We start from the raw sequence: 72,089 nt of genomic DNA, 5'->3' as shown, positions 1-72,089 counted from the left end.
TCATAGACACCTCTGATTTAAAAAAAAAATTGGAAGAGAAACAAAGAGAAGAGGAAGAAGAGGGAAAATAGAATATCCAAAGACATGGGAAAAAAACTCTGACATTGTATGAAACATTAGCACCCATGGATACCAAATATCATAGAAGAGGAACAGGAAGGTGTCTTTTCATAGCTTTTCTTTGGGTCTCAGCTTGTTCTTCTCAATTCCTCAATATCCAGTTGTGTCTCTTGTGCAGTCTGTTGTTCTCTCCATTTAGATTATTATCATCAGTGTGTATGCTATTTTCCTGTTGCTTTTTCTGTTGTTATTGGTGATGTTGCTGCTGCTACTTTGTTGTTGTGAGGAGGAGGAGGAGGAGGAGGAGGAACAAGAAGAGGAAAAGAGGAGGCTTTGGGGGGAAATGATATATTTAAAACAAAAAATAAAGCCATTTGAACAATTACTGGCTGCAGATATAAAAGTCAATGCTTTATTACTGGTTTGTAGCTATTACCTCACAGTGGATTTCCCTTTACAAGGAAAGAGAATGAAACATTCTGGCATAATTTGGTTTGAATGTATTGGCACTTTCCCAAAGAGAAAATAATAAGCCTCCCTGGGAAATATTGGCTATTAGGGTAAGTAAAGAACAAGTGATGGCATGACCAACATACAATAAGTGAAAACTGCCCCATGGGAAAGCAGTTACTGTCTTGATATCCACCATGTCTGCATCCATTACCCATATGGTATCCATAGAAACCTTTTAACAATAATAGAATGATAGAACATATTCTGAATGAAATTTTGGATAGATAATAACTTTCTTTCTAAAAAATCTAACATCAGCCAATTTTCCTTCTGACTCATTTTGCTTTTCTTATAATTTGTAAATCTCAATATGCTGTACCTGCATATATTACAGAGGTCAAAAGAAGAAATATAAAGACATTCTTAAGGTCACTCTGAAGAACTTTGATATCACATGCTAGCACCAGTGATAAAACATTCATTTATATATCTGCAGTCAGTAATTGTGAGACAAGGGAGCCATTAGCATAGGAACACCTACAATGGCATGCCTGCATTAAAGTAGATGCTGGGCTCTTTAAGCAAATCAGAAACTCAAAAGAAATATGAAATGTAAAACTTTAGAGACATCTCCACTCCAAATGTTCATATTCACTATTTGTGCCCAACCTGTGGTAGAGCCTTCAGAGTTTGTCTGATCAGCCATAATCAGGCACAACACACCTTGACCCCAGCATAGTGATGTCATTTTGTTCCTCTTCAAGCATGAAGGACAACAGCCAATCAAGCAACCACCTGTGTGTAATTTCTGCCATGTAACAATTATCATACCATTGCATGAAGTGTAACTGAATGTTATATCTTTTTTAAAAGAGTTCTGCTTCAATAGCTTAACATCTATGGAATGAAATAGTCATGATGAGGACTGTACCCAATTATTAGCCCATCTGCAATTGTCACTTTCAGAAAAAAAAAATCACTTGACCCTTATATGCAGATTTGGACACTATCCTCAAAAAGTCCAATGCCTTGTAAAAGTTGAACATTGCAATCAAAAGTAGAGATTATACACCAACGTTGTTTCAAATTGAAATGTGACTTTTGTATATTTGATTGAATTCAATTTTGATCATGTTATATAGAGATGACAACAAAATTATGACTTCAAATTTGAGAATAAAGTTGTGTAATTTTTTTTAATTATCACAAATAGCTTTGGGGAATTAATCACTCTTTTCTCTTTAGTTTCTGACTTCAATGAAGTATTTTTAGTTTACTAAATTGTTTCCACAACTTTTCGAAAACAATGTGTTAGTAATCATGAAGTAATGTGAATAATTCGTGTCACTGTTGTAGAAACTCTCCCTACCCTCCCTTAGTGACCTGAGTAACACAGATAGAAAAAAAAAGTAGATATAAAATATCTAACGTTATTGACCTGGATCCACAAAATCCCTCAGCCTTCAGTCAAATAAGTAATTTAATAAAATCATTAAGATTTTAGGATTTAAGAGGGAGGACCTTAGAAATTGTTTCTCTATCTTTTTTTTTTGGCAATTGGGGTTCAGTGACTTGCCCAGTGTCACACAGCTAGAGTCAAGTATTTGGTCTGAGGCCAGATTTGAACTCAGGTCTTCATGACTTCAGAGCTGGTACTGTATCCACTGCACCAATTAGCTGCCCTGTTCCTCTATTTTTCACTTTGTGTTTAGTAAAAATAGAAACAAATTGTCTCAGAAAAAAAGGGAGGATTTCCTGGCCTTAGCTGTCAAGGTGGACCATTCCATGTAAGTTTGTTACATTGATACTCCTATAATCGCAATACACATTTTAGTAGCAATTATCATATTTCACTGTTATAAAACTTTGGTCATCAAAAATTCCTTCCATACCATCCAATTTCACTATGAATATCAATTCTTGCCAATTAATTGCAAAGCATGTTTTTGGCGTGTTCTGTTGTTTCATTCTTTTCCAATTAAAAATAAAGATAACCAGACATTCATTAAATAGCTATTTTGCATTAAAAAAAAGTTTTGAATTAGGGTAACCAAAGTCATAGGAGTAGAAACTGATATTTATGTGAGTAGTAGAATTTGCCTGATACATGAAGTACTTTCAAGGTGAAAGAATCAAGTCAATAGAGCTGGAAGGGACTTTAGAAAATATATTATCCAATTTCTTCATTTTATAAAAAGGAAGTAGCCAGTGGATTGCAATAGATCAGGTTACATCCCAATCCTAAAGAAAGGCAATACCAAATAATGTTCAAATTACTGAACTGTGCTCATTTCACATGACATCAAGGTTATGCTTAAGATTCTGCAAGCTTGACCTTGATAATATGTGGACTAAGATTTACCAGAAGGGTAGGCTCATTTTGAGAAAGACAGAGGAACTAGAGACCTAATTGTTAATATTTGCTTGATTATGCAGAAAACAAGGGAGTTCACTGGAAAAAAATATCTACTTCTGTTTCAATACTACATTTAAGTCTTTGACTGTATAAATCACAGCAAAATGTGACATGTTCTCAAAGAGTAAGGAGCATCAGATGATTTCACTTCTCTCCTAAGGAACTGTATGTGGGTCAAGAAGCCAGTAAATAGTTAGAACTAAATATTGAACAAGTAATTGGTTTAAGATTGGAAAAGGAGTATGACAAGGCGACATATTGTCACCTTATCTATTTAACTTCTATATGCAGAGTATATTGTGTGAAATGCCAGGCTGGATGAATCAAAAGCTGGAATTAAGTTTGCTTGGAGAAATATCGACAATTGCAGATATGCAGACAACACTACTCTGATGGCAGAAAGTGGGGAAGAATGAAAAAGCCTCTTGATGAAGGCGAAAGAGGAGAGTGGAAGAGCTGGCTTGAAACAACATAAAAAAGACCTATAATCATGGCAACCAGTCCCATAACTTCCATGAAAAATAGATGGAATAGAAATGGTAACAATGTCTGATTTTATATTCTTGTGTTCAAAGTTCACTTCAGATGGTGACTACATCCCGTGTAATAAAATGACACTTGTTCCTTCGAACAAAGTAGACAGAATACTATTAAAAAAAAAGGTGGAGATTTCACCTAGCCAACAAAGGTCCATATAGTCAAAGCTATGCTTTTTTGTTTATTTGTTTGTTTCATTTTGTTTTGTTTTTCTCAGTAGCAATGTATGGCTGTGAGAGTTAGACTACATAAAAAGTTGAGTCCTGCAGAATTAATGTTTTTGAGGTGTTATGCTGGAGAAGATTTTTGTGAGTCCCTTGGACAGCAAGGAGATCAAATAAATCAATACTTAAAAATAATAATTCAGAGCATTCTTTGGAGGGTCAAATAATGAAGCTGAAGCTTAAATATTTAGCCACACAATGAGAAGACAGGACTAAATGAAAAACTCCCTGGTGTTGGGAAATATTGAAGACAAAAGGAGAAAGGGAAGGTGAATGTTCAGATTGATAGATATTATAATGGAAGCAAGAAAAATGAACTTGGACAGACTTTGAGTAACAGTGGAGGATAGAATGGCTTTCTGTGCATGAGATCATGAAGAGTCACTCACTACTAAACTACTAAAACCAACACAAAAAGGGAATTGAGGACTAGACCATTAAAATTACATGTCCAAACCCACATGACTAGTGATAGAGCACTAGTATTCTGAGATAAAGCTAGAACGTTAAAGTAGCACATCAATGTAAAAAACCTTGAATTCTAAGGAATTTAAGACTTACTTAGTAGGTAAGAGTGAACCATCAACGGATTTCTAGAAAAAGACTGACATGATCAAATTGTTAATGAAGGAAGTTTACATTTATATGAACGATTGACAAAGAACAGGAAGGACACTTTATAGAAAGCAATTTTAGGAGGCCGTTGTTATAATCTAAATTATGAGAAAAAAAAGCCTATATTCTTTTGGTCGTGGAATGCATAGGGGATCATGAATTTGAGAGCTTTTTTCATAAATTAATATATAAGACTGGGTGACTGACTAGAAATGAGAGAGATAGAAAGAGAGGTAGGAATTCAATTTAACAATAAAATTTAGCCATGGTTTACTAACACACATAATGAAATCAGAAAGATTCATTTAGTGGAGAAAGTTGATGTAGATACATGATGAATTTGTGATGCTGCATGGACATTCAAGTGGCTGTGTCAATTAGTCTATTAGATATTAATAACAATGTTAAAAATGACAACATTTGTATAGCACCTATGTTCCTGGTACTATAGTAAGTACTTTCCATGAAGGGCAGGGTTGACGTGTCAAGAGATGGAAAACTTCACTTAGTTTTTCCTTGAGCACTCATTCAGTTGTTCCTGGCTTCCAGCTGTGAAAGAGAAGGTGGAAGAGACCAACAGCACTTCAGGTTGCTGAAGGAAAAGCCTCTGGAAAGATATGAAAGGATTGTCTCCTTCACGTCCCTATTCCCAACTTGTTCATCTAAAGATTTTGGGAAATACTCCTCTTGGGGGAGATCCAGGACCCTCTCTCTTGGTTGAACTGAGTTATCTCTCAATGGGAGAGTTCCTTTACTCTGCCTTGTCTGGTACGTATACTACTATGAATACATTCTCTGATCTCTGTTTTGCCATGTTTGGAGTAAATGGGCTTCTTTAGTATTCTCTGTGTTTATTCATAGTAGAATTAATCTGTGGGAAAGGGGTCAAGCTTTGGATGTAAAACTTGGAGTGAAAAGTTAGAGGGAAACCAATCATATCTTTTAAAGGAACAATATTTAAATTGAACAGATCCATATGATTCTAGCCTGGTACCTCCTCTCTCTGAGAAGAACAGCATAGTGGCCTCTCATAACTACTTCCTTGCTTCTCCTCCTAATAAGAATAAAAAGTTTTTCTTGAAAAAAGTGGAGGGAGAAGAGGCTAGGGATGACTATTCTTCCTTCCTTTGAGCTACACAAGGGGTATGGGGCTATCACTACATTTGGGGCTCAGATCACTACTCCGGATTCAGTTCTTCCTGACCCCAAGTTCACCACTCTATTGGCTATGCCACATAGATGTTTGTTACCATGAATACGACATTGTGTCTTCATTGGCATTCATAGGTACATAAGTGGTAGAGCGGATAGAATGATGGGCCTGGACTTGGGAAGATCTCAACCACTCATTAGTGTGTGACTTTGGGCAACTCATTTAACCTCTGCTTGCCTTAGTTTTCTCAACTCTAAAATGGAAATAATAATAGTATATGCCATTAAGGTTGTTGTGAGATTTAAAAGACATAGTATTTGGAAAAAGCATTTAGCATTGGTCCAGGCACATAGTAGGCACTATATAAATATTATTCCTTTCCTTTTATGACTCTTCATGGAATTGAATCATTATGTTTCTTACCTGTTCCCTGGGGAGTGATTATAATTTTGTCAATTAATCAAAGATCAAAAGTTTTACGATTACCTCTTTTTGTTCTCATTTTTATTGTCTTCACTGCTTATATTGTTCTTCTGGACCTCTTTATTTTACTCAACATCAGTTCATGCAAAACTTTCTAGGCTTTTCTGAATTTGGGAGGAGAGTTTTGCACAGAAAATTAATTCCAAAAGTAATTGGAAGATTAAAGATCATGAGGGGTAAGGAAAGTAATTTGGCATTTAGGAGGCCATAGAAAATCTTGGAAAGCAGATTTCAAAAACCAGTAACCCTATATAAGATATAATGGCCTTGTTCCAAAGGTACACTCAGATATTGAGGAAAAATCCTGATCTATACTTTTTTTTTAAGCTGTCATATCTATCAACCAACAGAATCCATCTATGGACATATGGAAGACCCAGGTACCTTCTATGTTTTGGGTTATATGAATAGGTTCAATTGGATGATAAAGGTGAAGGGGTCTGACATGTTGATGAAATATACTTAAATGTGTACATGTTGTTTTATCCAATAGATTATAAACTGCTCAAGAGCAGAGATTATTTAATTTTTGGCTTTAATTTTCAGCATCTTCAATGGTGTCTGGCACATTTTAAATTTTATTTTCTAATTTTAAAGTGGGACTAATATTATATTGATATATAGAACTCCTGATGAAAGCCTTTTTTTTTGGTATGGGGCGATTGGCGTTAAGTAACTTGTCCATAGTCACACAACTAATATGTGTCTGAGGTCAAATTTGAACTCAGGTCCTCCTGATTCATGCTCTATCCACTGCACCACCTGGTTGCCACTTGTTAAAGGCCTTTTACCTCCTAATGTAGAAGAGCACCAGCTTTGTAATTGGGTGGTGTTCCATGGGGCACTAAAAGGTTAATCAACTTTCCCACAGTGACATGGGAAATCTTTGCTGGAGACTGAACTTGAACTAAGATCTTCCTGACCCTGAGGTAGTCACTGCATGATACCATTTTTCCTCCTTTGTTCAATCTTGTCTGATAGATAGTAGATGTTTAATAAATGCTTGATTGACCAACTGACTGATTGATACCAAAATTTGTCTTTGTTTCTATTTTAATGCCTTACATTTCTTAATTGCTTGGAAATGCTTCTGGGAGAGCAAGTCCCAGGAGTCCCTCAAAGCCTTTAAATTCACTTTTCTCTATGGCTCCACAGGAAGCAGTTAATGGACTAAATGTTTTAGGTGGAGTCAATAACTTTAAAACCTGTTTGTCTTCTGAGCTCCAAGCCGGGAAAATAAGGGAACTCTTGCAGATTCCCACCTCTGATCCTTACAGTGAATTGGAGTCACCTGGCAAAAATTACCTTCTCCCAGCCCTGCCTGTTGATAAAAATGGACCATTCTCTTGGGAGATAACAAGACCTCATATTTGCCTGGAATGCTTGACCAGACATCAGTTTTCACTTCTTTGGACCAGGTATGTATTTGGTGGGAATGCATCTCCTTTGAATGGATTTTTCTTCTTGTTTTATGGCAAAATGTCAGTTTTCTTGGATGCATTTGCACTCATTGTTTGCAGGACTTGATTGTCCTTAATAACAACCCTTCCCCTCATTTTTAACAATGTTTATTCAATATCATTTATGAACACATGACAGAGAAGCAAAAAAAAAAAAAAGGTAATCTTTGAAAGATTTTTTTCCCTACAGAACCCATATAGACTTATGAACTTAGATCACCTAGATTCCTACTTCCCTGTCTCAGGTATTCCTAGTCATATGCTCACCCTCCCCCAAAATTCTTATTTTCATTAAATGTCTGCCCACAGTCTTCCTGAGCCTAAAGATCTGCAATGGTAAAGACATGGAACATTACTCCTTAATGCTAGGGTTGAAGAAAGTTGTTCTTGTTATGAAGAGCTCTACTTAAGACATTTCCAGACTCATAATGATGTTGCAGAAACCTTTTTTTCTCCCCTTTGGAGTCATTTCATCATCAGCAGCATTTTTGGACTGAAAAGAGCACAGCCAATGGATATGATAGAAAACAAATGAATAAAGCTGTTAAAAACTGAGAGGTTTAGCTCTTAACTCTAACCATTGACCTTTCATAACAATATGGCAATGAATAAATTATTTAAATTCAGTGTTTCAGATCTAGATTTAATCCCCAGTAAACTACAGATTGACTGAGTGCCTTTGAAAATATCACTTTATCCTTCTGATTATTAAGCTTTAAAAGGAGATTTTTGATATAAAAAGATCATAATTTTAGAGTTGAAAAAGTATTTAAATGTCTTGTAGCTAAATACTTTCCTTTAGTCTGGTGTGGCCTCAAGACTGCAGGTTCCCCACCCCTGAACAAGGTTAAGTGACTTGGCCAGAGTCACACAGTTAGTAAGTGTCTGAGGCTGAATTAAAACTCAGGTAGATGGGTCTTCCTGACTCCAGGACTGGAATTATACTCACTGTGATACTTCACCACACCAAGGCATCTTCCAGCTCTACATCTTAAAACTCTACATCTTAAAAATCCATTCAGATTTCCTTTTCCTCACACATGTGAATCTCTACTCTTGAGTAGGCAATTCAAGTTAATATCCTTTACCTTTGGAGTTTAGAATGACATGTTTTTATTGCTCTGTGCTATTGGGTAGTTATAGGAATAATTTTCTATACACAAAGCTGTGGGATAATTAATGTGTGAATTGACTAAAAATATTGTCTTTTTCTCTTGGATCATTTCTCCACCCCTTATTGTGGTTGAATTACAATTCGCTCACTTGAGTTAAAATCAAGAGCAGAGGAACATTCCTTTCAAGGACTACTGGAGGGAAAAAAAAAAACAGATAGATGAATGAACAAATAAGTAAAACAAACAAACAAACAGAAAAAAAAAACAAATAAAGGGCCAGGCCAGGAGCAATATTAGCTCTAAAGAACAGATGGTAAGACAGATACCTCTTTTCTCTCTTCAGAAAAGTATCACACTACAAATAGTGAATATGGTTGGTTCACCTTGATTTTTTTTTCTACAAGTAGTGCTTCTGTGATTTCTCTCATTCCCACCTTGAAGTTATAAACCAAGTGAATAATCTGAGATACCTTCAGCCTTTTAGGAAGAGAGCACCGGTCTGAAATATGTCATTAATCTAATTAATCACTTCATTGCATCAATCAAGGTCAGCTCATCTTGCTGGTTTTTTTTGGAATAATATTTAAACATTAACATTTTTATACTAGACTCTATATTAGGATGTCTATTAAATATCTTATTCATGTACCTGAAAATGCTTTCTTAATTTACAAAGGAGATATGGCCAAGAGTGGGATGGGGAACTTTGTTTCCACAATGGAGGGATGCAAAGCAGTGAATTGAGAAATGTCTGTGATTAAACATCAAAATGTATCAATAAATTTAAAAAGAAAGAAAGAAAATAAGGAAATTACAGAAGTGAAAAGTGAGCTATATAGAAAAAGATAGACATAACATTCAACGCATTTGATCTGAAAGTTTCAAATTATAAAATATAAAATCTTTAGTCATGAAAAAGAAAAAAAATGGAGAAATTCATATGATTTAAATTTTCCAAGGCTCTGTCTGGAGAATCCAAATTTCAACAGGTTTCATGAATATAGAACACTCTGGCCAACAAGATTAAATCTACACAGGGACCAGCCTTACTATGTCTAAAAAGAAGTTTTGATGCTGAGGTGATAGATCATTGTCAGTCACAATAACAATTTTTTTTTGTTTGTTTTCTTAAGTGAAGAAAGATTGCTGCCCCAAAAACTTGCAAGGGTACATGAGGAGCTAAGGGACCTCATCATTATTCCTTTGTAAAAGCCTTTACTTTGCCTTTCATGCTTCCCTCCTCCTCATCATGTTCTTCCTTTTCCTCTTCTTTTTCCTCCCTCCCTTCCTTGCCAAATGCCCAATGTCATGACATTTCTGTTTTTTTAATTGACTTTGTTTCTCATTTGCATCATCTGCCAACAGATTTTTTTTAAATAGGAGAGGTTACTTTTCCCTTATAATAAACATATTAGATTATGACAATTAATTATGGTATTCCTTATTAAAACTTTTAAACTAAATCCAGATACTTTAAAATATGTTAATGATAGTTATCCCTAGAGGTGGGGATATATGCATGTGTACACACATACACACACTCAAATATAAATATATCTATAATAATATATTTATATACATACAGCAGTTGTTTAAGATATGTTCATATTATTTAAAGTAATGTTGTGATATTGAAACTGTAGATACAAATGGATCTATTTACCTGGAAAAAGTGTTAGCAGAGAGATAATTACTTATTTTTTGTTTTTGTTTTTGCTTTTTTGTAATTCTATGACTTAAAGTTAGACACTTTGGTTTCATGTTTTATGATCAGTGTGCCAATTAAAATGATCTTTTATGTTTTAAAAATTCTTTCAAATGGGTTTATGCACTATAAATATAACAAATAACAATGATGATTTGTCCTGTTCCACCTAATTTCAGATAAATTAATATTCTAATTTACATTCATCATCTACCCTAAATACATGGAAAATCAGAACAATGTCACAGAATTTGTTCTCTTGGGACTTTTCCTGAACAAAGAGATGAAGACAATATGTTTTGCATTTTTCTTGCTCTGTTATTTTGCAATCTTCCTGGGTAACTTCATCATCTTCATCACTATCACATGTAGTCAACTGATTCAGCAACCCATGTACTATTTTTTGTGTCACCTGGCCCTCACGGATCTGGCCTATACTTCCACCATCATCCCCACACTGACCAGTGGCTTAGCTGCCAAGAGCAAAAAGATCTCCTTTAATTGCTGTATGACTCAGGTTTCAGCTGCTCACTTGCTGGGAGGTGTTGAAATGTTCATCCTGGTATCTATGTCCTTTGATCGCTACATTGCCATCTGTAAACCTTTGCACTACACAGTCATTATGAACCGACACAGATGTGACATGCTGATAGTGACTGCGTGGGCGGTGGCCTTTTGGCATTCCATTGCCCAACTGCTCATGGTCCTTTGGTTACCTTTCTGTGGCCCTAATCAGATTGACCACTACATATGTGATGTGAAACCCCTCTTGAAACTGGTCTGCACCAACACTCATGTTGTTAGTATCTTGGTCATTGCTAACAATGGGATGGTTTGCTTGGTTACTTTTCTTGTCCTTCTTGTATCTTACATAGTCATATTATATAATCTTCGAACACACTCAGCAGAGGGTAGGCGCAAGGCCCTCTCCACCTGTGGCTCCCACATCATGGTCGTAGTCCTTTTCTTTCTGCCCTGTGTCTATACCTATGTGCCACCTCCCAGTGACAACAACAATGAGAAGGAGTTTTCTGTGTTGTACACTGTGATTGCACCCATGCTGAACCCTCTTATCTATACACTGAGGAATACAGAAATGAAGAATGCCGTGCGGAAGCTGTGGTGCCACAAAATATAATAGGATCAAAATAAAATGTATAGCATTCAACTTGATCTATCCCTTGAGCCCATAGTGTCAAAGTCAGTTTTCATATTCCTCAATTTTCTGCCATGAGTAATATCTTAGAATAGTCCCAAGAAATACCTTTAAAAAGATATGGATTCATCTTCTCTAAATCATAGATCTCTGCATAACCCATTACCAAGAACAGGTATGTGCATGCATGTGTATATATATATATATATATATATATATATATATATATATATATATATATATATATATACACACACACACACACACACACACACACACACACATACACACACACATACACACATATATACATGTATATATATGTATATATACATATATGTATATATGTATATATATGTATATATACAGACTTATATACATATGCATAGATATATACACATACATACACACAATTTATATTAATTAAATGTTTATTGAATAAATTAAATAATATCTCAGGATTGCAAGGATCAAAGAAAATGGCATCTGTTTTCTTGTTATCCTATCAAACTGTTTAATCCTTAATATGAATTGATAATTTGTGAAATACTTGAATTATAAAATGGAGTCAAGCACAGCTGATTCTTTGAGTACTGTCTGGAACAATCCTGATGGCAGTGGTAAATGGGGCTGTAATCATCCTTTAATAACCATAGAGGAAGTGGAGGTGAATAGCACAGAAATATGGAGACAAATAATGAAAGGGGTAGAGAGGCAGATGGGATGGGGCAGGAGATGGGATGGTGAAGGAAAGCAGGGAGTAATGGGGGAGATGATGGGGAGAGAGAGAGGGAGGGTTTCATAAAGTCATCAATCTCACTCTCTCTTCCAGAATCATTAAAGTCCAGTAGTAAGAAAGAAGTCAAGAGATCTGGGGATGGCCCAGGATGCACTGGATGACTGCATCATTGATGTCTGACCAATCTCTAAAATGGTTCTAATCAGCCCATTCTGAGGGGAATTCATCTCATGCTGGGAGTAGACACCCATCATTCCCAACTCATCTATGGGTTTGAGGCCCTTCAGGTACCCTCAACCTGGTGTAGCCTGTCTGCCAAGATAGTTTAACTGGGGTGTGGCCACTGCACATTCTACAGCTTCTTGAAACCACAGGTGAGAGTTGAGTTCCAGGTAGACATTAAACGTGAATGAGAAGCCCTGAAAAAGGGTTGGCAAGCCCTCATACCAAAGGTGCCAGTTTTCCTTGAATACCACATATACTCAAGTGACTACTTGTAAACTTACTGTAATGAAAAGAAGAGGGAGGAATTCAAGGAGACCAGTACAGGATACAATTTTAACATGCAAAGGAATCAAATTAAAATGATACAATGACAAGTATGAGGTTTAATCTGTATCCTATGGCCAGTCCTGAAGCAGCTTTAAAAAAAAAGTCGGAGTTTCAAGTTGTGATAGATAATTAGAGATGATTTTTCCACACCAAGATGACTATCTTGCTATGAGGCAATGTAAATGTCTTATAGATTTGAATTGACATTGTACCTGGAGCTCTATGAAAGGGACTGAGTGAGGAATTAGCATGGAAGAACTAGATTTGGAAAAAACTTTGCTTAAGGCAAGAAGTTAGTTAGACTTCAATCTGGATATTCATTGGATTATGAACAAGGATTAGGAGAATGTTAAATAATTGTGTTATATCAATGAGTCCTAGTAAATGGAATCGTACAATTATAGATAAAGAATACACAACAAGATTGCTTTAATTTCCACAATATCCATGATAAAAGATTCTTCAGCCTTGGTTTAAAGACCTTTTGAGAGTAGAAGGAAGTCACTACATCCAGAAGTAATCCATTCAACCTCTAGTTAACCATATTCAATAAGGATTTGTTCCTTTCATGAAAACCAAAATTTATATCTTTGAACTTCTGCTCATTTTCCTAGTTCTACATGCTTTGACTAAAATCTAAATTCTTTTGATTAAGAAATGCCTTCTCAAAGCTGGAAAACAATTTTTACCGCCAGTGTCTCTAATAAAGATCTCATTTCCCAAATACATAGAGAATTGAGTCACATTTATAAGAATACAATTCATTCCCCAATTGACAAATGGTCAAAGGATATGAACAGGCACATTTCAGAAGAAGAAATTAAAGCAATCTATGGTCAAATCAAAATGTTCTAAATCTTTATTGATTAGAGAAATGTGAATTAAAACACCTCTGAGTTACCACCTTACATCTATCAGATTGGATAACATGACAAAAAAAGAAAATGATAAATGGTTGAGAAGTGGGAAAATTGAGACAATAATGCATTGTTGGTGGAGTTGTGAATTAATCCAACCATCATTCTGGAGAGCAATTTGGAACTATGCCCAAAAAGCTTATAAAATTGTTCATTTTCTTTGATCCAGCAATAGCACTACTAGTTCTACATCCCAAAGAAATCATAAAAAAGGAAAAAGGACTCACATGTACAAAAATATTTATAGGAGATTTGTGTGTGTGTGTGTGTGTGTGTGTGTGTGTGTGTGTGTGTGCTGGCAAATAATTAGAAATTGAGGGGATGCTCATTAATTGGGGAATATCTGAGCAAATTGTGCTATATGATTGTAATGGAATACTATTGTGCTTTAAGAAATGATGAGCAGGCAGATTTCATAAAAACCTGGAAAGACTTACATGAACTCATGCTGAGTGAAGTGAGAAGAACCAGGAGAATATTGTGTGATGATCAACTATGACAGGCTTAGCTCTTCACAGCAATATAATGATCCAAGACAATTCCAAAAGAGTCATGATGGAAAATGCTATCCACATCCGGAGAAAGAACTATGGAGTTTGAATGTAGACTGAGATGTGTTATTATCATTTTTGTTTGTTTGTTTCTCATGATTTTTCTCTTTTGTTCTGATTCTTCTTTCACAACATGACTAATGTGGAAATGTAATTAAAATGATTGTACATGTATAACCTATGTCAGATTGCTTAATGTCTTGGGGAGTGGGGAGGGCAAGGAAGGAGAGAGGAGAAATTAGAACTCAAAATCTTATAAAAAAGAATGTTGATAACTGTTTTTACATGAAATTGGAAAAAAATGAAATACTATTTACAAAAAAGAGAAAACTTTCAAATTCTTGAAAACAGCAATTATGCTCATCCCTCAACTTTCCATTTTGACAGGAAAAAATAAGAATATACCATTTTTTCAACCAGTCATTGTATGGCATGATCTTGAAGTTCTTCACCATTGTAGTTACCATTATCAGATTGTTATATAGCTTCTCAATATTACTGGTAGAAAGTGAAACCCAGAAGTGAGCACAATAGTCCAGGTGTAATCTGATCAAGGATGAGTTCAGTTGAAATACCACCTCACTAATTGTAGATATACCTCTTATAGCACTTTATAATTGTATTAGATTTTTTTTCCTTTCCATATTGCACTTTTATCTCATAATATGCTTACGGTATGCTAAAACTCCTGAATCTTTTTCAGGTGAAATATTGAATATTCATGACTCCTCAATTTGAACTTTTTTATCATCTTTGAATGACTTAATAACTCTGATAAATTAAATAATAAACCATGTTTCCTGAGGAATGATGAAACATGCTACATACCTCATAACACAGAGATGTTGGCCTAAACGCATAGAATAAGATGTATTTTTGGACTTGACCATTGGGTATGTGTTTTTTTCTTTATCATAAATGTTTCTTACCAGTTATTTGCTTTTCCTTTTCTTTACTTTCTTTTGCTCAATGGAAAAGGGAGATAACTGAGGTGACAAATAAATTCTTGTTAATTAAAAATATATAAGAAAAAAGAAGCAAAAGAAAATCAACATGGGTCTATACAAGACAGTCTCAAAGCAATTTCCAAAAGTTGTTCCTCAAAGATGTGACACTAAATGTTGAGTTGGATATTTAAAAGATTTGTGCTCAATAATTCTGAAATCTACAAATCCATTTTTTTCTATAGAAATCAGGAACATTTGAAGCTGAAGTCAATGTCATTAATATGTATGTATGTGTGTCTGTGTGTATATGTATATGTAAATGTATATATATGTGTGTTTGTACACATATATGTATAATGTATATGTATATCATTGTGGCATAAAGAAAGCTCTTAAGGTATTATAGGGTAATTGAATTTCTCATCAATGTTATGCCATATTTCAGGGTGAGCTTTGAGATTTGTTTCCCAAACTTCTTACCTATTATGTCCTTTCTTTCAATATGGTCTCAAGTACGCTCCTAGAACAGAATCACTTTTATTCTCCCTCTATTTGCTTTGATGCAAATATTCTCTGTCTTGGCAAGTAGAGAAGGAGAAGGAAAACCACCAGCCCCAACATCATCATCTCTTCTTTCTGTACTCTGGAAGAGCAGAAGGGAAAAGAAGTTTAAAAAAAAAAAGATTCCTTCTCAAGAGCAGAATTCTTTTTTTTTTTCCTCCCCCCAGTTGACTCTCTTCTTAACTACCAGGAGTGATTCCTTAGATCTTGGCTACAGAGTGGGATAGTTTATTTTGAAAGGACACTATGTTTTTGATATTTCAACCGTTCAAAGGCTAAACACTAAAATTTCAGAAATTTAAACAAGGAGCTCTTTCACACTGTACAAATGAGTAAAGAAGTTTTAGCACTGTTTTCATTTACTTTCTAAACTTAGTTTTGCATCCACTATAATATTAACATAAGCCACAGTGTGTGAATTCTTCACTTATTCCATCCTTTACAGCTTGTAAAATGATAAACTCAAAATCTGAAATGATGAAAATGTGACTATCCTAAATCTGAAAAGGGTAAAGCCTTGTTATCTCATAATCTCTTTTGCCTGCCCCTTAAAATTTGTAATGTTATAAATTGATATGGAGTGTTCAGGTTTTCTGTAAGTACCTTGATAAACCCTTGAATACAATGATATGATAAGATTAATGAATAAAAAAGGTTGATGGGCTATAATTTTTAAAGATGCTTTATAGTGGATAAGACAAGTATTTGATAAACCTATTAAAAAAGCTAATGCACTAATTCAAGTTCATGAGAATGAGAACCTATAAGAGGGTGATATCAGTAGGAATAGATTTAGATGAATGTAGTAGATAATTCAGAAGCAGAATATTCAATACAGGAGATGATGGGAAGGGAAATAATGATAATCATGATACTGAAAATGATACAGATAATAACTCACATTTATATATTGTTTTTTAAACTTTTCAAATCTTTTTATAAACATTATCTCATTTGATCATGATAAAAATACCATGAGGCAGGTCAGTCACTGTGCTAATGTCTGAGAGTACAAATATAAAATAAAAGTCTCTCCCCTCAATTAACTTACATTCTATTTGGGAAAAACATTATGAATATGTATATTCTAATACATGCACATATACTGGGTATACCAAAAGTCAATGTCTGCACTAAGACTTTTTGAACACCCTGTAAAAGTATACATGCACACACACACACACACACACACACACACACACACATACACACACACAGGTACACAGTAAATAATACTGGTATATAAAGAAACAATACTAAGAAGTAAGGATTTTTTAAGGTACTCACCCACAGTCAGTTCAGTTCCATGAAGGTATCACCCCAAACCTAAATACATTCTCTTGAGCAGGGTGGGGCAATGGGATCAGCAGAATCTTTACAGTTGAACTGGAGATAAGTATGAATACATAGGGTAGCTAGGTGGATGTCTAGTCATGAGGTTTGCCTGGTGGTCCCATCAAGGTTAGATGGAATCCTTGGCCCAAAGTGGTAATGGAGGGTTAGACACATTTGATATATTTATCCTTCTATCACCAGATTGACCACACAGCTAGCAAATATTTGAGTAAGGATGAGAACTTAGATTTTGCTGAGTTCAAGTGTAGTGCTCTAAGAAAATCTCAATAATTAACACCAAAATTTCTAGAATAGGATAATGGGAGAACAACTGACTGTAATAAGTAAATCAGAAGAAAAAAAAAAGAAGTATAAATTCATTTTTGGAAAGGTTTACTTTAAGGCATCCATAAGACATACAGAGGGAGATGCCTAGGGAACAAGTGGAAATGAGTATCTGAAGTTTAGGAGACAGGTTAGGCCTGGAGATAAAATTATGGTAAGCATCTGGAGAAATGGGATTTTTGAATTTTAGACAGAAGAGAATATAAAAGATTCCAAGGGAGAGAGAGCTACTAGAGGGTAAAGGAAAGAAACATCTATGGTAAGGCATCAGGAGGTGGAAGATTGGCTGAGATAATAAATGTTAGAGACAGTGGTAAGAGAGGAATGAAAACCAAGATAATGTGGTGTATCACAGAATTTAAAAACAAAAAAAAGAAACCCAGAGATATAATGGAGGAGAAGAACATTCCGTTTTGTCAAATGCTACAGAAGTCATGTAAAAATGATTTGGTGACAAATATGCTATGGACATTCAGGACAGCAATTATTTTAGAATATTGGGAATAAAACCACATGACAGTGAGTTTTGTAATGAATTGTCCTTTAAAAGTGAGTGTCTTTCCCTAGGTATTGTTATAATTGACAAATTGGAGAGAAAATAAGAAGAAAATCACCTGAAGTTTTCTGTATCTCTTTGCATTATGTCATAAAAAGCTTTGTCTGGTGAGAAGGAATCTCCCAATGTTCTTTTGAAATGTTATTAAGTAGGTGCTATTTATTATAATACAGTAATACATATATACCAGGATATTACATATTGTATAAGTACATAAAGTAAGATATTAAGTACATTTTTGAGTAAAGGAGTTTGAATGCCAAAAGTTTAGTGTCTGATATTCATATTCATGAAGAAACCTGACAGGAACCAAGAAGCAAAAGAAAAAAAAAAAAACATTTCCCCCTACACTAAAGTTTGCTGCTGTACTCTAAATAGTCTAAAAATCTGGCTGCTTCAAAATGCCTCCGGGAATGCATTCCCTGATTCCACATGTACCTTTAAAAGCAGAGAGTGCTAGACAAAGATCTCTTAGAAGATTTTTTTTTCAGCTTAAAAAATTAATGTGTAGTTAGGGACTTAGGGTGCCTGTTTGAGCTCTCTGGGATCCTATCCAGGAGAGAAAGAAGATTTCAAGAAGATAAGACCAATGGCAATTCAAATTAATTTCTATCACCCTGAATAAGGCCATTGTCTTCCAAGAGATGCAAAAATCAGGTTTGGGATTGCTTGGGGCAATAGACAATCATGAGATCCTCTTTTGAACCACAACAGGACTTCACATCTTTGTGTAGTGACTGCCCAGGAGGAAGTCAAGATTTCATGCTCCAGGTTTGGTTTTCATGAGTAAACATCAATCAGGGATGAATCTACCTTGTTATATATGATAATATATGATTTTTTATTTAATTTATATCTCCCTTCACCCCATCATATTTTATATTTCTGTTCACTTCTTTCTTCCCTATTCTATCCCTACATAAGATATCTGACTATTAATACAAGAAAATATGTCAAACATATTTCTTCTATTTATACACACTTCCCTCACATCAACAACTATGGAGCAAACTTGAGAACTGACTGACTGACTCTTCTGTTTGACAAGATTTCAGTTAGAGTGACTATTTTGGTATGACACTTGGGATTTTCCAAAGCCCTTCCTCATATATTGTCTGACCTGATTATTATATCTCTGTCACATAGGTGATTTTTATCCCCCATTTTTTACATGTGGAAAATGAGGCTCAAAAGATATTGAGAGTTATATTAGATCATGAAAGAAATTTTACAATAATCAGGATTGTATCCATGTCTCCTGATTCCAGGATATTTCCATCAAGGCAGTACCTTATATCTACCCTGAAGAGATATTGTACTAGAGCAGGGCTTCTTGACTTGGAATCTACATGCACAGAAAAAGACAATGAATAGATATCATGGAATCCATGAACTGGGATGAGAAAAGTGATCTTTATATCAACTAATTCCTGATTTTAAAAAATTGCTTCAATTATTTCAAAACAGCATCCTGAAAAAGGTTCTAAAATTTACACCAAATGGCCAAGGAAATATGTGGCATATAAAAAGACTAAGTAATCCTCAACTAAAGGGAGAAATGTATGTAGCTTAATGAGTTTTTAGTCACCTCCATAATTTTTATACAGATACCGCTTTGATCTTTTTTATTTTTATATCATTAAACAGTTCACATAAAAAGGGCATGCTATTAACCACACACTAACGTGTCAGACTCAAATCTATGAAAAAAAAATAACAGCATGTCATAATTAAAAAAGAAATACTGTTGTTTTCCTTTGGAACATTTGATAAACTCTAATTTTTTCTTTGGGGTAAAAAACATTGTATATAGACCCTAAAACCTGAGTTTGAATCCAATTCTGACATTTGATAGGCGTGTGACGCTGAAAAGTCACTCCTCACTGTGAACTTTTATTCCCTGATTTGTAAAATCCAGAGATTAACTCCAGATAAGAGAGAATTCTCTGGTAACCTTCAAGTCCTTTGTAATTTAAATGAAAGAAAATTCAGGTTTCTAGAAAGGAAAGGAGAAAAAATTAGCTTCTCAGTTGTGATATTATTCCCTTATAAAATGTTTAAACTATCAGAAATGATACATAGTTAAAAATTCTGTATGTGCACTCCATTTTGGAAGATACAGGAATTTAATGGTCCCTTCTTGCTATAACTGCTGGAGCCATAAACCCAGGACATACTTTACTCATCAAAATTTATTTCTAAACTAGTATCCATCTGAGATTTTTCTGGAGATTTGGAAAAGCTTTCAAACTCTAGAAATAGGATGAGCAAGAGTTATGCAACCCATTTATTCTGAGTGGTAACTCAAGCACTTATGGACATGTCCTTTTCAAATGTCCTCTAGACCCTTTTTCTCCAATGAGGACAGACTGAGATTCCTGCCTGTCTTGCCCAAAGCACAAAACAGGACATTGAGTCGTGAAAGACAGGGGAGAGTTTTATCAAAAGTGTATAATAATTGTATTTTAACTAGAACTGCCAAAAAACTCTCTACCCCATTAAACACTTCTTTTAATATATTACTACTATTATAATTTGTATTAATCTCTCCTTTTCATTCTATACTGATTATAAAATGAACACAATCACTGCTCCTGAAAGGGGATGTCTCTCTACTGCCCTGTGACTTCCTCATTATTCCTGTAGCTATCCAAGCCAAAGTATGCTTTCCTGGGTAACACTACTCTCTAAATATTTCTTGATTATTAGAAAATAAGGTCTTTGAGAGCATGGATTATCTTTTTTTTTAATCCAAGTCTTTAGTATAGACTTAGCCAGATATTATGTACTTGCTGCATACAAATACATGTTACATTGAGTACCTACTGCATACAAGATGAAAGACAATGTTGGGAAGTGAGGAGAGATAGGGCCTCAGAGCAAGGAAGACATGGGGTCAAGCCCGAATGCTGACACATAGTGTAGACCTGGGCAATTCATTGAAGCTTTCAAGGACTCAGGAATTCTAAAACAATGTCTAGTGCAATTATCCATGTGTATTGAAAATGAGTGAGACTCACTGAGAATTCCTTACAGTAATGAAATCATAGATTCAACCTAACAACAACAAAAGTAAGTATGACTTTTAGCCCTGGAGCATAGTGTTTTTCTTTAAATCAGTTCCTCATCTTTTGTTGTTGTTGATATTATTTATTTTCAAATGAATGTACTTCACAAACACAAAGTGGTTATATAGATTTTTACTTTGCAGAAAACAGGGAAAGGATAAGTAAGCAAACTGAAAATTAAATATAAATCAGTAATATGATAGGACAAAAAAGTTAAGTATTCTCACACTTACTTAAGGGAAATACAGTTTCTACAGGGGAGGGGAACCTGTGGCCCGGAGGACCTGTGTGACCCTCTAGGTCCACAAGTGCAGCCTTTCGAATGAGTCCAAGTTTTACAGAATAAATCCATTTATTAAAGTTCTGTGAAGTTTGGATTCAGCCAAAGGGCTGCACTTGAAGACCTAGATGCCCACACATGGCCTCAAGGTGACACAGGTTCCCCACCCTGTATCTAGGACTATGAAAGGAATAATCTCATTATACTCTCTCTTGTTTATACCCTATTCAGAGTATTATGCTCTGTCCTAGGCTTCACATGGGCCCTGATTGGTCACAGAATGTCCCAAATAGGGCAACCAAGAGAGATGATGGCTTCTCTATTGTGTTACCTAAAAAGTAATTTAAATAACTTATGATACTTCTCCTGGGGATGCGATGAACTGAGAGCTGCCTTCAAGTAATTGTGAGTTTCTTGTGGAAGAAGTAGTGTACTTCTTTTATTTAGCTCTAAATCATAGCATAGATGGAAGACTTTGGGGTGGATGTTGCAAACAAATTTATTCCCAGTATAAGGACAAGTTACCAAAAGTTAAAGAGGCATTGATTTTTTTTAGGCAATTATGTTTAAGTGACTTGCCCAGGGTCACACAGCTAGTAAGTGTCATGTGCTTGATCTGAGGTCAGATTTGAACTCAGGTCCTCCTGACTTTAAGGCCTGTACTTTATCCATTGGGCCATCTAGCTGCCCCTGTTAAAAAAGCTATTGAAAAGGAAAATGAGTTGCCTTGGGAAGGAGGAGGAATTTTAAAGAAATGCTGAATGAATTCCCAGTATATTTTAGGAGGGATCCTTTTTTCAAACACAAGTTAGAATAGATTTCTTCCAATGTTTCCTTTAGCTCTGATACTTAAGGAATCACTAAGCTTACATTCTACTAGAGGCATAGGGGTATGTAAAGAAATACAACATGTGTCCAAGAAAGTAGAACATAAGGTATTATGTGATGGCTCCAAGGAGAAGGTGGCAACTAAGTTGAGCATTGAAGGATTAATAATTCCTGATATTTGGAAAATCATTTTTAAGGTTTTCAAAACCATTTACATAGATTACATTCTTTGCTTCTTCTACCCATCCAGTGAGATAAGGAATGCAGGTTTATTATTTCAATTTTATGGATGAGGAAATGAAGTCAGACAGAGTCAAAGTGATTTTTAATACTACAAATTACAATAATAGTACAGAAATAGTACAAAACTACAAATAGCAATTATGACAGGTGGTATTCAAGTCTATGTGAGTCATAACATCTCCACACTTTCCATTATACTATATTTCCTTTCAAGAGGGTAGAAGAATTAAATTGGTTTGAATTTAATTGAATTGTTTAATAAGCTGCTTTTGCTTTTAGGTGAGTTTTATTTGTTCACTCATATGTCTTCAATTTCCTTCATTGGATTTCTCTTTCTCTTGCCATCTCTGTTTTGGTCTGTCTCTGTCTGACTCTCTTTCTTTCTTTCTCTGTCTTTCTATCTCTGTTTCTTCCTGTCTTTGTCATTCTATCATTGTCACTTTTTCTTTGTCTCTGTCTTTGTTACTGTCACTTTCCTTCTGTCGATGTCTATGTCTATCTTTCTGTTCTATACAGAGTCAATCCTAGGAATTTAAACATCCTCATTTTACCCACTCACCCATTCCTTAACCTGTGGCCTTAGGCATATTGAATTGTTTCCTCTTACTATTAAATCCAAATGTCTAGTGAAGGGACACTTAATGACTAAACCTAGGTTTTGATTCTGATTCTGTTTATTTTTAGCTATCTGATATTAAATACGTCATTTTTTTTTACCATCACTATTTATCAGAAAATGGGGGTGGTGGAGTTACACTACATACCAACTACCATTCCTTCTGGCTCTAGATAATGTTTTCAATGATTGTCCTTAATTGAATGCAATATTCTATACAACAATATTTTAACTTTTTTTTTTCTTTTACCTTTTGGATTACAAAAATGGAGCTTCTGTCTAAAGGGGCAATAAAGCCAATGGCGAACTGTATTTTGAAAATTATATTAATAAGATAGACCTTTGCTTGCAGAAGTTTGAGGAAATTAAAAGACATTAAATTTCCAAAATGTAACCCCACCTTTGCCAGTGTATATGTGTTTTTGTGTTTAAAATAAAGACTGACCTAAGTACAGTGAAAGATATAAGTAGATGGGAAGATGTTCACATTACCCAGGAAATCCTTCTCCATTCATGTCATTATTTAAATGAAAGACACCTTTCATCTAACTGCTTTTTGGTTTTTTTTTTGTTTGTTTGCTTCTTTATTTATTCCTCATTCTGTCTGTATGGTTAGATCAATTTTTAAAGTTTGTGATGTACTTTACCCAGAAAGTTCTACAGTGTTCTGGGGTTTGATGCAAGGAATATAATGTCATTCAGCAAAAAAAGAAAAAGAACATAGGTAGGACCTCAGCATCTAAAGGGAATAGCCCCCTTCAAATTGGCTTCTCTTCTGATTGTCCTTCAAGACAATGGTGACCAGAACTGGTGAGCATATGTCTCCTTAATTTATGACTTACTTGATATTAACTATCAGGGGGTATCTTGGATGCTTTCTATATCAAGAGACCTTGCATAGTTAGGATAGATCCATGAGAGACACTACTGAGAGAGCATTAAGTCAGAAGCTTATACCACACCAAAAGCTATAGCAGTTGAATGGTGGTATGTATACTAGGCACTTAACAAATGCATGGGGATTTGGTTTGTTTTATTTTTTGAAGAACTTTAACATTTTCTACTTTGCAGTTACCTCTATGATTGCAAAAGAGAATCACTGTGGTATAACACATGCAACCTGTCTATTCACTATGAATGAAAGTATGAAGCATGTTCTTATTAGATGTGTAAATTATTATCAATCACATTTTTATAGATGGGAAATTAAGCATATAGATCAAGAGTTGTTGGTATTCTCATATGTACCAAGGTCTTACGTATGAAACATATTGCTTCTCTAAATCTTGGCAAGTCACTCAACTTCTCTGTATTCTAGGCAGCTAAGATCTCTAAGATCGTTACTTAAAAAAAAGTGCTAACATCAACTGACAGGAATTTCCTCACTTAGAAGTTCCATATAGCAATAAAATTATAGTTCCTGTCACTATCCTTTGCATATACATATATATATATATATATATATATATAGTCCCAGATATCTCCCTTTTGCAAAAGGAAATGGCAAATCACTCTAGTATCTTTCCCAAGAAACTTCAAATGGGGTCACAAAGAGAAAGACACAACTGAAATGACTGAGCAACCGTCTTCCTTAGTCTGAGATATCTTAAAAATTGATGCCTCATTTCCCTTGTAATTGTGTTAATTCTAGCATGTACATATTTCAGATGTCTTTTTTCCAACTTTGTTCACTATTCTCTTTTGTCTTCATCTTTTTTAGAACATCTAGGAAATAAATATTGTAATCCAAGTATGATTGCCCCAGATTCATTGATGGTGGAAAGTTTGATGTAAATACTATTGCAGGTATCTTGCCTCCAACCCTGGAAAAAAAAGGAAACAAGTGTACCAATTTATTAAAAAAAAAACATGCAACAAGGACAGTGGACCTGGAATCTACAAGTTTATGGCAGAGGAGTATGGTAGGAAACATTCTGATATGTTATTCAATGCTCGAAGGAATTGATTTGAGGGAATTGGTGGCTGTCTATGACTTATCCAAGGAGTATTGTAAGTTGTGATGGAAGATGGAAGATCAAAAGGAGAAAGAGGAAAATAAGAAGGAAGGTAAGAAAGGGAACAATAAAGAAGGGGAGAAGGAGGAGTGAGGCTACTGAGATATTTTCATTCAAGAAAATCAGAAACATGACGATGTATCCCCGAAACAAAAGAAAAGAGAGATAGAGAGTTCAATCTTGTCCCCATATCTCATATTAACATTATGCCTTTACCATATCCTCAATTGCTGCAAAGGTTGCAAAAAGAAACCAACACTCATATCTCTTACAACTGTCACAGTAAAGATCATTGCTTCTCTTAATCTCATTTTTCCTCCCTCATATTGTAGTATTTCTTGATTTTATCATGATCAGAGGGACCTACTCACTGATTCATTAGTCCAAACTTCCCTTTCAGGAATGGAAATAACTTCCTATCAGTGGTTTCTTAGTCTATTGTAAAATACTTCTTGGTATATTTTTAATGTGTCCAGTTCGGAAGCTGAAGCTGGTTTGTCATGATTTATATTTTTCCTTGTTCTTCTTTAGGCATTATTTCCACTTTTGAAAGCCTACAATTTTTCACTGAATGGTAATTGGCTTTGTAAAATGGATCAGGTGAGTGGAAGAAAAATTTTGTTTAATGTTTTTTTTTTCTCTTAGCATTAAAAAAATAAGTTTTTTTACAACCAGCATCATATTCAAATTTAATGTTTGTTGCATTATCCCTAAAATGATAGCTTTTAGTTATATTTTTTTTAAAACACATCAGGAATTTCTTTTTTTTAAACAACTCAATTTAATTATTTTAAGAATTAGCTGATATGGGGTGAATCCTCACAAAAAAAGATCTTCATGATTTAGAAATCCATTATAAAGGGACTTTTAGGATAGTATCATATCTTTTAAAGTTGTACTGCATGTTTAACTTATAGGTTTAAATAGATTTTTATACCATGAGAAGGGCTGCTGGATAGATATTTAATCTTAGAAAAATATCTATCATCTGGATGAAATTAAAATAAACTTTTGTATATTCATTTAAATGCATAGAAAAAAGCCAAAATGTAGAATTAAATTATATCCACAATCTGCTAATGAGACTTTCATTTAAAAAGCATCTACAAACTTAGTGCTTTTACTAATTTGTCATATATGGCTTAATTTCAGATGAATTAGAATTCTTCAGGAAAGCTGTTCTCTACTTTAAATACATGGAAATTCAGAACAATGTCACAGAATTTCTTCTCTTGGGACTATTCAAGAAGCCAGAGATTAAGATGATATGTTTTGTAATCTTTTTGCTCTGTTATTTTGCCATCTTCTTTGGGAACATTATTATCTTCATCACTATTATATGTAGTCATTTAATCCAGCAACCTATGTACTACTTTCTCTGTCATTTATCCTACATGGATCTTGCCTATACTTCCACTGTGGTTCCCAGGCTACTCAGGGACTTAATTGCCAAGCAAAAATCCATCTCCTATAATAGCTGTATGACTCAGCTCTTTACGGCTCATTTTCTTTCAGGTGTTGAAATGTTCATTCTGGTGTCTATGGCCTTTGATCGTTATGTCGCCATCTGTAAACCTCTGCATTACATGATCATTGTGAATAGACAGAGATGTAATATGATGCTCCTGATGGCCTGGCTAGTCGCCTTTTGGCATGCTATTGCCCAGATGATCATGGTCATTCAATTACCTTTCTGTGGTCCTAATCAAGTGGATCACTATATATGTGATGTGAAAGCCCTCTTAAAACTTGTCTGTACTGACACACGTATCCCTAATATCTTAGTCATTGCAAACACTGGGATGGTTGTCTTGGCCACCTTTCTGGTCTTGGTGGTGTCTTACATCATCATATTATATAATCTTAGGAACCATTCATCAGACGCTCGATGGAAAGCCCTCTCCACCTGTGCTTCCCATGTCATGGTTGTTGTTCTGTTCTTTGTACCCTGTATTGCCACCTATATCCCACCACCTAGTGCCAGCCAAAATGACAAGGAGTTCTCAATGTTTTATACAGTCATTGCACCCATGATGAACCCTCTCATCTACACACTGAGAAATACAGAGATGAAGAATGCTATGCAGAAGGTATGGGCAATGAAAATATTTTTAATATTCAAATAAAAGAGAATTTTAATTTGATTTTTCATTGACAGTCTTTTGAAGAAATTACAACATACTACTATTTTCACCATTTTTTTCAGGGATGAACTTTATTTTTTCTTCTTTTTATTTTATTTGTAACATTAATTAAAACTTTTTAATTTTCAAATTCTCTTCCCCCCTCTCACCCCTCCTTTGCCCATTGAGAAGACAAGAAATATATCAATTATACCTGTGAAATCATGCAAAACATTATTCCATATTAGCCATTTCACAAAAAAAGCAAGAATTATAAAGAAAATGTATAAAAAAAATCCTCAATCTTTACTAAGAATAGGGGTTATTTTTTTTAAAGGCCAACAATTCATGGATTAAAAGCAGGAATCTTATTTTATGTACCTTTATATTAGAATTGGTGCCTAGTATGGTATTTTTACACAAATCTAAATTAATAATTCCCCTAATGATATGGAATGGAAAAGATTAAAGAAAAGGATAATCTATTACAATGTTCCTTTGTTATACAAATTATTATTCCATGTCTAGATGTTTAGTAATACAGCCTGAGGAATCAGTAAAAGGGCAGCCTATAGATGGACTGTGAAGTAATCACTTTTCTTTATTTTTTAATTCCCTCCCATTTCTACTGTTCTCAGTTACAATCTTCTTATACTTTACTGCCCTCCACACATTACCATGGCCTACTTGCTTATCTAAATTAATTACACTACTTATCTTAAGTCCTTGTATTTGTATTGTCTGTCCCCAGTTCCTCCACAGTTCCCTTTTCTCATCTCTACCTCCTAGCTCCCCTGGCTTCCTTCTAGAATAAGCTCAAATTCTATCTTTTGGAGAAGGTCTTTCCTGGTTCTCAATTAACTACATCTAGTATCTGCTCATTCAGATTTATTTCTTTTGACACTCTATTTTAATAGAATGTACATAATATAGATCCATTAAAAATTATATTATTTTGTGTCCTTACTTAGAATGTATTCTCCCTTGACAGTAGGAAGAATGTTTTGGGTTTTTCAATTTCTTTTTATGCCCTGTATTTATCACAGTGCTTGGTTACTATCAAGTGCTTAATACTTGCTTAGTGATTGACTGCCTGTCTTCACTTTAAGGGAAAGCTGCATGGTATGGTGGGAAGTGTACTGGATTTGTGAATTAAGAGAGAGACAAGGAGAGAGAAAGAAGAGAAAAAGAAACATAGGCAGAGAAACAAAGAGAGGGTCAGAGAGTGAGAGGAACAAAGAGAAAGACAAACAAAAACCAAGAAACAGAGAGACAGGAACGCAGAGACAGAGACTCACAGAGAAATACGAGTCTATTAAGTACTTACTACATACCAAAAACTGTGTAACATACTGGAGATACAAATATAAGAAAACAAGGTGATCTGTTCTCTCAGTGAGTTGAAATTCTAATCAATTAATATAATTCTTAGAGCAAGTAGAGGAACAATTGTTGCTCATGGGCAAAGTTGTTAAGAAGGTGCTGTAGCCAACAAGAGAGTTTCAAATTGTTCTATAACATTTCATACCTTAACAATGTCTGCCAAATCAGTTAATCCTCCTAGGTCTTAGTTTCTTTATAGAGAAAGTCTAACTATGATTCAAACTTTAAATATTTTGAAATTGATTATGTCACCTTCCTGTCAACCTGCAGTTCTATCACCGCAATCACAAGTGTTTTAACTTTTCCAAATCAAAATAAGCCTTATTAACTACTGCTTTCTTAAAAATGTGTTATTATCTCCTTTGAGAATATCTGCTCTATAAAGACATTATATTTTTATTTGCATTAGCCAACATTATCATGATGTACAGTGTAAAAGCTTAGTACTTTTTTCATTAATAAATTCATTAATTTTAAATATCACCTTGCATTTCCCCTTCTGAATATTCTGATTATATATGCACGTTTGTGTGTATGCATACCCACACATATGCACACACATGTAAACATACATGTGTATATTTACATATATGTAACCATACATGCATGTGTGTGTGTCCATATCTGACAAGATCGTTTAGAAATAGTACTATGTTCATAATCTTCTAGGGGGTAGTAAAACCAAGATAAAAATTTTAAAATGCCATTTATTAAGGACCTACTACATGCAAGTACAATATGAGCTTCTAGTGAGAGGCATAAAAATCTATTTAAGATTGTTCCTATGGGATGAATGAAGTTAATATAGCATATGTATGTATGTATGTATATGCATACGTATACATACATCCATACACACACACATATATACAAACATATATATATATATGTATATGTATATATAATCCTATGTGCATAATAGATTAACTTTTTCTTTTCTGTTTGATCTCAGCAGGCAGAACCAGGAACAATGAGTGAATGTCATAGGGAGGTAAATTTAGGTTTTATGTGGAGAGGAAAATAACTTCCAAAACAGGATGGACTTTGCCAAGCATTGGTGAATCTCTAATCTCTTCCATTCCCCCCTTTTTTTCGTTTTGGAAAACACAGATTTTTCATAAAATATGTTAACAAAATGAGTTCATTCTTACTTCAAGTAAATTAATAAGTATCTTAAATATTATTAGTTTAAATTTCTAAACAGCAAATATTGGGGGAACTAACCTACATAAATGAAATAACTTTGAGGTCCAAAATATTTTTCTTTTAAGTTGAAAGGAGTCTGAAGACTTTTGAAAAGGTTGAGAACTGTGGCATTAACCAAAAAATAACTACTTTGCAGAATGTGATAATCAGTCAAAATGGAGCTATAACATACTTGGATAGAAGTAGAGAAATTAAGATAATTTCATATATGAGAATCAAGGATGCCTTGAAGGAGAAGGATGTTATGTGAAGGGGAAGGATAATTTTCAAAGATGTAAATCATTAGTGAGGACATTTCAGGAGTTGAGAACTGCATCAATAAATGATGGAAGAGAAGAAAGAAATGATGATTATGTGAGCACCTCACTTTGGCTAGAACATTAACTATGTGGAAGAGTCCTGGGATTTAAAGTTGGAAAGCTAAGAGTGGTGGCAGATTGTGGGAGGTCTTAAGTAAGGAATTACTTGCACCTTCTCAATAAGCAATTTAGAGCAACAGAAGGGTTTTGAGATGAGGAGTGATGTAGGGATTCTTTAGTAGCTTCCCTTCTCTCACCTTCACTTAAGGATTAGGTCTCTTAAGCAAAGTTGACCCTGGGGTCAAGGTGTTCTCAGAGTCAACACTACTTAAATGATAATGTAAACACACCTACTATTGCATTCACATTAATTTGCCAGTTGCTACAACTAACTAAAAGAAAATATATTTGCTGGTATGAAAGTGAGAAAAATATTTTTAAAGTTGTGGAACACTCTCCAATAAATATATATCACATCAGTGGTATTATGCATTTAGAATACACCAGTTGAGTAGCACCCTCATGAAAAGGCACCTCATACCTCTAGCATTATCGGGACTCATTGTAACAAAATCACTGAATTTGACATTTGGGAGAGACCTCAACAACCCTTGATATATTTTTGAAAAATGTATGGAAAATATAGGAAAGGAAGACATATTTGAGTTTAACATATTATATTATAACATTTTTGAGTTCACACATAACCTCAGATACTTACTAGCTATGTGATACTGGGCAAGTCACTGAATCTCTATCAGTCTCAATTCCCCCATCTAGAACAGTACCTATCTCTAAGTTTTGTTTTGTTTTGTATTGTTTCTATGAGCATAAAATGAGACAATATTTTTAAAGAAGTATGTAAACATTAAAGAGTTGTACATTTGATAGCTATAATAGTTGAGAAATGTTGAGAAATAGTTGAGAAAAGTTTCCTTGAAAATGTTCATTCATTTGAAGGCCTCTCTCTCTGTCTCTCCCTCTCTTCTCCCCCATCTTGCCCTCCCTCTCCCCCTTTTGGGATTGTTCTAGTTTTTAAGGAATATGTTTTTTTTCTTCTGATTCCAAGTGAACAAGTGAACATTTGCTTCTTTAGATCTTTTTCCCATAGTTCTTTGTTCTGTACTCAGAAAAATAGAAATCTCTTATAAATAACATTTCTTCATATACTTGAAGCTATCATGTCACCTTCAGTCTTTTCTTTTTCAAATCTTTTATGTTCTGTTGCTTTATGTGGTTCTCATGTGAGTTAGGATAAGGCTTTCTAACCATACTGGTAGCCCTGCTCTCACCATTCTTCAGATTATCAATATCTTTTATTTTTTTAAGGCAATTGGGGTTAAGTGAGTTGTCCAGGGGCACACAGCTAATAAGTGTCAAGTGTTTGGTCTGAGGTCATATTTGAATTCAGGTCCTCCTGACGTCAGGCCTGGTGCTCTATCTACTGTCAATCTCCTTTTTAAACCTTGGAACTAAGATTTGGACAGTGTAGATGAGTCCTGTCGAAGACAATATACACTGAAATTAATCTTTCCCTGTTCCTGGAAGCTCTACCTCTGTTGACACAGCCTACAATTACAACAGGGTTATGAATGGAATATCAAAATAATTCATATTAAGCTTATGGACTAGTAAAATCCAAAAACTATTTTATTCAAACAATCTGAACTAACCGTGTATTTTTATTTTGCATTTATTAAATTGATGTTTTGAACCTAAGTGCTAGAATTTACATTTATCCTTAATGAATTTCAACTTAGTCAATGTAGCCCAATGTCCAAATCTAGTTGAACAATATCAAAATGCAATTAGGAGCTATTTAATAAAACAAGTTTTAAAATGCAATATATAGCAAGACTCTATGTTGTGGGGACTGTTCCCCACCTCTAACCCCACAAGTCACGTGGGGATGTCATTGTCTGGTTCAAAGGGAAACAGAATAGGCATTTCTAGCCTTTTCTTCCCACCACCCCTCTTCAAGGGAGACTTTCATTTCTGCCAGGAGGGGATAGAAATGACAAATGCTACAGAACTGCAGGATTAAGGGAAATAATTGGTGACACATTCACCTCCAGGGGTTGGGAACCTGCAGCCTCAAGGCAACATGTGCCCCTCTAGGTCCTCAAGTGTGACCCTTTGACTGAATCCACAGAACAAATTCTATTGAAGTTTAGATTCAGTCAAAAGGCCACACTTGAGGACCTAGACGGCCACATGTAACCTCAAGGCCACATGTTCCCCACCCCGGGACCATACTAAAAGAACAATATGGAAACTAATGGGAATAAAATCAGATGTCAGTGGATTAAGTAACATTTTTTTTTACTGTGACCATGCCTCCCTTGGAATTGGTTTGAATGGCTCAGCTACAAGGAAAAAATAAAGAAAAAATCTGTATGTTTTCTATCTCCATCTGCACTATCTAACAGATAGACTCCTATGGTTATATGAAACTCCCAGACATAGTTCTAAAATTCTAAATAAGAGTATGACCTGGTAGTGCATACAGTTGGAAGGGATTGGGACTGGTCAGCAAAATGTACCTGATACCTGATAAATATACCTGATAGGAACCCAAAAGGAAAAGGAAAAAATGATATCCTCTTGCACCAATTTTTTTTCCCTGTATTGTAAATCTATCGTTGGATAGACTGCTTTGAAATGCCTCTGGGAGTTTATCCCCTGATCCCCACCCATACCCTTAAAATTAAAGCAGGCTAGATAAAGATTCCTAGAAGTTTCTTTCCTTGCAAGTTTTGATGTGAAGTCCAAAGGTTTGGGCACCTATTTATACTTCTCTGGACTCCTATCTCAAAGAAAAAGGAATATTTCTTGGCCCTAAATCCACCTTAATACCTTCCAGTGAATGAACACCGCCCAGAAGACCTCTTCTTCTTCCAGGTGATGAAAGAACCATTCAATGCAGTACATAGACATCATGCAACTTCTTTTTCAAGACACCATCTAAATAGATATGTCTCAGGAAAGGTAGGCAAGGCAATAGTATAGGGTTCCTGACAGATTTCTTTTTTAATGAGAGGACATCCTGAATGAATCAGCCTTGTCATCTGGAGTAATGTAAGTTCCTCCCTATACACATATACTTTTCACTGTTTCTGGTCCTATACTATTTGCTACACTATATATGAGGCTGCTTACTTTGGAACATATTGTGCAGATTTTTTATATATTCATTTAAAATTCCTTCAGTATGGACATAATTATGACAAGAAAAGGATTGAAACTTTTGTAAAGACTTGACTATGTGACCTCCACACTTGTGGAGCCTTAGATCAGTCAGGGATTGGGAAAGGCTTCTTAATGGGGGGGTGGGATTTTTAGCTTGGATGTGAACAAAAATCATGCACTAACCATGGCTCTCTCAAAATTTGAGGCATTGAATCATTTAAGATTCAAGAGTAGAGGGTCAGTTGAGTGGTGCAGTGGATAGAGTTCCAGCCTTGGAGTCATGAGGACCTGAGTTCAAATTCAGCCTCAGAAACTTGACACTTATGAGCTATGTGACCCTGGGAAAGTCACTTATCTATGATTGCCTCACCAAAAATCCAAAAAAAAAAAGATTTAAGAGTAGAAAGAGGGAGTTTTGTCTGCACTTTATAAATGCTTTATCACATTCAGCATCACCATGATGCTCTGCCCAAGGAAGCATTTCATGCAAATAATATTGTGGCCTGTACTTATTAAGTGAATGAAATATACAAAGTATCAGGCAGTGTGGTTCAACAATTGCATATTCAAAAAATAAATTTAATTGTGACCACTGACAGATATTGTTTGGGAAACTCTAGTTAAATCACTTAAACTCTAGGTACTTTAGGCAACTTTAAGATGATAAACTTCAGAATAGTTGCCAATCTGCCTTAGAAGGAGGACTTTTCTCTATGGAATTTCTCTATATAAAATCACAAAGAGAAAACAACAGCAAAGCACCAATAATAAAAATAACTATATCCCATAGTATTGAGAAAAATAATATTATATCATACTAATAAATAATTATTAATTTATGATCTATTCTTTTCTCCTGATTTCTGTTAAAATTCTATTCCTGAAAGGTCAGTCAGTCTCTTAAGGACACGATTGACTGCTAAGGTCACTCCTAGCCCCCAAAGCACATGTTCATTAATTAGGTTGGGTGGGAATCCAAGAAGAAGTAAATTCTGTCCAGAAGTAATAATGTTTCTCAAAAATACAGAATTAATTCAATTGAATTAAATTATCTTTGCCAAGTAGCCTTTGCCCAACTCTTTACCACCTTTTCCAAACAGTTATTGGACCCTAGCATGCTTTCTTCTTGTGTGAGAAAATACAATATTTATCTATATGCCTTAGCCACTTTCCACTACCCAGAAAAGAAGAAAAAAGTTTAATCATTCACTGAATTCCAGAGTTGGAAGGTTCTTTGAGGAGATCTAACATGCATAAATATATATGTGTTAGATTTCTCTCTTTATTTTGCTTGATCTCTTTTGCTGTCTGTTTCTGTCTCTGTTCTCTCTCTCTCTCTCTCTCTCTCTCTCTCTCTCTCTCTCTCTCTCACTCACTCACTTTCACTCTCCTCCTCTCAGTCTTTCTATTAATCTCTACTCTCTGTCTATGTCTTTAATTCTCTCTCTGTCTCTATTTGTCAGCCTTTCCCTTTCCCTCACTCTTTTTCTCTTTTCTCTTTGCCTCTTCCCCCCTTCTTTCTTTCTCTATCTCACTTTCTCTGTCTCTGTTTCTTTAATATAACATGGAAAGCATGGTATACTTTGATTCAAAAGAACACAATTAAACCTGTGCTTTTCTGCTTCATAGGTGTGGGAACTTAGACAATACTTCACCATTTAGAGACTCAACTTTCTCATCTGCAAAATGAGGGAAGCCATACAAGATTTCCTCTAAGGTCCCTTCCAACCTTGACTTCTCCCTTACTTTCCCATTAATTAGTTACAATTCTTCATTTACTGACCATCTAGTTCATAGGTGCTTTGGATAAACCCACTGAGGTAAGTGATAGGACATAATATGAAAAATGCACAACAGTAATCTAGACTCAGTATCTCAAGTTATCTGAATATAGTTAACTATAGCAACAGTAAACTCAGCCATCAGAATCAGTCCCAGGTGTCTATAATCTACTGTGGTCTACAGTACCTAGGAATAGAAACAAGGCTCTCATAGACCACCAAGACTGAAAATGTTGGTGTCTGTGTTGTGGCTCCAAATTTTTGATTATGAAATTGCTCATTAGAAAGATCTTTGCATTTCTTTTTTCTCCCCTCAAAAAAAATTACAATATGGAATCTAAAATTTTATTAACTAAGGTAGTATAATAGAAGATTATGCAAGTGAAGATCAAATTCTTGCAGATCCTGGAAATCTTGAAGTACCAGAGTCTGGAATCAATAATTCAATGTGTCATATACCTAAGGCACAACCAAAGTAAGAATAGAAGGGAGGGAAATAAATAGAAGAGAACAAAAAGGAAGAGAGGGAGGAGGAGAGACCCTTACATGTGGAAGAATCAGAATAACAAAGGTACAACTAGTACACATAAAAAGGGATTGATAAAATGTGTGAAAGTATGGACTGATGGAGAGGAAAGAGACAACACATTATTTCATTCTGCTCCACAAATCCAGTCTGACCAGGCTTCCTTACCAATCCTTCAGCTTCACTTGTCCCAAAGCTTAAATACATCCATACCTCACTTTAAGCCTATGTTTTTTAGAAAAAAGCCCCCACGTTGTTTTCTGAGATCTTTATAAAATTCTTTTAAATATATTGTCAAGCCATTCAATTTCTGAGCTCAACTTCACATGACACTTGCATTTGTTTTTCAGTTCTTTGTTTTATGTTTTGTCCTCCTAACTCCTTGTGTTAATTATTTAATGTCTTAGGTATAATAAGTCATGGACTGTTAATTGATTGTGGGAATGAGGTAGGCATAGGAAAAAGATAAAATTATTTATTTTTATACTTTAAAAATATTTCCCATTTATTTATATTTGATATTCCAAAGGCATTCTTAAATCATTTTAAGATATCTTTTATCATATTGACTTTTAATAGTTTAATATTCAATTTTCTCCTAAACAATACTGTATTTTGTCTTTTGTCTACTTAACAATTTAGAATAAATATATAATATTTATTTGTCTTCCTTATTTTTCTTCACTAAATCAGTGTATAAACTTTAGTTAACAAGTTTTGCTATTAAATTAGCATCCTAATGGAGAAATATAAAAATCTTAGGGATTTTTTAAATTGTCACATATTTTAAAGATTATGATTTTTTTGAAACCACATGCATAAAGGGATTTTAGTAGCATAGGCAAGGATACTGGTTGAGCTACCTAATTTTGAAAGTACTTCTAGTATCTAAATGAAAAAGAAAATACTCTTTGATTTTCCCAAATGTAAAGGTATAGAGTGATTCACTCTAATAATGCATTGTATATTTGAATAATCTGGGGATAAACTTTACATCTACCATGATGCTGGTGATAATTTATCCTATTCTATGTGATTTCAGATGAAGTAGAATTCTCCTGGATATTTGTAAAATATATGAAGTACATGGAAAGTCAGAATAATGTCACAGAATTTGTTCTCTTGGGACTCTTCATGAACCAGAACCTCAAAATGATGTGTTTTATAATCTTCTTGTTCTGCTATTTTGCAATTTTCCTGGGGAACTTCATCATCTTTATCACCATTACATTCAGCTGTCTGATCCAACAACCCATGTACTATTTTCTATGTCATTTGTCCTTAATGGATCTGGCATATACATCCACCATAGTCCCTCGGCTCATCAGGGACTTAATTGCTAAAGAAAAAATCATATCCTTTATTAGTTGTATGACTCAACTTTTTACTGCTCACTTCCTGGCTACTGTTGAGATGTTTATCTTGGTGTCCATGGCCTTTGATCGCTATGTTGCCATTTGTAAACCTTTACACTACATGATCATAGTGAATCGACAGAGATGTAACACAATGATCCTGATGGCCTGGGGGGTGGCTTTTTGGCATGCCATTGCTCAGATGCTCATGGTAGCTAGGTTACCATTTTGCGGCCCTAATGAAATAGATCACTATATATGTGATGTCAAACCTCTCTTAAAACTTGTCTGTGCAGACACACATATTGCTGATATTTTAGTTATAGCTAATTCTGGGATGGTTGTGTTAACTACTTTTCTTGTCTTGGTGGCATCTTACATTGTCATATTATACAATCTTAGAAAGCACTCATCAGAAGGTCGGCACAAAGCCCTTTCCACTTGTGGCTCCCATGTCATGGTTGTTGTTCTATTCTTTGTGCCCTGTATTTCCACCTATATTCGACCTCCCAATGCCAGCAAAAATGATAAGGAGTTTTCCATGTTTTACACTGTCATTGGACCCATGCTGAACCCTCTCATCTACACACTGAGAAATGCAGAGATGAAGAATGCCATGCACAAGGTGTGGTCAAACCAAATGTCATTGATATTTAAATTAAAAGATGGGTTTTAATTTTATTGTTTTCCCCCTTTATGCCTTTGATGAAGAACTGGTTATTGTGTCACCAAATGGACATTAATGCATATTCTTTTTAAAAAACATCCATCAAATCCAAGGTGAAAACCAGGGAAACAACCTCATCAAAACTTTGTATAACTGTTGGTATTTGGCACCAGTTTTTGTACAATTTAGTTATTTCAAAAATAATATATTATGGAAAGAATGAGCAGAAAGGATAATCTATCTTTTTTTTCTTCTCTTACATGACTTATCATCCCAAATCCAGAATATGTTCCCCTTTGAAGAATGACAAAGAAATGAGCTGTGACATAGGGACAGGCTCTGTCTCAACTTTGAAATAATTAAAGTGTTTCTTTGATAGTTAAGTACTTCAGTCAAATCCACAAGTATCATGTCAGACACTGTGCAAAGCTCTTAAGAGACAAATACAAGTAAAATGAAAGACAGTCCTTGCTCTCAAGGAACTTATACTCTAATGATGAAACACAACATGTAAAGAGTGCTGACCATTTGAGAAGACAGGACATAGGAGAACTATGTCTATCTAGAAGGGTATGGTAGGAAAGGAATTCCAAACAGTAAAGAGCAGAGCCTAATGAGGAGTGATGGAATGAAAATGGCTAGCCTGGATATTTCTTTAAAAGGGATGTTGAAATAAGAACTGACCAATAGGCAGAAGGGATTCTATAAGGTAGTAGTCCTCTTCAAGGATGAGAAAACAAAGAATGGTGGAAAAATAAATAAATACAGAGAAACAGGAGAAGACTTAGGAGAGAAATGACACTTTCCAATATACTCTCCCTTGCTTTCTGCTAATGTCTTTGAACAAAAGAAATTCAAGAGATAGGTTCCTGTGTCCCTTTTTGGCTCTCAGTTTTATGCAAATTTATTCTTTCAAAAGAAACTTCCTATATTGCAATAATGTCGTTAGAACTTAGGGAGCCCTAATTTCCCCTTTAAAAATGAATGGTCTGGGGCAGCAAGGTGGCACAGTGGATAGAGCACTGGCCCTGGATTCAGGAGGACCAGAGTTCAAATTCAGCCTCAAACATATAACACTTACCAGATGTGTGACCCTGGGCAAGTCACTTAACCCCATTGCATAGACAATAAAAAAGATGAATGGACAAAGTCAACAGGACTGTATAATGGATGCTAGATTTGGAATCAGAAACAACTGAGTTCAAAGCCTAGCATAGACATTTATTAGCTATATGAGTCTGTGCAGGTAGCTTAACTTCATCATCATCGTCATCATCTTCATTGTCATCATCATCATCTCCTAAGAAATATCAATTCAGGCACTCACAAGATGATTCTAAAAAAATTAACTCACCTGATTAGGTACAAGGTGGAGTTACAAATTCTTGAACTACCAAAAATGTTACACACACACACACACACACTCACACACACACAAACACTTGGAGAAAAACCAAAGATGGAATGAGAGGTAATAAGTGGTCCTGACCCCACTCATATTTTTTTTAAAAGATGTATCTTTTTCCATCCAACATCACAGACATCTTGAAATCTATCCACGGTTCCCAGGTTAATATCCCCTTCCTATATACATAACACCATTCTGCTAATTTCAGAAATCTCTCTCTAATGTGTGTGTTTATGTATATTTATATGCATTCCCTCTCAAATCATCATTTTCATAGATTAAGTAATCAAAACTCTTTAACGGTTTAAAGGTCTGCACAGTTCATAAAAATGGAAGACACATTAACCAGGAAACCTCAGTTCAACCTCAGGCCCTATTCATTACATTATCACACTCCTCAAAATTATTTTCCTCTATTTCCCACACATATTGCTTATCACTGAGTCCTTCTTCACTTCCCTGCCTTCACCCATGGGACAAAGGTGAGTGAAAAAAATATGGCAAAAAGGGTTGTAATGAGGAAAATGCTGTCTAAAACTGTTATGTGTTATGGAAATGTGATTATTATTTCTTTTAGGCATCAGTTTGTTCTTCTCTAATACATTTTTGAGGAAGGAGAGGAAGAATTTAGGTGGAAATAGTTTCATTTAGCACGAGAGATCCTCACAGTGGCACAAGCGCTTAATGCATTTCAAAGTTCATTGTCAAATATTATCTGGTCTATCCCCAGGAGGCTGTGATTTGTCACATATCTATTATGATTCCTATTTGTGAGTAAAGTGAAACTCAGTGATTAACTCAAGTGCCCGAAAGTCAAACTACAAGTTATAACATATACTAGATGTCATTCCCTTAAAGACTTTTTCCAGTAGGACAGTTCTCTGTCACACTCCTAGCAGTCAGTAGCTCAATCTTACCATTTCTTGCTTTGGAACTTGGAAAAATCTATTGGCAAGAAGAAATTGAATTTGAATCCAGACCATCTATTTTTGAAGACCAGCTTCATTGCTTACTACCTATGGCAATTATCAAATCATTTCACTATGTTATCCTCAGTTTTCTCATCTGTAAATGGAGGGATTTAGATATCATGACATCCATGTTCTCTTCCAACTGTAAAGTCTAACATACGATTTATTATATTGGGATAGATCATAGTCAGATCTATTACAGATATATGAGATATACAGCTGGGAAATGTGTAAAGGAAATCCCTCAGGGTTTTTTTTTTCTGTATTCCACTTTGGGATATTCAGGAATGCACTGTTTCTACCTCCAATCTACTAGACTGCAAAGGCCAGGACACACACTACTCATTGAAAGGTAGCCTAAGCAACATTACACTAGATTCCAATTGAATTTTGTCAGGATACTTGGAAGAGGATTGAAATTCTGAATAGAAATTGGACAGAAGCTATGTTAGGCATTCATTCCAAATGGCAGCAGATGTTCATAGATTTATTTTCTCTTATCTATAATCTGACCATGTCCTCCAAATGGGAAGGGGATCCTCAATTAGCCTTGACTCAATTACAGATTATGATATAAATCAGTTCTGTTAGCTCCATAAATGAGCCTTATAACTACTGTACCTCATCTAGTACAATCACAGAACTCAGCCCATGGCAAATGCTTCCTCCAACAATATCTCCACATACAGTTATTAAACTCCTACCATATACAAAGTATAACATGTTAAGCACTGTTTGGAAGATGGCAAAATGCCTAAGAGTTAATAAAAATTGTATCTAGGTCACCCCTCTGAAGGACGCAGAAATCTTAGGAACAATTCCCTGGTCTTGCCTTATTCTGACTGAGGTAGGGAGTCAGCTCTTTACTTTTCATTTACTGGGAGGTGTTAAGCTAGTGTTCCTGGTGTCCATGGTCTTTGATGGGCATGTCAACATCTCTAAATCCTTACACTCCATGATGATTGTCAATAGACAGTGATATAGCACACTGATCATGCTTGCCTGGGTGGTGACATTATAGTACTCTGTCCATCTGCTCATGATATTGAGGTTACCTTTCTGTGGCCGTGATCAAATCGTCCATTATATGTATGACTCAAAACTCCTCTTAAAACTTGCCTGCATAGACCTATGTGTATTTTAGCATCTGGAATATTATGCTAAGTTCTGGTTTTACATTTGAAAAATGACGCTGATAAGATATATAATGTCCAGAAGAGGACAATCAGTGTGGTGGGAAACATCAATGTCATGCCATAAGAACATCCATTGAAATTAATGGATATGCTTAACCACGAAGAAAGAAGATATCACAACTATTTTCAGCTATATGAAGGAATTACTTGAGGGACAAGAATTACTCTCAGTCCTACAGGGTGGAGTGAGCAGTCATTGATATAAGTTGCAAGGAGGCAGATTTGTTCTCAAAAAAAGGACAGCAATCTACTAAATATTGTTGAAAGGTGGAATAAAGTCTCTTGGGTGGTATTTGGTTTCCTAGTATTTGATGACTCCAGGAAATGTATGGAGAAACTTCAATGTCCTGGACCTACCAGACATTTAATGCTTGGGGTGGGTGTAGAAAGGAATCAGCTTTGAGATACATGCAAGACAGCATGTGGTCCATCTCCTGGACCATAGTTAGGTTTATCTTCTGCCTAGGGTGCCCTTTATGGAATGAAAAGACATTCTTGTGACAGGTTTCTGAGAACTTTGTAAAATATTTCTAGAAAATCGATTTTTATACACTTGATTTCTAGTCAGCATGTAATTTGGTATACTTTGTGTTTGTTTGCATGTCTGTGTGTCTGTGTGTGTGTCTGTGTCTGTGTGTCTTTCCTCTAGTCTCCTCACTTGACTATTGTTTGATACTTTAAAAGTCAGGAATGATTTAATTTAATTTAATTTAATCTAATGATTGACTTAGGTATGTAGTGTGGGAAAGGGCCTGCAAATCTATTGCTTTTTATGTTTGCTTGTGATGATACCTTATATATTTATCCTTGATTCCTTGAGTAATTATAAAATATTCACATTGGTACTTAATGTATAGATTTTTAATTTTTTCTATATAAAAAGAAAAGATTTATATAGATATTCTTTGGCTTAAAAAGAATATAGGTCTTCTTTATTGTTCACTTTTTTAATCAAATATATTAAATTTAATTATGTTGTTATCAACTTTGTATAGCAAGGACCCAATTAATGTCAAAATAGAGCCAATATATTCTTAGAATATTGACATCTTTTTTAAATTGATTTTATATTTATGAAACTAAAAATATTGGTGTATTTTATTGGCAAAGAAGGAATTGTTGGATGGACAATGAATTTTATTTTATTTTATTTTATTTTATTTTTGTTTTTGTCTTCTTACCTTTTTCAAATGTAGTTTCTTTATTTTTTACTTTCAATTTATTTTTTATTTTATGTTTAATTATTTACTTTGTGTTTTTTTCAACAATCACTTCCAAAAGCTTTTGTATTTAAAATTTTCTCTCCCTCCCTTCCCTCCTCCCTCCCCATGATGGTGCACAATCTTATATAGCCTCTACATATACATTTCTAGTAATCATATTTTCATATTAGTTATGTGAGTGGACGATGAATTTTAGAAAATATTCCATGGGGTGGATAATATTGACTATCTTTAATCCTCTCATTTTAAAATGTTTAAAAAACAGGATTCAATTTAAGAATACAGTTTGAGTTGTAGTAATGATGTGGAATTGGACTTTACCTTTATAAAGAATTGTTCATTTGATGTTAAATAAGCTTCATCATGCCCTCTATATTTTCAGATTAATTAAACTTCTAGACAGCTATTTCCTACTCTGATTACCTGGAAAATCAAAATAATGTCACTAAATTTATACTCTTAGGACTTCTTAGGAAGAAAGAAATGAAGACAATGTGTTTTGTCATTTTCTTGCCTGCTATTTAGCAATCTTCATCACCATCACATCCAGCCATCTGATGCAGCAGCCCATGTACTACTTTCTTTGGCATTTGTCCTTCACGTATCCATGCTTCACTTCCACCATAGTGCCCAGGCTGATTAGTGACTTAACTGATGTGGGGAAGACTGTCTCCTACAAAAGCTGCATGACTCAACTCTTTACTTCTCATTTTCTGGGAGGTGTTGAGATGTTCATCCTGGTGTCCATGGCCTTTGATCGCTACGTTGCCATCTGTAAACCCTTACACTACATGATAATTGTCGACAGGCAGAGATGTAACATGCTGATCCTGCTCTCCTGGGTGGTGGCATTTTGGCCTCCATTGCCCAGCTACTCATGATCCTGAGGTTGCCTTTCTGTGGCCCTAATCAAATAGATCACTATATGTGTGACTCAAAACCCCTCTTAAAGCTTGCCTGCACAGACACCAATGTTGCTAGTATTTTAATCATTGCTAACACTGGAATGTCTGCCTTGGCCACCTTTCTGGTCTTGGTGGTATCTTACATCATCATATTATATAATCTTAGGAACCATTCATCAGACGCTCGATGGAAAGCCTTCTCCACCTGTGCTTCCCATGTCATGGTCGTTGTTCTGTTCTTTGTACCTTGTATCTCCACCTGTATCCCACCTCTCAATTTCCTAAATAATGACAAAGAGTTCTGAGTGTTTTACCCTGTGATTGCACCTATGTTGAAACCTCTCATCTACACACTGAAAAATGCAGAAATGAAGAATGTCATGAGAATGGTGAGGTCCAGAAAACTGACTTTGTTATTTAAATTAAACAGATGAATTTTAATCTGTGTTTTTTTTCTTTTACATCCTTTCTGTTAAGAACTAATTATTTGTATCACAAAACTTTCAGGAATAAACAGTACTTTAATAACACTGACTACCCAGGCTCCAGAGTGCCAAGAAGTGTTACATTTCATCACTCTCCCAGGGTTTTCCTGAATCCTTCATGGGATTTTAGCTATCTAGGTATTCTGTAGTCATTGACTTCAGCCCCTTTTGTTTGTTTTCACTAAAGAATATGCGATGGGCAAATAAAGCAGAATAAAAGGAGTACCCTATACCCATTTCTCAGGACCACAGGGAAAAAGTGAGAGCAGGAGAAGGAAAAACCCCCCTTCTCAAATCAATAGTTCATTCAGCTCATGGTGCCCATGCTGGGGTGAAGCTTCACCTCCTCTGAAATGCTGAAACAGGAAAAAGAGCATGACTGTCTCGGCCTCCTCAGTTTTAAAGATGCAGCTTGCTCTGGTTTTACAGCCAATCAATGGGAGAAACTGCCACCAATGTGAAATAGGATCCAGAGAATCAGGGTTTTTCCGAGGTAGGCTATCTCAACAGGTTATAAGATTTCATTACACTTAAAAAACCCAACTAATCCTCAATGAAAAACAGGTATCCAGGTTAGTGAAATAGATTGCCTACTGGAATGCCTACACAGTACTTGCACATAATAGACACTTAGTAAAGTCACAAAAATGAGAGGTACAGAGGAAGAAAGAGGAGAAAAATAAATGAAATAGAATAGGGAGATGAAGAGTGGGAAACTACAAAGGAGGAAAAGGTGTAAAAGAAGGAGAATAAGAGAAAGATAATGTGACATGACTTACCAGTAAAATGATCTTGCACAAGTCATTTTTCATTTATGAGCTTTAGTTTCCTCACTTATAAAATGAGAGGGAGGGCTTGAACTATCGGATATCTCAACTCGCATTTGAAATCTTATAATCTTAGGTAAGGTAGAGGGAGCAGGAAATGGAATAGGAAAAAAGTCCCTAATTGAAAATTTACATGTCCCATAATTATACCATGTATATTTCAGGTATGATTTCTGGTGTCCTTCCTCAGCTCCAATTTCTATTTCTGCTACAGTCCTTCAACTGCATCAGAACAGAGAACTAAAAGGGATGGAGATTGGTTTAGAGCTATCCAGCTGTACCCATAGCCCAGAAGGAATTCTGTTGGAAATCAGAGTGCTTTCCTTGGAGATAATTAAATAATGCCAAGTTGAAGTTTAGTGAAAACCACCTTGGTCTAATCACTGTGATTTATATTATTCAGCTGAAAATGGCAAACCAGATCTTGACCATGTTCTACCTTGCTTCTCAGTAGGAATCATTTTTGGAGGGAGGGAGTCTCTGTAGGGTATTTATGTTTGAAATGACTGAAGCACAGCATGTAAAGCATTTGCAGATGTAGAGACTTCCTTGCTTGACTGCGTGAAGGTACATTTTGATACAATTATTTGAAACTTGCTTTGAAGTTTCCTGATAGAATGTAGGTTTTGAGAATTAAATAAATAGTTTTGAAAGAGTATTTAAAAAAAAAGCCCTTGCCTAATTCATTCATTTAACATATAAAGAAATTGGGCACAAGAATAGCACAGGGATATGAAAGGACTTTACCAAGGCCACACACATTATTGTTGTGACCTAATTGACTTGTAACCTAATCATTCAACTGGAATTGTTATCTTCAAAATTGTCAATGACTTCTTGGTTGTCAAATGTAATGTTCCCTTTTTTACTTCCCATCATTCTTGACCTCTTAAGTTTTTGCTCCTATTGATCACCCTCTTTCCTTGAATATTCATTTTTTTCTTGGATTTCATGACACTTATAATTCTTTTTTTAGCCTATCTGACCACTCCCTTCCAAGCCTTCTTTTCTGAATCTTTTTCCAGCTTATACTCAATAAATATGTATGGCTCCAAGCAGTCTGCCATGCACTCTCTTCTCCCTTTACATGATTTCCTTTGGATTTCATCAGCTTTTATCAATTCGATTACCATGTAAATGCTAATCATTATCAGATCTGCTTAACTTAAACTCTAACTTAACCTCTAACCTAACCTTTCTCTTGAGCTCTATTCTCAAATCATCTATTAGACAAATCAAACTGAATATATTGGAGTCATCTAAAATGTGATATGTCTGAAACATAACCTATCATCTTTCACCACAGAAGTCCCCCTCTTCCAAACTCTGTAGTTACCTCTCAATGACCAAGACTCACAAACTTAATTCTTCATTAATATTCATCCCACATACACAGTCTTTTACTAAGTATCATCATTTCCATTTTTTCAAATAAAACAATATTTATAAAGTACTTAGCATGGTACCTAACCATAGTAGGCAACACATGAATTGGTTTCCTTCCCCTATCCCATAACATCCCCTACATGGATGACCTCTCTGCATGAATATTGCTGCCTCCTTGATCCCTCATCACCTCATTTTGGAATTATCACAATATCCTTTTAGTTGATTTCCCTGCCTCAAGTCTCTCCCCATTCCCATTAACTAAGATGCCAAAATAGTTTTCCTAAAGCATAAATCTTCTCATGTCATACACATCCACTCAGAAAGAAAACCCTGTTAGCTGTCAAATCAAGTTAAAACCTTTCAAAATCTGGTCCCTTCCTACCCTTACAAACTTTTTACAATTTACTTTTCTTCTCATATACTCTGATCCAATTCCATTAGCTTTTTTGTTGCTTTTTCTTTAATCACAGCACAGAGTCTTTTGATTTCACACTTTTTCTTTCATTTTCTTGTATGACTGGAATGTTCTACCTCTTCTTGCTTTCTTGGAGATTAAGCTCAAAACCAACCTTCTACAGAAGGCCTTTTCTGTCCCTCACACTGTGCCACTGCCTTCACTCTGAAATAACCTTCCATTTACATTATTTTATGCATGTATTATGTGTATGTTGCTTAAGCTATAAGAATGTGATCTTTTTGAAGATGTACATCAGGTTTTATTTTTTATTTTTTGCCTCCCCCAGTGCTTAACAGAGTATCTTACATATAGTGAGCTTTAATATAGATTTTTTCACTAATGAATGAGCTATTCAAATCATTATAAAATGTATCTTTAATCATAAAATTCACACAATTTAAAGTTACAAAAATTTTAGTTATATACAAAAGTATACTGAAAAAATATTGTAATTACTTGACATAGAATCATTAATTATAGCAATATCCATAAGATGTTGAACATATTAGGAATATTACCTTTGAGAATTAGGAGTTAAAAACATCCTGAGTTGAAGATGACATGATAGCAAAGATAAGAAATCAAAGTTTTTCAATTAGAAAAAATAGCAGACAATGAAAGTATTCCACAATGGTAAAAGTTACAAGAATACATGCACACACACACACACATACCCATATACACACATATGTACACATATACTTAATAGTGTGTATTTATGTTCTTATTCTAATTGTGGTTTCTTTTAAAAATGTCTTTTATCCTTAATATTTCTTATTAAATAGGCATATATATTCATATGCAGGCAATATATGTATGTGGTTATGAACATGCACACATATACATATATCCATGTGAAAAACATATGTATATAGATGCATTTTCATATAATAATAAGAAAGATCAAGAATATAAAACATTTTAAAAAGAAATCCATTTTACAATAAGAACAATAAACTATTAAATATTTGGGAATTGATCCATGTACACTTTACCCTAAGGAAAAAGATTAATGGCTGAGAGAAAGAAAGATTAGTAGCTAAGGTTCATGGAAGGGTCATACTAATGTAGACACAATAATACTACTCCCCCAAACATACAACATATTACATTAAATTCTATTAAACTCCTCTTGACTCTAGACCTCAATAATAGATAGATAGATATTAAGTGATATAGTTAGATACGATTAGATGATAGATTATATATACATTATATATATTTACTTATTTAACATATTTTGCAGATTATACAAAGATCAGAGTACTCTACAATGCCAGTAACACTGTCTAATTACCTAGTACTACTTCCTTTTGATATTGCTGGGGAGACAAGCACAAGACAGAAGTAGTAATATTAGGGTAGATTGCCTAGTCAATAGAATGCTGAACCTGAAGCCAATAAGACCTGAGTTAAAATATGACCTCAGATACTTACTGGCTATGTGACCCTTGACAATTCACTTAAACACTTTCTGTCTCAGGTTTGTTATCTGTAAAATGAGGATTATACTGACACCTATCTCACCTATCTCACAGGGCTATTGTGAGAATAAAATGAGATTATATATGTAAGGTGCTTTGAAGTTCTTAAGTTACTATATAAATGCAAGCTATTATTAGACAGTGACATAAAGACCCAATTATCTTGAGATACATCTACCCCTTAATTTTAGTACTTAAAAAGGGAAATTTCCAGTAACTGGATTTTTTCACTTGCTTTATATGATTAAATATATTGATAAAATGACAATACATGAACAGAATCTCACTAGCAAATGAAATAATTTGTAATCAAGATTTATCAACATTTAGAAAAGCTTGGCAATGTCAGAGTAAAACCATTGTATTCTAAGTTACGAAACTGGAATTTAAATGCTAGTCTAGCAAAAAACCAGTTGTGTGACCTTAGGGACGTCATTTGGCTAATCCTGACTCATTTTCTCATTGGTAAGACCTATGTAGTGGACTTGATTAAATCTGAGGTCTCTTTAAGCATTACATCTCATGCCACACTTTTTCTGTGAGCCTCAGAGTAGCCTCTCATACATTTGTACTGAATGGGTTGTTATTCAGTCATTACATCAAGGCTCATAGTGAAATCCAGCAATGCTTTTTAGAACATTTGTTTTCTTCTCTTGAATATGCTTTTGTTCCACACTTTCTTCATGGCATTTTTCATTTCTGAATTCTTCAAAGTGTATATCAAGGGGTTAAACATGGGAGCAATGATTGTGTAAAACAGAGCCCAAGCTTTATCCTCCTGGAATGTGGTGGCTGGTCTAATATAAATGAAGAGTGAAATGAAGGACCCAAAAAATAAGACTACAACAGTGATATGGGAACTACATGTGTATAGAACTTTTTTGCAGCTCTCAGAAGACTGTGCCTGCAGGTTATATAAGATTACACCATATGAAGCCATAAGGACCATGAAAACTACCAGTGCAATCATCCCTGAATTGGCTATTACTAAAAGACCAAACCTGTGGGTATCAGTGCAGGGAAGTTTCAGCAATGGATACATGTCACAGAAATAGTTATTTATCTCACTGGGGCCACAGAAAGGTAAGAGAACAGCAAGGAGCAACTGTGCAAATGAATTCAGAAACCCCTCACCACAAGCAGCCAAGAACAATGCATTGCACCTGTCCCTGCTCATGATAGCAATGTAGTGGAGAGGTTTGCAAATGGCCACATATCGGTCATAGGCCATCCCTGTGAGTATGAAGACCTCCACCCCTCCAAAGAAGTGCACAGTGAAAAGCTGTATCAGACAATTAGGATAGGAAATACTCTTCCTTTCAGCCAGCATATCACTGATGAGTTTAGGGGTCACCATGGAGGTGTAGCAAATATCCATGAAGGACAAGTAAGTCAGTAAAAAGTACATGGGTTGTTCACTGAGCTGGCTGCATGTTGTGGAGATGATGATGATCAAATTTCCCATCAAAATAGCCATGTAACAAAATAAGAAAATGACAAAGCACAGAATCTGAACCTGGTTATTCTGAGAAAGCCCCAAGAGAATAAATTCAGTGACATTATTCTTATTGTTCATCTTTAAAAATAAACAAAAAAAAAACATTAGAAGATGGCCAGTAGTTATCTGAAAAATAAAGTAAACATAAAACAACATCAGAAATGCTATATCAGTATTGTGTGAATTACATTATGGAAAAAAAAGGTTCTCAAATACAACATTGACATCTACAGAGTGGGTAATTTGATGTATCACTTCAATATCCCATGTGCAGGGCATATGGGAGCTTTTTGAAATAGCAATGATTTCTGATCATTTAACTCACAGGATTACAGAATGTCTGAATTGGAAGGAATGGCTGATATCATCAAATCTAAACCACAACTGGGCAAGAATTTCTATATTCTCAAGTGGCCTTTTAGTTGCTTCTTGGATACTTCCTGTAGCAGGAAACATAGAATCTTTTGAGATAGATCAAGTAAACTCTAAGGAGTATGGATAATATTAAAATGTCATAAAAATTAATCAACAAAATGCATTTATGCATGAAAGCAACCTCCTGTTAAAGAAGTAATGGTCTAAGAGTAAAGAATGAGGTTTTTTGCTGGCTTGTTTGTTTTTTTAGACATGGCCAAAGCACGAATTTGTTTTACTTCATTCTGTGAGTTTGTAATTCATTTTGTGTTTTTGCTTTCTCAATGGGGATTGAGGAGGGAAGATCAAAGGATGATAATGAAGATCCAAAAACACAGTAAAAGTGAGTTGAAAAAGTAAAATAAAATCAAGCAAACTATTCACTAAGCTCTTAGCTTAGCTCAAGGTAGCAAGGGGGATTTTCTCTCTCTCTCTCTCTATCTCTATCTCTTTCTGTCTGTCTCTAAACACACACAAACACACACACATGTATATATGAGTATATGTATATGTATATATGTGATTTACTACCTCTAACCCTTATTAGCTTGTTTTGTTTTATTTTGTTCATAAGGTCAATGAGAAAGTCATCTAAAATGACAGCACCTCTGTTTTCACATCTGCAAAGGGAAGAAAATAATACCTACTGTACTTACCTCACCTGGTCATTGTGAGTTTCAAATAAAATAAGGTGTGAATCACGGATATCGACTCATTTTTTTTTCAGTCACAGTATCTCGGGGTTGGCAGACACTTTATCAAGATTATGCACTTTATGAGTAAAAGTGACTCCTATAATATTTCTGATAAGTGCTTCTCCAGCTCACTCTTAAAGATGCTCAGTTACAAGGTACTCACTACCTTCAGAAGCAGATCAAATTCAGCATTATGCAGATTAATTTTTATAACAGTTTTATGCAATAAAATAGTAAAACCAACCAACTAAATATTACAATTGATATTTTGTATGTTTCTTTGGTTTTTATATGTTTTCAACTTTATCTGTTATTTTGCTCAAATCTGTTGGAGATAGTAAAATAGTACAAACAAGGCTACTCCCTGTGAATTAGAAATCTGGAATATTGCATTAAGTAGGAGTGTGGTACAACTAACAGAACATAAAACAGGGAAAAAGATAAGACAAAAAAAGTAATAGTTAAGGACTAGGTCTGAAGTCTTTGATATCATTTACACAAGACAAAAATTCTGCCTTCACTCTGTACTCTTCTCTGGGAAAATAGGTTGTACAGTGGACAGAGTGCTAGTCCTGAAGTCAGGACTCATCTTCCTGAGTTGAAATCTGGCCTCAGACACTTACTATTTGTGCGTCCCTGGGCAAGTCTTTAACATTGTTTTCCCCAGTTTCCTCATCTGTAAAATGATCTGCAGGAGGCAATGACAAACCACTGCAGTATTTTTGCCAATAAAACTCCAAATTAAGTGATGAAGAGTTGGACATGACTAAAATGACTGAACAGCAATATACTCTACTCTATTCTACTTTAAGCAATGTTTGCATATGTTTGTGTTCTTTTTAAAAGTAAGTTTTTTTGTAATTTATTTATTTATTCATTTTTTTCCTTATTTTGTGTTTAATTTTCATCAGGATAGCAAGTCCCTCCTCCATCACATTCTGTCCTTGTGACTCTGGGCAACTTAAAATTAGAGGCGGTAGACAAATTATCATAGGTTGAGAGAATATTCTTATTTGAGAGTTTGCTATATTAATTAAATCACAGTTCTAGTCTCTTTATATATACCAGCAGGTAAGGAAGCATAAATCCTCATCTGAAAATTTTATTGTCATTTTTAAAGTCATTATATATGCTTAACATCTAATGTACTTTGGATTGGAGAATCACCAAATTTCAAAGTTAGATGGAACCATTACTGTTTATCTGATCCAGCTTGTACATGAAATATATATATATATATATATATATTCTCTACAACATCCTCAACAAGTTGTCATCTAACTTTTACTTAATGATTTTACTTAAGGAAGAATTCATTTTTTCCCCAAAGTAATCCATTCCATTTTGATATAGTTCTGTTTATTAGGATGTAATTACTTTCCTCCTGACATAAAATCTAGCTTTGCTTCTTTGCAACTGCCCCTCATTACTTTTACTTCTGTCATTTGAGTTCAAACAAAGTAAGTTTAATCTCTTCCAGGAAACGGCATTTCAAGTACTTATAATGATTGTGATTGACACTTTAAGTTTCCTCTTCTCCTATCTAGAAATGCCCGGAGGAAACTTTGCAGTTTTTTTAAAAATTCTTGCTATGTCATGTAGCTCACCTTCCTTAATTTATAGATTTAGATTAACCAAAAGGTACTAGTGGTCTGTAAAATTAGATAGGAAAAATTGCAACTTTATTTTCACTAACCTAAATGACATTAATAATTTTCTTTGATTGTGAATGTAAGTAACATACATGATTGTGATAAGGGATTTATATGTTTCCTGACTGCCAAATTGGTCCAGGACATAAAACATCAAGAATTTCTATATTTGTCAAAAGTCTTCACTTTACAGAAGAGAGAGTAGAACATGAGGGAAATGAGTTTTCTAAAGTGATATGGTGAGTGGATGATATTCTGTGTCCTAACTTCTTGGTCAGTGGTCTCTTTTTCTGTCCATTAAGCTTAGTTCTTGAACTTTAAATTACCACCTTTTGAAAAATCCTTAGAATGTACCTCGCTAAGGCATTATGATGCAATGAAAGGGGCACTATATGTAGAGCTTGAAGAGTGCTATTAAGATTCTAGTTCTATTATTTACTACCTGCATGGCTTTAGGGAAATTATTTAATCTCTTTGAGTCTCAATTTCCTTATCTAAAAAGAAGGGATTGAATCAAACATTTTCTAGGGTACATTCTAGTTCTAAATCCTATTATTTTAAGACTGAGTACCCTTGCTCCCCAAAAAAGAAATCATATCTCATTCCATTAATGAAAATCATGTTACCATTTTACAATCAAATAACAAGGTTCACTGTTGTGTGGAAGAAAAAGAAAAAAAAAGCAAGAAATAAAATAGAAAAAGGTTAAAAAACTTACATATCTCATTAGCATCCAACATATCTTTCAGGTGTGATTTCCTATGAAATTGCTCAGCACAATCTGAACTACCAATCTAGTCATCAGTTCTTTACAAGGAACTCTGCAATTAGGCAAAATCTCTATTTATTTCTGTCTATCCACCAATCTAAGAAGGAAGACTATGTTGTATCAAAGGACTTGAATAGCCCAAGTTCAGAACTAATTGTGTGTTTTTGCCAGTTAGTGTCCTCAAATGCCATTGCTTCCTGCCCATAAGTAAATCAACTGGGCCAGCAACAGAGGTATTTCCAATTTGCCTTCTATCCTACACTCTTGCCAATATTTATATAGAGGGTGGCTCTAGGGAGCAATCATTCCTGAAATGAGCAAATCTCTAATTTCAGAGCATTTGTGGAATTGGGAAATTGTTCTCCCAACAGTCCTAGTTAGGTTGTGGTGGTAGTGGGGACATTTACTTCAAATTTAAATACTGTAAAAATAATTTTATGATGAGCATTCAGAAAGAACACAAACTAGTAATGGAAAAGACTTTAGAGCTCATTAAATCAAATGTCTCCTGTTCTACAGCTGAGGAAACAGAGCCTCAGAGAAATAAAGAAACATGTCCAAAACCACCTGGCTGGAGATTGATGAACCGTGGCTATATGTGTATTCTAAGTCATTAGATCTATTGTTGCTCTTGTTGGTTTTATATTTAGAATCTGTGGATCATCTCAAAAGGATTTTGAGACTATATCTTTGAATTTGAAATTTTGTGCTGTATCAGATAATAAGTGCAAAGAATCAAGTTAATTTGGGGAAAATCATTTTAGAATGAAGAGGAAAAAATGAATTCCATGCCCTGTACTATAGATTATTGGTGATATGTATAGAAGAAAATCTCCTCAGGTATTAACTACTATTTATAGAAGAAGATACATAAACAGGAAAAAAAAAGGAAAGCAGAATGACTTGAAACATTTCATCAGAACTGCTAAAGAGTACTAGAAAATGTGTATATGTGTGTAGCCTACAAAATCATTTACTCAATATAACAATGAATAATAGAACACAAAGAACAAATAGTTTATGTTGAGATTAATTTTCTATGGGCCTTATATACTCTTATGACCTTCCAATCAGCCAGATAACTTACTGCCTCAGATGACACCCTTTATAACCTATATACACCACTCTTCTCAAGACTTGCTGATCCTATCTACTCTTCCATCTTTCTATTTGAGATTTCGTTCCTTTTTTCCTAAATTTCTCCCTTTTCTCCTGATGAAGTTCTCCCACAGAGAGATCTGTGAAATTTTACTTCTTTATTATTATAATTATTAGGAGGAAACTATTCAACAAACATTTATTATGGCTGTGGAAATGAGCTACATTTACTTCCCATTATTTTACCAGGTTATTTCTCTGTAAAGAATTTAGGGTGGCAGTGAGGGAAGGATTCTTTCAGTTAGCGGTACAAATCTGCACAGTGTAAGATACTTTCTGATTCCTTTTTTATACTGTTTCTCTTAATTATCACAGAGACTTAGAAGTATTTATGTTGCAATTTTAGGAGAAAAAAACTATATTTTAGAGAGATTAAGTAATTTTACCCAAATCACATTAGACATTGTACATTAGTTAATACTAGATTCTTATTATTGCTTATCTCTTTTAAAAAAAAACATTTTCAATATACCTTAATCTATTTTCCCACATCCTACTCCATCCCAAACTACAATAAAAAAGGAAAAAATACAAAATGCATAATGAAGGCAAATTTTCTGAATTTGATATACATATACATATGTACATAATTCTATATATGCATATATAAGTATGTATATATCTGAAAGTAGATAGTTTTATCTATATATTTATCTGTATATGACTATTAGTAGGTGAGTAAGATATTTCCTCAGCAATCCTCTGGAATTGTGGTTGGTCATTACACTGATCAGATTTCCTAAGTCTTTCAAAGGTGATTATCTTTACAGTATTTTTCTCATGGTATAGATTGCTCTATGGTTCTATTTGCTGCATCACATGTCACTTCTAACAAATCATTCTCAGCTTCTTTGTAGTCCTCCCTTTTATCATTTCTTTTAGCACAATAGTAATCCATCACCTTTATGTATAATTACTTGTTCATCCATTCCACAATTTATGGTCATGCCTTCAGATTACCAGCTTAAAAGAACTAGGAATATTTTTGTACCTTTTTAGAGTTGATTTTGCTTAATAATATTCCCTTCCTTAATATACCTTCACTCTAATTTCTTATTTCTTTTTATCATTTTCCCTCTTATTTCCCTATTAGGAGATATGTTGTTGTTGTTGTTGTTGTTTTGGAGTCAATTATCTGATATGGCTAAGCCATGTTACTTCACGTTTTTGTTCATTAATTCCCCTAATATTCTGGACCTTTTTTTTTGTTTTAGATGAATTCTATTTCTGTTTTTCAGGCTCTGTAAAATATTTTTGATGGTTTGATAGGTATGGTACTGAATAAGCAAATTAATTTAGTCAAAATTGTCATTTTTGGACTCAATTTTGAACTCAATGTTTGTATTCTTCCTCCTTTGTCTAGTTCAGATGAGAATGAGCCTTCAGTGTCAGCCACATCTACTTCCCCATCTACTTTATTTGCAGAGATACAGACTTGTGAACTCTGATTATGTGAGAGAAATGTTCCTAATACTCCTTTTCTCCTCTCCTCTCCCCAATGTACTCTTTGTCTTCACACTTTCGATTCCTCTCTTCAGATCATCAAGACATTCAAAACCTATCACAGACCTTCTTTTCAATTGGACTTTCAATAACACTTGATGATGATTAAGTTCAAAGGGGACAAATATAACATTTCCACATATTTGAATGTAAGTAGTTTATATTTGTTTAGTCCCTTATCATTGTTGTTCATATTTAACTTCTATGTTTCTCTTATCTCCTGGTTTGACTTCAGGATTCTATGAAACTCCATTCTTTTAATTGGGAATGCTTAGAAGTCTTCTATTTCATTAGAGGTCCATTTTCCCCCTGTAGACTTCTATTCATTATTGTCCACGTAAGTCATTCTTAATGCTGAGCTATATCCTTTGCCTTTTGGATCGTAATATTACAAGATTTCTATTCCATCAGGGTGATGGTTGAAAAGTTTTGTGAGATCCTGACTTTGGATTTTGTTTTTGTTCTTGAATTCTTTCTGACTGGTTGCAATATTTTTCCTCCTGTCAAGTAAAAGCTCTGAACTTGAGCCTTAATATTCTTAAGAGTCTTCATTTGGGGATTTCTTTGAGATGATAATTATATTAATTTTTTATTACTGGATGTGAACTCAGGTCTTCCTGGCTGAAAACTCAGTGCTCTAACCACTGCTTCATGTAGCTGCATCTTTAACTACTTCTTTTTTCATCCAAGTTACCAGAAAATACTACCAAATGCTTTGTCCTTTCATGTATCTCTAGCTAGTACTAAGTATACATGAAGCTTCAGATACTTTTACTGCTTTAATAACCCTTGAGAAGACACTTCATCTGTGTCTGCCTCAGTTTTCTCTACTTTTATAACCTCTTTTTCTTCTCATTCTAGGTTTTTTTTTGTTCATTTTTTGATGAGTATTATGGGGATCTTACTGCTGACTTGTATACTTAAAAAAATTGATTCAGTTCTCTATATATTTGAAAAATGTCTTTAAATAAAAGAAAATTTACAAGGAAGCAAAAAAAGATGGACAGCTTGGAATACAATGTGTAATATTTATTATATAGGATTTCTTGAAATGGAAATTTCTTGCTGAATAATTTGAGTCCTCCCACCATCTGTCATACATATGGCAGTTTTTTTCTTTTTCTTTAGTATTTAAGTTTTTAAAATGTTTCTTTTTCTTTTCTTGATGTGTATTTAAGGAAAAAATAAGTTAAGAAATAAAAATGAAGCTTTTATCAGAGGAACTTGCTGTAAAGTTTTTTTTTCTTTTTTCCCTTATTTTTCTGCTTTCCTTCTAATATTGGTTGCATTGGTTTTCTTTGAATTTTTTTTTAATTTTGTGTTATCAAAATTATCCTTTTAATATCCTGTAATGTTCTTTATCTCTTGTTTGATGACAGTTTTTTTTTTCTCTCCTATATCCACAGATCTGACATGTATGCTATTCTATGCTCCCCCAATCTGATTATGGTATCACTTTTTCTGTTTAAACTTTATATCCATTTTTACCTTATATTATTTTATGTTGTGAGATATTGATCTCTAGATGGTTTCTGCAAAAATACTTTCCAGTTTTCCTAGCAGTTTTTTTTTTTTGTTACAAAATAGTGAGTTCTTTTCCCAAAAGCATGGATCATCGGGATTATCAAACATTTGATTACTGTAGTCATTTACTACTGATTTGTGTACTTAATCTATTCTACTGATCCATTACTCTATGTCTTAGTACCAGATTGTTTTGATGATTACCACTTTGTGATGCAGTTTGATATCTGATATGGCTAAGCCATGTTACTTCACGTTTTTTTTTCATTAATTCCCCTAATATTCTTGACCTTTTTTTTTTCTTTTAGATGAATTCTATTACTGTTTTTCTGGCTCTGTAATATAATTTTTGATGGTTTTATAGGTATGGCACTGAATAAGCAGATTAATTTAACCAAAATTGTCATTTTTTACTATTTTGATTTAGCCTACCGATGAACAATTCATATGTTTCACAACTATTTAGATCTGATTTTATTTGTGGGAAAAGTGTTTTGTAATTGTGTTCATATAGTTCCTGGATTTGTTTTAGTGGGTATATTCCCAATTATTTTATATCACCTATGGCTATTTTAAATGAAATTTCTTTCTATCTCTTGCCGTTGCAATTTGTTGGTAATATATAAAAATGCTAATGATTTATAAGTGCTTATTTTATGGGTCTCATAACAATAGTGATTGTTATTTCCACTATTTTTTAGTTGATACTCTGAAATTATCTAAGTATACCAATATATCTTCCACAAACAGTGATATTTTGTTGTCCTGACTGTCTATTCTAATTCTTTCAATTTTTCTCCTTATTTCTATAGCTAACATTTCTAGTACAACATTTAATGATAGTGGTGATAATGAACATTCTTGTTTCACCTGTAATCTCATGGGGAAACTTTCCAGCTTATCTCCATTATAGATAACAGATACTGATTGTTTCAGAGAAATACTACTTATCGTTTTAAGGAAAATTGCATTTATGCCTATGCTTTCTAGTGTTTTTAATATGAATGAGTGTTGTATCTTGTCAATTTTTTTCTGCATCCATTGAAATAATCATACAATTTTGTTTTATTTATTTATTTATTTTATGTTTAATTTATCATTTATATGGTCAATTACACTGATAATTTCCTAATATTGAACCAGTCCTGAATTCCTGGTATAAATCTCACCTAGTCAAAGTATGAAATCTTTGTGTTATATTGTTTTTATCTTCTTGCCAGTAATTTATTTAATATTTTTGTATCAATATTCATTGAAGAAATTGATGCATGGTTTTCTTTCTCTGTTTTTATTCTTCCTATATTAGGTATCAAAGTCATATTGGTATCATAAAAGGAATTTAGTAGGATTCCTCCTTTGCCTCTTTTTCCAAATACTTTGTATAATATTGGAATTAGTTGTTCTTTAAATTTTTGATAGAATTCACTTGTGAATCTGTCTTGGTCCTGGTTATTTTTTCTTAGGGAGCTCATTGATGACTTGCTAAATTTATTTTTCTTAACTAGTGTTATTTAAGTATTCTATTCTTCTGTTATTTTGGGACACACACACATACATGTGTATATATACATATATATATATACACACATTTATATAATATATTTGTGTATATACACCCATATACATATGCTTATACATGTAGATACATAGACACAAAAGTACACAGTATATATATACATGTATATGTATATATATGTGTGTGTGTGTGTGTATCCATTCATTTCAATTACATTATTAGATTTACTGGCATATAATTGGCACAATAGCTCCTAATAGTTGCTTTCATTTTATCTTCATTGGTGTTGAATTTACCCTTTTCATTTTTTATGGTAATTTTTATTTATTTTTTTTTTGTTTTTGACATTTACTTCCACAAGATTTTGAGTTTCAAATTTTCACCCCATCTCACCCCTCCCCCCACCCCAAGATGGCATGCATTCTGAATATCCCTTCCCCTAGTCTGCCTTCCATTCTATATCTCCCCCCCTTCTCTTATCCTCTTCCCATTCAATTTTCCAGTAGGGCAGGATGGATTTCTGTACCCCATTTCCTGTAGTTCTTATTTCTCAATTGCAAGTGAAAACATTTTTTTAAATGTGTTTTTAAAACTTTGGGTTCCAAATATTCTCCTTTCCACCCTCCCCACTCACCCTCATTGATAAGGCAAGCAACTAAATATAGGTTATATGTGTACAGTTATGCAAAACACTTCCATAGTAGACATGCTGTGAAAAACTAACTCTATTTCCCTTAATCCTCTCCCACCCACCCATTTATTCTATTCTTTCTTTTGACCCTGACCCTCTTCAGAAGTATTTGCTTCTGATTAATCCCTTTCCCAATCTGCCCTCCTCTCTATCATCCCCCTGCTCTCTTGTCACCTTCCCCCCTATTTTCCTGTAGGGTAAGACAGATTTCCACAACCAATTGAGTATGTATGTTATTCCCTCCTTAAGTCAAATCCTATGAGAGTAAGATTCACTCATTCCCTCTCACCTTCCCCCATTTCCCCTCCACTGTAAGAGCCTTTTCTTTTCTGATTTTTTATGGGATAATTTACCCCGTTTTACCTCTCCCTTTCTCTTTCTCCTAGTATATTCCTCTCTCACCCCTTAATTTTATTATCCAGATATGAACCCTTCATTTTCAACTCACCCTGTGACCTCTATCTATCTATATCTATATGTACCTACATATAATTTTTTCCCCTTCAACTACCCTAATACTGACAAAGGTCTCATGAGTTTCAAATATTATCTTTCCATGCAGGAATGTAAACAGTTCAAATTTAATAAGTCTCTTATGATTTTCTCTTTCCTGTTTACTTCTTCATGTTCTGCTCGAGTATTGTAATTGAAAATCAAATTTTCTATTCAACTCTGGTCTTTTCATTAAGAATGCTTGAAAGTCCTCTATTTTACTGAACGACAATTTTTTTCCCCTGAAGGATTATACTCAGTTTTGCTGGGTAGGTGATTCTTGGCTGTAATCCTATCTCCTTTGCTCTCCAGAATATTATATTCCATGACCTGCAGTCCCTTAATGTAGAAGCAGCTAAATCTTGCATTATCCTGATTGTGTTTCCACAATACTTGAATTGTTTCTTTCTGGCTGCTTGTAATATTTTCTCCTTGACCTGGGAACTCTGGAATTTGGCTACAATATTCCTAGGAGTTTTCCTTTGGGGATCTCTTTCAGGAGGAGATTGGGGGATTCTTTCAATTTCTATTTTGCCCTCTGGTTCTAAAATATCAGGACAGTTTTCCCGGATAATTTCTTGAAAGATGATGTCTAGGCTCTTTTTTTTGATCATGGGTTTCAGATAGTCCAAAAATTTTTAAATTTTCTCTCCTGGATCTATTTTCCAGGTCAGTTGTTTTTCCAATGAGATATTTCACATTGTTTTCTAATTTTTCATTCCTTTGGATTTGTTTTACAGTATCTTCATTTCTCATAAAGTCACTAGCTTCCATTTGCTCCATTCTAATTTTTAAAGAAGTATTTTCTTCAGTAAGCTTTTGGACTTCCTTTTCCATTTGGCCAATTTTGGTTTTTAGAGTATTCTTCTCCTCATTGGCTTTTTGGACCTCTTTTGCCATTTGGGTTAGTCTATTTTTTAAGGTGTTATTTTCTTCAGCATTTTTTTGGGTCTCCTGTAGCAAGCTGTTGACTTATTTTTCATGATTTTCTTGTATCACTCTCAGTTTTTCCTCTACTTCTCTTACTTGCTTCTCATAATCCCTTTTGAGCTCTTCCAAGGCCTGGGACTGATTCAAATTTTTCTTGGAGGCTTTGGATGTAGGAGCTTTGGCTTTGTTGTCTTCTTCTGGTTGTATGTTTTGATCTTCTTTGTCACCAAATTAAGATAATATAGTCTGACTCTTCTTGCGCTGCTTACTCATGATCCTGGCCAATTACTTAAATTTTAAACTCTTTGTTAAGGTAAAAGTCTGCTTCCAATGTGAAGAGTGTACTGTCCCAAGCTTCAGGGGTTTGTACAGCTGTTTTCAGAGGCACTTCTAGGGACCTGTAAATTTTCAGTTCTTCCAAGGTAGTGTGATAAGGGGCGAGTTGTTTTCTCTCCTCCACCACAACAAGCTCCACCATGCCTGCACTCCTCCCCACCCCAGGACCACCCCTCAGAACTGTAACCCAGATCCAAGTATGGGCAAAGCAAGAGATTCCTGCCTCAGCACTGACAAAGAGATCCCTGCAATGACCCTCTGATCAGCCACTAGATTCCCCCTCAGTCTGTGGGCCTGAAGCTCAGGAAAAGCCGTAGCTCTCAAGACTTGCTGATACCTAGCTCCTCTCTCACAGCAATCACAGACTTTCCCCACTGACCTTCTAAGTTGTCTTTGCCATTCATGGGTTGAGAAGTCTGGAAACTGCCACAGCTGCCCGCAATTCAATCCTCTGAGGCGTGCTCCAGGGTTGCTGGGACCTGTGTGCCTACACCAAACTGCACTCCTCTCCCTGACCGGCGCGATATTCCCTTCCGATCAACCATCCTGGCTGTCTTTGGCTGGAAATTTGTTTCACTCTGCCTTTTTTGTGGGTTCTGCTACTTTAGAATTTGTTTAAAGCCATTTTTTATAGGTATTTGGAGGGCTTTGGGAGAGAGCTCAAGACAGTCACTGCTTTCCTTCAGCCATCTTGGCTCTGCCCCAATATATACATACATATATGTATATATGTATGTACATATATGTACATACATATATATGTATGCATATGCATATACACATATGTATATATGTATATGCATGTGTGTATATACACATTTGTGTATATGCATTTATATGTATATATACATACATGCATATGTGTGTGTGTATCCATCCATTTCACTTAGATTATTAGATTTACTGGCACATAATTGGCACAACAGCTCCTAATAGTTGCTTTAATTTTATCTTCATTGGTGGTGATTTTACCCTTTTCATTTTTGACACTGGTAATTTGTTTTTTTTTTTAATTCTTCCTTTGAAAAAAATGAATTAACCAGTGCTTTATGTATTATATTTTTACATAAAACTGGTCCTAGTTTAATTTATTGATTCAATTTTTTAAAAATTTTATTAATCACTCCTTTGATTTTCAGGATTTCCAATTTGATGTTTAATTGGGGGTTTTTAATTTCTCATTTTTCTAGTTTTATATTTTAACTGCATTCTCAATTCCTTGATGTGTTCTTTATTTTGTTGTTATATGCATTTAGAGATTTTCCCATATGAAGCCATACATTTTCCCCTTTTAAAGATATAATTTTCCCCTTTTTAGAGCCAACAGAGTAATTCAGTACAAAAAGTGCTGAATCTGAATCCAGGAAATCTGCATATGAATCCCAGCTTGAGCAACTTGCTGGCTGTGTGACCCTGGTAAATCAAATTACTTCTTAGGGAATCTAAGTTTTATTTGCTGCCAAATGAAAAAATTGGATTGGAGTCAGTCATCTCTAGATTCCCATCTTTAAAAAAAAATCTATTATCATATGTTTTCAATATATTTCATATATTTGTTTAATTGAACCAAACATGTATAACATAAACTAACTTTCTAAACAAGGGCACATAGTATTTTCTTTTTTTTTGAAGGAGGCAATTTGGGTTAAGTGATTTGCCCAGAGTCACACAGCTATTGAGTGTTATGTGTCTGAGGCTGGATTTGAACTCAGGTCCTCCTGAATCCAGGGCTGGTGCTTTATCTACTGTACCACCTAGCTCCCCACATAGTCTTTTCTTTACAAGTGTCTCATGCGTTTCCATTCCACACAAGTGAGGACAAAAAAAAAAAGTCTCATAAGAGAAATTCATCAATTCTTAGATTAAGTTTTTGAAAATGTAATAATAAATAATAATTTAACAACCAGCTCTTCTTCCCTGATACTCTCTATCTGCATTTTTACCTTTCTTAGTTCCTGTTAAGTGGATTTATCATCTACATTAATAATAGTTACTAATAATGTTCTTCCTCTCTCCCTCCCCTTATCCACTTCTTTTCCTATTAACTACTAATTCATCATTGATATCCTGCCTTTGACCATTTATTTTGCAGGGGCTTTGCCTGGGGGTAACAGTGTAATCATAATCAGAATTAAAAAATGAAAATATTAGGAAAAATGGTTTTGACTCAGCACTTCTAGTTATATGGTAAAAGATCATCGAAATCACCAAAAAAAGAGTTATCTGTCTAGTCATCAAATTCACTAAGTCTGTACACTCTTCTTCTTTGAAATCAATTAAATGAGGTGATTTGGAACTGGGGTATATCAGAAAGAAGGGAATATATCCAGGGGAAGTAAGAGTAGAATGACAAAGAAAATAGAGTTAAAAAATTGCAAAGAAAATTGCCAAAACTTCCCTCCAATTTGTTCCATTCACATAATTTTGGGTTGGCCAAATGTTTCTCCTGATGCTTCTGTTGAAATTGCCCAAATGATTAACAAAATCTTTATCCATTCCTAACGAGGTCAACGGTTTCATAAGTGAGATACATAGGTTTTGTTGGGTTTTTTTTCTGAAATACCCAAAACCCTTTCACTTCTACTGCATAATATCTTCCCTTCATATCTTTCTTTCTCTAACCACAGCAAGATTGTGCCTAGAAATCCTCTTGAGGCATACGAAGTACCTTTAGTTTGTTTGAATAGGTATGGAAGCTACCTAAAGTGCTTTTTGATTTTCATTGTTGTTATTGCTGCTGCTGCTGCTGTCACTGCACAGAATCTGCATGTGACCCTGCTTTTAGATACTTTGGGGAGTTCCTTTTTGCCTTCACTTGAATTTTTGTTTTTGTTTAATTTATTTTTGGAAGTCTTTAATACCCTCATTGATTCTTTGACTATGTGACAAATGATCTCTGAGAATCTCTCAGTAATGAAGCCTCCTCAGGGAGTTAATTGCTTCTTGTTTTGTTGAAACACCTGCAGCTGGTCGACCCTGAAAAGAAACATGCTTTTCAACTTTATCAAACCTCCTCCTCCCTCTCTAAAACTATTTGCTCTAAAAAGAAAAAGAAAACCTCTTGTCTCCAGGCAAGTTGTAAAAAGTGTCCTTGTTCTTTGTTGCTAGGGTAGATTGCCATGAATAGATTGCACCCTTAGAGCTTGCATTAATGAGCCCTGAGGAAGGGGATTGTGCTAGGACCTATATAACCTGTTGATCTGAACACACCTCTGCTTTCTTCAGTCAGCACCAAATTTTTGGTATTCTGAGGGAGCTCTTTCTCGGAAAGCTAATAAATGAATTTTTCTTTTTGCTAATATCTCTGAGTCTCCGATTCATTGATAAGGGTCTTTGTACCCCACGAAACTATGTTAGGGGAAATTTTTTTTTAGAAAATATTTCCTGAATACTTATCTTCCGTTTCCATATTTTAATGGTCTTTAGAAACGTTATCATACAAAAAATTTAACATATTTTATTCTTTCAATGCCCACATTCAAGGTCCAATGAGACCAATGCAAACATCTGCTAAAACAGAATAATTATATTAAGGACTTTTTTTAAGAAAAAAATATTGAGTTTGCCCACTTATCTATCCAATTTTCTATTGAAAGGTTTACATAATCAAACTTTAATGAAATTGTATTATATTTAATAGACTTTTTGGGTATCATCTCTTCATAATCATTTTATGCTTTTGAAAGTGAGACTATAAATGGATAGTAACTGAGTGGCAAGGACAATGAGACAGATATTTAATTTCAGAAAATGTTCCATGTGTAGAATGATGTTGACACAACCTGAGATCTCCTGATTAAAGGCATGAAGAATGAACATGCCTAGTAATACAATTGTATTTTCTATAATTATCTGGAGTTGGGTTTTATATTCATAAGAAACTGCCAAGGTAAAATAATTGACAAATTTACATCTATGTCATTTCAGATGAATTAAGATTCTTCTGAATATCAATCACCTATTCTAAATTCATGGAGATTCAAAACAATGCTACTGAATTGATTCTCTTGGGACTCCTGATGAAGGTACTGATGTAGAAAATGAGTTGCATCATCTTCATGCTGTACTATGGTACAATCTTCATGGGGAATCCTATCTTCATCACTATCACATGTAGGCATCTGATGCAGCAACCCATGTGCTATTTTCTATTCCATTTATCCCTGTTGGATTTGTCCTATACATCGACCATACTCCCCAGACTAGTAAGGGATTTAGCTGCCAAGAGAAAAAAAAAATCTCCTTCAGGAGTTGTATGATTCAGCTCCTTACTGTTTATTTACTGGCTGGGGTTGAATAGTTCATACTGGAATCTTTTTTTTGTTTTGTTTTGTTTTGTTTTGTTTTGTTTTATTGATACATTGCGATTTGCATTACATGGTAATTGTGACCTGTCAGAGATGTCCTATATTGATGGTGCTTGCTTGGGGTGGTGTACAGGCCGCCGGCCGACCTCCTGCCGGCCGCAGGCCTGTACCCACTCCTCCTATAAGGAGCACACTACCAGAGTCTTACTCACACTTGAGTCTTCGGTCCTCTGCCGGATAACCACACAGAGACGAGCCATCGGGAGGTGCCAACACCAGAGCTTTATTCAGAGGCCATCACAGCAAGTCATCATAGCAAGCCCAAGCAGCAAGGCCAGAGCAACAGGGCAGCAGCCAGGAGAGAGAGCGCCTGCGTGATCTGACCACACTTGTTCCTAAATACCTACCTAGCCCCTCCTCCCCAGCCCGCATAGTAGCCAATGATTGTAGGGTCAGATACCGGAAGGGGCTGTCTGAGTTTAGCACACCAAGGGGGAGGAAGTGACATAGGAGGCTAGGGATACAGGGAGAAGGCATCTGGGAATGGCGCATAGACAAGAGTACGTGACCTAGGAAGTCAGACTCAGACACTGGGAGGAGGGGTCTGGGTCATTGCTGCACAAAGGGACCCAGGAAGTCAGGAAGGTCACAAGAGGCGTCTGGGGATGAGGTTGCATATAGGGAGGGGATTAAGCAAAAGGAACTCAGTCCTCTGCCGTCCCACTACCACGTGGCACCGCCCCTTGCCTCAGGAGCTCAAGCTCCGGCTACTTCCTTGTACCCAGCTTATCTCACAAGCACTGCCCATTGCCTCAGGGCTTCTCCGTATCCAGCCCATCCCAGTTCACCACGACTCTGCCTACCACAGCCCCTGCCTCGACTTCCAAAATACCCAGATTCTACCCTACTCTTGCCACAGCGCTCAACCTGGTAGCTGCCAACATCAGACAGTCCCTCAAAATTCCCCCTTTTTGTTTAATAGAGGGGTGGAGATGGGGTCTCCATACTAAGCCTTCGGTTCTGAGTGCCTCTATAAAACCTCTAAAAATCCTAAGAAAACCTCCTAATATAGTGGGTAGTAACAGTAACAGTAACAGTATAAATGCAAAAAGAGTTATAAATGCCCAATGGGTTACAAAGGAGGGGATGGGGAAAGACATATGCTTAATCCAATCACTAAGGTGACGAACAATATCATCAGTCTCGTGTTGGTGCCAAGTGTCAGATATGTACCGTGCCAGTCTAATTAACACCCGCAAAGCCTGGAGTACAGAGGAAAGATTTGTAGCCTAGATCTGGGAAAGGCACAGGTAACATTACATCAAATAGAAAAGAAAAGAGAGTGTCATTTATGCTTTGTGAAACGGTGTCGCAAGTGGCGTTATGGTTTAAGGGTGTTACAGAAATGGATCAATATCAGCCATCACATGGCAACTGCTGTCTCAATTCCCAGCCACATAAGTTCATTCCCAATGTCCTGAGTAGCCAATGCTACTTTTTTGAATCTGCTCCTCCAGCTGCTGATCAATATCAGCCTGCACTTGGAGGGCTTGGGCGAATTTATTGGCCAGTTCCTCTATTTTTGAGGCAAGCAATTGCTGTCCACTATATAAGTCCTGTATCTGGAACTCCTTGAAGATGGATGCTGCCAACGCCAAGTGCCCCAGCCATTCTCTCATGTCTCCCAGGGCACTGGAGGTGACGCAACCTGTGGCAAAGTCCTGATCGCGCAAAAAGTGAAAACAGTTTTACTCAGTTTAGACATCCTAACTGTCTTTTCTTTCTGCTCTCTCTGAATTTTCTGTTGACTGTGTTTCTTCTCCCATCCTTGTTATCTCTCCCGGGGCTTCTTCAACTCGTTTTGTTCTTCTTTCTGGTACCCAGCGGCTGTGGCCATCAGAATCTGTAAGACATAAATACCCCGGCCTTCTCCACAACACTACAGATGGGCCTTGCCAGTTTCCTTCATCGTCCTTCCAGAGGACTTTCTGGTTAAGGGATGGTGCATGTAGTGCTGTTTTTAAGGGGCCAGATGAATTACAAGTGGGTGGTGTTATTAGCTGTAGCATGCTAGGGAATAGGCACGTGTCTCTATCTAGACAGAGAAAATTGTATGTATATAAAGCTTTATCCACATCTGCTTGGGTAGGCCACCGCCCTGTGCCCCGACCTCCTACTCCTCCTTTTTGTTTACTAAGGGTAGCTTTCAAGGTACGATGGGCTCGCTCAACAATAGCCTGACCTGTGGGGTTATAGGGGATCCCTGTAACATGCTTAATGCCAAAGGATATAAAAAAGGCAGTCATTTGTGTAGATAAATAGGCAGGCCCATTGTCAGTTTTAATGACATGAGGGATCCCCACAGAGGCAAAACAATGGTGCAGATGCTTAATAACTGATGGGGTGTTCTCCTTATTGGATACAGTGGCCATTATAAATTTGGAAAAAGTATCAATGCAGACATGGATAGTGACACGGCCAAGATGAGTGACATCCATTTGCCACAAGTCATTGGGAAAAAGACCTTGTGGGTTAATCCCCTTACTGGGTGGAGGGGGGAGAAAAGGAACACAGCGCACACATCTCCTCAATTTGTCGAGCCTATTCGCGAGTTAAACCATACAGGCATCTCAGGGAGCTCGCTGGTAGGTGTAAAAAATCATGGGCTTGTTCAGGAGGGGTGAGGACTGGCAGTAGGGAGCACTGTAAAGCACGATCCGCTACATCATTGCCTTCAAAAATGCCTCCTGAGGTGGACTGATGAGAATAAACATGGAGAATGTAAAGGGGGTTTTTTCGCTGCAACAAAATTTGCTGTAATTACCTCAGGAGAGAGGATATGGTGGACTTATGAGGTTGGAGGACGGCGTCCTCTATGCATTTAAGAACCTTTACTGCATATAGACTATCAGAGATTATGTTTATAGGCTCAGGATATTTACGGCAAGCCTGGAGGATGGCAAAGAGCTCATTTTTATGGGTAGAGTCATAGGGGGTTTCGAATACTGTTATTTCCTTGGAGGCCTCATGATAAATAGAGGCCTTATAGTTTTTTGTAGCATCAGTGAAAACATTTGAGCCTTGAACAGGTTCTCCCATAACCTTTCGTTGGAGTGGTACTAAGGTTATTTGCTCTAGCATAGGGAGAAGCAGACAGGAGGAATGAGGACTTATCTCGTCCCATTGGGAGCAATGTGCCCAAGACCAATAGGTTTGCATAATGGCTTCTCGCTGTCCAGGTTCAAAATTCTAGTAAAGTAAAGGTCGCTGTCCAGACAAGTGGACAGCCCTTTGTACTGCAGCTAAGGCTAGTTCCCCTAACATCTCATAATAATTTGGCAGTACCTTGTGAGCCTTCTTTGCATATACAAATTCTAACAGTCCCTCACAGGGTGGGGTAGCATTTGTCATTCTTTTGCCCATTTGTCATGATCTTCAAGTTGATGTTCTATGGTCTTAATCTGATAGACTATTACATGTGTGATGTAGAAGCCCTCCTGAAACCTGATTTTGCAGATACACATATCACAGTAGCTTAGTACGTGCTAATTCTGGAGTGATTACGTGGTTATCTTTATGGTCTTCTTGGTATTTTATTTTGTCATGTTATATAACCTAAAAAAAAGTTTTTAGCAGAGGTTGAATGCAAAACCCTCTTTACCTGTGGCTCCCACATCATGGCTGTGGTCCTGTTCTAAGTGTCCTACATTGCCTCTATGTGCCCCCTCCCAGTGCCAGTGTTATTGATTAGGAGAAAAAATGTTTTATTCGGTACTTAAACCCCTGCTGAATCTTCTCATATGCATACTGTGAAATGCAGAAATGAGGAATGCCATGCAGAATATCTGGAACCAAAAAAGATCTGTGTAATACATATGGAAGAAAATATGTAATATAGAACACACACATCTATATCCACTCTCAAGTATAACATTTACACACATAACACATATATAACATATATGTATACATATATGCACGTGCATATATAAATACGTGTGTGTGTGTAAATATACACATATTGTTATTAATCCTTCATTTTTAAGAGGACCAATGACATCAAGCATGATGTTTTCACACGTAAGTAAATTGGACTTAAGTGAGCCGGTTACACAAAGTCATCAGACTCTCTCTTCCTCAGTCATTGCAGTCAAGCAGCAGGACAAAATCTAAGATGATTGGCAATGGCCCAGAATGCAATAGACAACCTTGTTGTTTTTGATGACTGACCAGGCTCTAAGTGCTCCACACACATTTTATCTGCCTTCAGGGCCATTGGAACCCATTGTTTTCATCTCTGCATTCCTCTGGGGAGAATCATCACATGCTTGGGGCGGACACCCTCTAACTCACTGAAGGTTTGAGGCCTGTTGGTTACCCTTAACTTGTTTTAGCTTGCCCACCAAGATGGTTTATCAGAGTGTGGCCACTGTACATGCTAAAGCTTCTTGGTGTCACAGGTGAGAGTTGAGTGAAGGTGGATACCAAAAGTGGATGAGCAGCCCTGAAAAGGGCTTATCAAGCACTCATACCTAATTCTCCTTAAACACTCCACATACCCCACACTTCTATAATTTTGATTAGTCTCCTGTTAAAGATATAAGTACCCAAATGAAGTATCTTACAAAATTTCTGGTATAAATACTACTTTTAAATATATCTCATCAGAGATGAGAAACAGATCTTGCTGCCTAAATTTTTGTATCTCCTTCATTTCTTTGCATTGTTCTTTGAAAATAGGAAACCTTTATTTTTTTTGTTGAATGATTCATTTAGGACAATAATAATTAAAGAGATTTAATATTATTTCGTATTCTTTCTACACATACCTCATGCCCCAAAACTTGGTTCCTATACCAAGAATGAGCCTAAAAACAGGTTAACATGAAGTGAAGCTAAGTTGCCATTATTGTTAATGCCCTCTCCTCTCATATTAGCTTTTCATAATCTTATTTTTCTACTATTCCTTCCAATTACTAGAGGAGAGATCTGTTATGTTACCCCTCTTGCTCTCAGATGTCTGTCAGCTGATATCTTCAAAAACCAATTCCTAAAAGATAAACTCCTTAATCAGTGCTGGAAGTACACTAACTTTCAATAAAGATACAAATATAAAGTTAAACCATCAGGGTCCACCAATTAATTAATTTCACTTGACAATTTATATTAATGCTAAGTGTGAAATCTTATAGACACATTGAAAAGGGTATTTGGAGAAACACCAGAATCTGTTTCTCTCTCTGTCTCTCTTTCTGTCTCTCTCTGCCTCTCTCTGTCCCTGTCTCTGTCTCTGTCTCCCTCTCTCTCATCTGCTTCATGTGTTTGCCAATTCACCTAGGGGATGGGACTGATAAAATTTATCGGATCAGAATTTTCATGCCTGGAATATTCTCCCTCCTCAACTCTGCTTATTACCTTCCCTGGTTTCCTTTGAGGCCCAATTAAAATCCCATCTTTTAAAGGAAATTTTTCCCAACCTCTTTTAATTCTAATGCTTCCTTTCTCTTATTTCCTATTTTTCCTACATGTGGCTTGTTTGTACATATTTGTATGCTTCTTATTGCCCTCATTAGACTAAGAGCTCCTTCAGCATAGGGATTATCTATTGCCCCCCTTTTTTATATATGCCCAATACATAGCATGGTGCCTGGCCCATAGTAGATGATTAAGAAATGTTTATTGATTGATTCACTGACCAGTAAATCAAAACATACCACAAACCTAGACTTCTTAGACGTGTTTTAGGTATCCAGATTTACCTGTTGTATGACAGCCACTTTCTCTAAGAGTAATCAAACTTCTCCAATTCTTAAATTAGCCATTATATCCAATTCAGGAGTTTGAAACACTCCCTTAAATCCCAAACAAATCTACTTCCCCATTTGTGGTCTCCTGAGGTGTTAATCCACACTCTCCTCAGAAAACTCAGGAATTTGTTCCCAAAGTTTTCCCTTTTCTATTCACACTCTTTATCTTCAGTTGAATTCTTCTACCATTTTCTCTCATCGATGCTTATGGGCTGCTCTGTACAGGCCTGTATGTGCTCCTTACTGTTTATTTACTATCAGTGGAGTGATGCTGTATACTCTTGGTTTCATGGGACTCAAATACACTCCTCTACTTGACATTAACCCTTCTCAACCTTTAATGTCCCATTCAGAAGTATTATATTGAGATGCAATAGATTCACTAACAAATATAAGCTATGAGCACAGCAAATTTAAAACAACTTTAGTGAGGGGTCATTAACAACTGGGACAATCATAAGAGGATTTTTAAATGAAATGACATGACCTGAAGCTTGAAGGTAATTAGGGCCTATAAAAGTTAGAAGACATGGGACAGCATTCTAGAAAAAGAAGAAAGGCAACCTTTCTACTTACTTTCTTTCTACTTACCATGCAAAATCCTCTCTTCGGCTTTTAAAGTTTTTCATAATGTGTCCCGTTTTTACTTTTCCCATTTCCTTACTTTTTTCCACATGTTTTTGATGTAATAATTCTGGCTTCTTTACTGTTTCTTGAAAATTACACTTTATTTTTACAACCTGGGCATATTTCATGGCTGTCTACTATGCTGGGAATGTTCTTCCTCCTCATCGCCTCCTTCTCAAGTCTAACCTAAAGTTTTACCTTCTGTAAGAAGCTTTTCTTATTGCTCCTTTATTTTAGTGCCTTCTCTCTGACATTATCTTCCTTTTGCTATTTATATATCCACTATGTATATTTCTCTGGGCATCTTGTCCCCAACCCCTTTAGACTGTAAGCACCTTGAGAGCAAGATCTGCTTAGTATAGTACT

At 35.3% G+C, this 72,089-nt stretch overlaps 4 protein-coding genes and 1 pseudogene across 4 annotated transcripts; 4 read left to right on the top strand and 1 right to left on the bottom strand.

The window, feature by feature from the left end:
* The first annotated feature begins 10,444 nt into the window (after positions 1 to 10,444).
* Positions 10,445 to 11,359, top strand: LOC114040967 (olfactory receptor 4P4-like). Its single transcript, XM_027859198.1, has one exon. The coding sequence runs from the start codon at positions 10,445 to 10,447 to the stop codon at positions 11,357 to 11,359; it is 915 nt and encodes a 304-aa protein (XP_027714999.1).
* A 14,767-nt stretch (positions 11,360 to 26,126) lies between these two features.
* Positions 26,127 to 27,056, top strand: LOC114040972 (olfactory receptor 4P4-like). Its single transcript, XM_027859203.1, has one exon. The coding sequence runs from the start codon at positions 26,127 to 26,129 to the stop codon at positions 27,054 to 27,056; it is 930 nt and encodes a 309-aa protein (XP_027715004.1).
* A 9,467-nt stretch (positions 27,057 to 36,523) lies between these two features.
* Positions 36,524 to 37,468, top strand: LOC114041022 (olfactory receptor 4P4-like). The gene has a single exon (XM_027859226.1). It carries the CDS (start codon positions 36,524 to 36,526, stop codon positions 37,466 to 37,468), a length of 945 nt encoding a protein of 314 aa, XP_027715027.1.
* A 3,700-nt stretch (positions 37,469 to 41,168) lies between these two features.
* On the top strand, positions 41,169 to 43,596 carry LOC114041021 (annotated as a pseudogene).
* Positions 43,597 to 48,435: 4,839 nt separating this feature from the next.
* On the bottom strand, positions 48,436 to 49,380 carry LOC114041038 (olfactory receptor 4P4-like). Its single transcript, XM_027859237.1, has one exon. It carries the CDS (start codon positions 49,378 to 49,380, stop codon positions 48,436 to 48,438), a length of 945 nt encoding a protein of 314 aa, XP_027715038.1.
* Between the last annotated feature and the right edge of the window lie 22,709 nt (positions 49,381 to 72,089).

This window comes from Vombatus ursinus, unplaced genomic scaffold, assembly GCF_900497805.2.
Source record: "Vombatus ursinus unplaced genomic scaffold, bare-nosed wombat genome assembly UNPS02014163.1, whole genome shotgun sequence".
NCBI classification, from domain to species: domain Eukaryota; kingdom Metazoa; phylum Chordata; class Mammalia; order Diprotodontia; family Vombatidae; genus Vombatus; species Vombatus ursinus.
Note: the sequence above shows the minus strand (reverse complement) of the source record. Positions and strands in the feature narration are given on the sequence as shown.

What these genes read in the sequence shown, in the direction of transcription:
- LOC114041038 (XM_027859237.1), bottom strand. Translation starts at nt 49,380, where the DNA reads ATGAACAATAAGAATAATGTCACTGAATTTATTCTCTTGGGGCTTTCT.
- LOC114041022 (XM_027859226.1), top strand. Translation starts at nt 36,524, where the DNA reads ATGGAAAGTCAGAATAATGTCACAGAATTTGTTCTCTTGGGACTCTTC.
- LOC114040972 (XM_027859203.1), top strand. Translation starts at nt 26,127, where the DNA reads ATGGAAATTCAGAACAATGTCACAGAATTTCTTCTCTTGGGACTATTC.
- LOC114040967 (XM_027859198.1), top strand. Translation starts at nt 10,445, where the DNA reads ATGGAAAATCAGAACAATGTCACAGAATTTGTTCTCTTGGGACTTTTC.